The 72,089-nt window shown below is 44.5% G+C and overlaps 3 protein-coding genes across 3 annotated transcripts; all 3 read left to right on the top strand.

Annotated features, from left to right (window-relative positions):
• The first annotated feature begins 33,998 nt into the window (after positions 1 to 33,998).
• Positions 33,999 to 40,451, top strand: LOC123182810 (probable phosphoribosylformylglycinamidine synthase, chloroplastic/mitochondrial). The gene is made up of 4 exons (XM_044595479.1): positions 33,999 to 34,150; positions 35,092 to 35,177; positions 35,262 to 39,466; positions 39,911 to 40,451. Exons 2-3 carry the CDS (start codon positions 35,112 to 35,114, stop codon positions 39,459 to 39,461), a joined length of 4,266 nt encoding a protein of 1,421 aa, XP_044451414.1. The 5' UTR covers positions 33,999 to 34,150; positions 35,092 to 35,111; the 3' UTR covers positions 39,462 to 39,466; positions 39,911 to 40,451.
• A 2,398-nt stretch (positions 40,452 to 42,849) lies between these two features.
• LOC123182809 (histone H3.2) lies at positions 42,850 to 43,498 on the top strand. The gene has a single exon (XM_044595478.1). The coding sequence runs from the start codon at positions 42,920 to 42,922 to the stop codon at positions 43,328 to 43,330; it is 411 nt and encodes a 136-aa protein (XP_044451413.1). The 5' UTR covers positions 42,850 to 42,919; the 3' UTR covers positions 43,331 to 43,498.
• Positions 43,499 to 62,900: 19,402 nt separating this feature from the next.
• LOC123160416 (histone H4) lies at positions 62,901 to 63,569 on the top strand (the record flags this gene model as incomplete). Its single annotated transcript, XM_044578235.1, has 1 exon — positions 62,901 to 63,569. A coding segment is annotated over one exon (501 nt), but the record flags the coding sequence as incomplete, so codon positions are not given.
• Between the last annotated feature and the right edge of the window lie 8,520 nt (positions 63,570 to 72,089).

Genomic DNA, 72,089 nt, shown 5'->3' with positions numbered 1-72,089 from the left:
TTCCATTTTGAACTACTTCAAAATCTTGTCAAGGTATGTACTCATTGAAAAAACTTATCAAGCGTCTTGATCTATCTCTATAGATCTTGATGCTCAATATGTAAGCAGCTTCACTAAGGTCTTTCTTTTAAAAACACCTTTCAAATACTCCTTTATGCTTTCTAGAAAATTCTACATTATTTCCGATCAACAATATGTCATTCACATATATTTATCAGAAATGTTGTAGTGCTCCCACTCACTTCCTTGTAAATACAGGCTTCACCGCAAGTCTGTATAAAACTATATGCTTTGATCAACTCATCAAAGCGTATATTCCAACTCCGAGATGCTTGCACCAGTCCATAGATGGATCGCTGGAGCTTGCACATTTTGTTAGCACCTTTAGGATCGATAGAACCTTCTGGTTGCATCATATACAACTCTTCTTTAAGAAATCCATTAAGGAATGTAGTTTTGACATCCATTTGCCAGATTTCATAAAATGTGGCAATTTGCTAACATGATTCGGACAGACTTAAGCATCGCTACGAGTGAGAAAATCCCATCGTAGTCAACACCTTGAACTTTATCAAAACCTTTTTCGACAAGTCTAGCTTTGTAGATAGTAACACTACTATCAGCGTCCGTCTTCCTCTTGAAGATCCATTTATTTTCTATGGCTTGCAGATCATTGGGCAAGTCAACCAAAGTCCACACTTTGCTCTCATACATTGATCCCATCTCAGATTTCATGGCCTCAAGTCATTTCACGGAATCTGAGCTCATCATCGCTTCCTCATAGTTCGTAGGTTCGTCATGGTCAAGTAACATGACCTCCAGAACAGGATTACCGTACCACTCTGGTGCGGATCTCACTCTGGTTGACCTACGAGGTTTGGTAGTAACTTGATGTGAAGTTACATGATCATCACCATTAGCTTCCTCACTAATTGGTGTAGGAGTCACAGGAACAGATTTCTGTGATGAACTACTTTCCAATAAGGGAGCAGGTACAGTTACCTCATCAAGTTGAACTTTCCTCCGACTCACTTCTTTCGAGAGAAAATCCTTCTCTAGAAAGGATCCATTCTTAGCAACGAATGTCTTGCCTTCGGATCTGTGAGAGAAGGTGTACCCAACTGTCTCCTTTGGGTATCCTATGAAGACACATTTCTTCGATTTGGGTTTGAGCTTATCAGGATGAAACTTTTTCACATAAGCATCTCAACCCCAAACTTTAAGAAACAACAACTTTGGTTTCTTGCCAAACCACAGTTCATATGGTGTCGTCTCAACGGATTTAGATGGTGCCCTATTTAACGTGAATGCAGCTGTCTCTAATGCATAACCCCAAAACGATAGTGGTAAATTGGTAAGAGACATCATAGATTGCACCATATCTAATAAAGTACGGTTATGATGTTCGGACACACCATTACGCTGTGGTGTTCCAGGTGGCGTGAGTTGCGAAACTATTCCGCATTGTTTCAAATGAAGACCAAACTCGTAACTCAAATATTGTCCTCCACGATCAGATCGTAGAAACTTTATTTTCTTGCTACGATGATTTTCCACTTCACTCTGAAATTATATGAACTTTTCAAATGTTTCAGACTTATGTTTCATCAAGCAGATATATCCATATCTGCTCAAATCATCTGTGAAGGTCAGAAAATAACGATACCCGCCGCGAGCCTCAACACTCATCGGATCACATACATCAGTATGTATTATTTCCAATAAGTTAGTTGCTCGCTCCATTGTTCCGGAGAACGGAGTCTTAGTCATCTTGCCCATAAGGCATGGTTCGCAAGCATCAAGTGATTCATAATCAAGTGATTCCAAAATCCCATCAGCATGGAGTTTCTTCATGCGCTTTACACCAATATGACCTAAACGGCAGTGCCACAAATAAGTTGCACTATCATTATTAACTTTGCATCTTTTGGCTTCAATATTATGAATATGTGTATCACTACGATCGAGATCCAACAAACAATTTTCATTGGGTGTATGACCATAGAAGGTTTTATTCATGTAAACAGAACAACAATTATTCTAACTAAATGAATAACCATATTGCAATAAACATGATCAAATCATATTCATGCTCAACGCAAACACCAAATAACACTTATTTAGGTTCAACACTAATCCCGAAAGTATAGGGAGTGTGCGATGATGATCATATCAATCTTTGAACTACTTCCAACACACATCGTCACCTCGCCCTTAACTAGTTTCTGTTCATTTGCAACTCCCATTTCGAGTTATTACTCTTAGCAACTGAACCAGTATCAAATGCCGAGGGGTTGCTATAAACACCAGTAAAGTACACATCAATAACATGTATATCCAATATACCTTTCTTCACTTTGCCATCCTTCTTATCCGCCAAGTATCTAGGGCAGTTCCACTTCCAGTGACCATTTCCTTTGTAGTAGAAGCACTTAGTTTCAGGCTTGGGTCTAGCTTTGGGCTTCTTCACGGGAGCAGCAACTTACTTGCCGTTCTTTTTGAAGTTCCCCTTCTTCCCTTTGCCCTTTTCTTGAAACTAGTGGTCTTGTCAACCATCAACACTTGATGCTTTTCTTGATTTCTACCTTCGTCGATTTCAGCATCACGAAGAGCTTGGGAATCATTTTCGTTATCCCTTGCATATTATAGTTCATCACGAAGTTCTAGTAACTTGGTGATAGTGACTAGAGAACTCTGTCAATCACTATCTTATCTGGAAGATTAACTCCCACTTGATTCAAGTGATTATAGTACTCAGACATTCTGAGCACATGCTCACTAGCTGAGCTATTCTCCTCCATCTTGTAGGGAAAGTACTTGTCAAAGGTCTCATACCTTTCGACATGGGCATGAGTCTGAAATACTAATTTCAACTCTTGGAACATCTCATATGCTCCGTGGCGTTTCAAAAACGTCTTTGAAGCCCTGATTCTAAGCCGTAAAGCATGGTGCACTAAACTATCAAGTAGTCATAATATCGAGCTTGCCAAACGTTCATAACGTCTGCATTTGCTCCTGCAATCGGTCTGTCACCTAGCGGTGCATCAAGGACATAATTCTTCTGTGCAGCAATGAGGATAATCCTCAGATCACGGATCCAATCCGCATCATTGCTACTAACATCTTTCAACTTAGTTTTCTCGGGGAACATATCAAAAATAAAACAGGGGAGCTAAACGCGAGCTATTGATCTACAACATAGATATGCTAATACTACCAGGACTAAGTTCATGATAAATTAAAGTTCAATTAATCATATTACTTAAGAACTCCCACTTAGATAGACATCCCTCTAATCATCTAAGTGATCATGTGATCCATATCAACTAAACCATGTCCAATCATCACGTGAGATGGAGTAGTTTTCAATGGTGAACATCACTATGTTGATCATATCTTCTATATGATTCACGCTCGACCTTTCGGTCTCTAGTGTTCCGAGGACATATCTGCATATGATAGGCTCGTCAAGTTTAACCTGAGTATTCTGCGTGTGCAAAACTAGCTTGCACCCGTTGTATGTGAACGTAGAGCTTATCACACCCGATCATCACGTGGTGTCTCAGCACGAAGAACTGTCGCAACGGTGCATACTCAGGGAGAACACTTGTACCTTGAAATTTAGTGAGAGATCATCTTATAATGCTACCGTCGAACTAAGCAAAATAAGATGCATAAAAGATAAACATCACATGCAATCAATATAAGTGATATGATATGGCCATCATCATCTTGTGCCTTTGATCTCCATCTCCAAAGCACCGTCATGATCACCATCTTCACCGGCGCGACACCTTGATCTCCATCGTAGCATCGTTGTCGTCTCGCCAACTATTGTTTCTACGACTATCGCTACCGCTTAGTGACAAGGTAAAAACAATTACAGGGCGATTGCATTGCATACAATAAAGCGACAACCATATGGCTCCTGCCAGTTGCCGATAAATTTGTTACAAAACATGATCATCTCATACAATAAAATTTAGCATCATGTCTTGACCATATCACATCACAACATGCCCTGCAAAAACAAGTTAGAGGTCCTCTACTTTGTTGTTGCAAGTTTTACGTGGCTGTTACGGGCTGAGCAAGAACTGTTCTTACCTACGCATCAAAACCACAACGATATTTCGTCAAGTATGTGTTGTTTTAACCTTCACAAGGACCGGGTGTAGCCAAACTCGATTCAACTAAAGTTGGAGAAACTGACACCCGCCAGCCACCTATGTGCAAAGCACGTCGATAGAATCAGTCTGCGTAAGCGTACGCGTAATGTCGGTCTGGGCCACTTCATCCAACAATACCGCCGAATCAAAGTATGACATGCTGGTAAGCAGTATGACTAGTATCGCCCACAACTCACTTGTGTTCTACTCGTGCATATAACATTTACGCATAAACCTGGCTCGGATGCCACTGTTGGGGACGTAGTAATTTCAAAAATTTCCTACGCACATGCAAGATTATGGTGATGCATAGCAATGAGAGGGGAGAGTGTTGTCCACGTACCCTCGTAGACCGAAAGCGGAAGCGTTATGACAACGCGGTTGATGTAGGCGTACATCTTCACGATCCGACCGATCCAAGTACCGAACACACGGCACCTCCGAGTTCTGCACACGTTCAGCTCGGCGACGTCCCACGAACTCACGATCCAGCAGAGCTTCGCTGGAAGTTCCGTCAGCACAATGGCGTGATGACGGTGATGATGATGCTACCGACACAGGGCTTCGCCTAAGCACCGCTATGATATTACCGAGGTGGATTATGGTGGAGGGGGGCACCGCACACGGCTAAAAGATCAACTGATCAACTTGTGTCCCTATGGGGTGCCCCCTCCCCCGTATATAAAGGAGTGGAGGAGGGGAGGGGCGGGCCCTCTCTATGGCGTGCCCTAGGGGAGTCCTACTCCCACCGGGAGTAGGATTCCCCCTTCCCTAGTTGGAGTAGGAGAGGAAGGGAAGGAGGAGTAGGAGAGAAGGAAAGGGGGGCCGACACCCCCCAAACCTATTCCAATTCGGCCTCCTACCCAAGGGGGGCGCACCAGCCCCTTGTGGGCTGGTGTGCTTCCTTATTATGGCACATAAGGCCCATAACTTCTCCCGGGGGGTTCCGGTAACCTCCCGGTACTCCGGAAAAATGCCCGAACCACTCGGAACCTTTCCGATGTCCGAATATAGCCTTCCAATATATCAATCTTTACGTCTCGACCATTTCGAGACTCCTCGTCATGTCCATGATCTCATCCGGGACTCTGAACTACCTTCGGTACATCAAAACATATAAACTCATATTACCGATCGTCACCGAACGTTAAGCATGCGGACCCTACGGGTTCGAGAACTATGTAGACATGACCGAGACACGTTTCCGGTCAATAACCAATAGCAGAACCTGGATGCTCATATTGGCTCCCACATATTCTACGATAATCTTTATCGGTCAAACCGCATAACAACATACGTTGTTCCCTTTGTCATCGGTATGTAACTTGCCCGAGATTCGATCGTTGGTATCTCAATACCTAGTTCAATCTCATTATCGGCAAGTATCTTTACTTGTTCCGTAATGCATCATCCTACAACTAACTCATTAGTTGCATTGCTTGCAAGGCTTATAGTGATGTGCATTACCGAGAGGGCCCAGAGATACCTCTCCGATACTCGGAGTGACAAATCCTAATCTCGATCTATGCCAACCCAACAAACACCTTTGGAGACACCTGTAGAGCATCTTTATAATCACCCAGTTACGTTGTGACGTTTGATAGCACACAAGGTGTTCCTCCGGTATTCGGGAGTTGCATAATCTCATAGTCATAGGAACATGTATAAGTCATGAAGAAAGCAATAGCAACATACTAAACGATCCAGTGCTAAGCTAACGGAATGGGTCAAGTCAATCACATCATTCTCTAATGATGTGATCCCGTCAATCAAATGACAACTCCTGCCTATGGCTAGGAAAATTAACCATCTTTGATTCAACGAGCTAGTCAAGTAGAGGCATACTAGTGACACTCTGTTTGTCTATGTATTCACACATGTACTAAGTTTCCGGTTAATACAATTCTAGCATGAATAATAAACATTTATCATCATATAAGGATATATAAATAACAACTTTATTATTGCCTCTAGGGCATATTTCCTTCAGTTCACAAGGTCACTGAACCCGCAAGTTGATCACCAAAACATACATCAAGTAGATCACGTGAATATCCCATTGTCACCATAGATAAGCACATGCAAGACATACATCAAGTGTTCTCAAATCCTTAAAGACTCAATCCGATAAGATAACTTCAAAGGGAAAACTCAATCCATTACAAGAGAGTAGAGGGGAGAAACATCATAAGATCCAACTATAATAGCAAAGCTCGCGATACATCAAGATCGTACCACCTCAAGAACACAAGAGAGAGAGATCAAAAACATAGCTACTGGTACATACCCTCAGCCCCTAGGGTGAACTACTCCCTCCTCGTCATGGAGAGCGTCGGGATGATGAAGATGGCCACCGGAGAGGGATCCCCCCTCCGGCAGGGTGCCGGAACGGGTCTAGATTGGTTTTCGGTGGCTCTGGAGGTTTGCGGCGGCGGAACTCCCGATCTAGGTTTCTTTCTGGAAGTTTGGGTATATATGAGAGTTATTGGCGTCGGGAACAAGTCAGGGGGGTCTCCGGGCTGTCCACGAGGCAGGGGGCGCACCTAGGGGGTGGGCGCGCCCCCTACCCTCGTGGGCAGCCCGGGACTCTTCTGGTCCATCTCCGATGCTCCGTGGGCTTCTTCTGGTCCAAAAATAATCTCCGTCAAATTTCAGGTCAATTGGACTCCGTTTGGTTTTCCTTTTCTGCGATACTCAAAAACAAGGAAAAAACAGAAACTGGCACTGGGCTCTGGGTTAATAGGTTAGTCCCAAAAATCATATAAAATAGCATATAAATGCATATAAAACATCCTAGATGGATAATATAATAGCATGGAACAATCAAAAATTATAGATACGTTGGAGATGTATCAAGAATCCCCAAGCTTAATTCCTGCTCGTCCTCGAGTAGGTAAATGATAAAAACAGAATTTTTGATGTGGAATGCTACCTAGCATATTTCTCAATGTAATTTTCTTTATTGTGGCATGAATATTTAGATCCATAAGATTCAAGACAAAAGTTTAATATTGACATAAAAACAATAATTGTTCAAGCATACTAACAAAGCAATCATGTCTTCTCAAAATAACATGGCCAAAGTAAGTTCACCCCTACAAACTCATATAGTTTGGCTATGCTCCATCTTCGTCACACAAAATATCCAAATCATGCACAACCTCGGTTTCAGCCAAGCAATTATTTCATACTTTTGCCTTTTCAAACTTTTTCAACTTTCACGCAATACATGAGCGTGAGCCATGGACATAGCACTATGGGTGGAATAGAATATGATGATGGGGTTTGTGTGGAGAAGACAAAAAAGGAGAAAGTCTCACGTTGACATGGCTAATCAACGGGCTATGGAGATGCCCATCAATTGATGTCAACGCAAGGAGTAGGGATTGCCATGCAACGGATGCACTAGAGCTATAAATGTATGAAAGATCAACAAAAGAAACTAAGTGGGTGTGCATCCAACTTGCTTGCTCACGAAGACCTAGGGCATTTGAGGAAGCCCATTGTTGGAATATACAAGCCAAGTTCTATAATGAAAAATTCCCACTAGTATATGAAAGTGACAAAACAAGAGACTCTCTATCATGAAGATCATGGTGCTACTTTGAAGCACAAGTGTGGAAAAAGGATAGTAGCATTGTCCCTTTTTTATTTCTTTCCTTTTTGGGGGGCCTTCCCTTTTTTTGGCCTTTCTCTTTTTTTGGGGACAATGCTCTATGAATGATGATCATCACACTTCTATTTATTTACAACTCAACGATTACAACTCGATACTAGAACAAAATATGACTCTAAATGAATGCCTCTGGCGGTGTACCGGGATGGACAATGAATCAAGAGTGGCATGTATGATAAATTATGCATGGTGGCTTTGCCACAAATACGATGTCAACTACATGATCATGCATGGCAAAATGACAATGATGAAGCGTGTCATAATAAATGAAACGGTGGAAAGTTGCATGGCAATATATCTCGGAATGGCTATGGAAATGCCATGATAGGTAGGTATGGTGGATGTTTTGAGGAAGATATAAGGAGGTTTATGTGTGACAGAGCGTATCGTATCACGGGGTTTGGATGCATCGGCGAAGTTTGCACAACTCTCAAGGTGAGAAAGGGTAATGCACGGTACCGAAGAGGCTAGCAATGATGGAAGGGTGAGAGTGCGTATAATCCATGGACTCAATATTAGTCATAGAGAACTCACATACTTATTGCAAAAATCTACAAGTCATCAAAACAAAGTACTACACGCATGCCCCTAGGGGAAGGGTTGGTAGGAGTTAACCATCGCGCGATCCCGACCTCCACACAAAGGAAGACAATCAAAGAAATACCTCATGCTTCAAATTTGTCACACAACGTTTACCATACGTGCATGCTACGGGACTTGCAAACCTCAACACAAGTATTCCTCAAATTCACAATTACTCTACTAGCATGACTCTAATATTACCATCTTCATATCTCAAAACAATCATCAAGTATCAAACTTCTCATAGTATTAAATGCACTCTATATGGAAGTTTTTATTATACCCATCTTGAATGCCCATCATATTAGGACTAAATTCATAACCAAAGCAAATTACCATGTTGTTCTAAAGACTCTCAAGATAATGTAAGTGAAGCATGAGAGATCAAATATTTCTTCAAAATAAAACCACCGCCGTGCTCTAAAAGGATATAAGTGAAGCACTAGAGCAAACGGCAAACTACTCCAAAATATATAAGTAAAGATCAATGAGTAGTCGAATAATTGTGCAACTATGTGAAGACTCTCTAACATTTAAGAATTTCATATCTTGGTATTTTATTCAAACAGCAAGCAAAAACAAAAGAAAATAAAATGACGCTCCAAGCAAAACACATATCATGTGGTGAATAAAAATATAGCTCCAAGTAAAGTTACCGATGAACGAAGACGAGCTTAGGCTCTTGGTTGTCCTTGAATATTACCTTGAGGTGCCTTGGGCATCCCCAAGCTTAGGCTCTTGCCACTCTTTATTCCATAGTCCATCGAATCTTTACCCAAAACTTGAAAACTTCACAACACACAACTCAACAGAAAACTCGTAAGCTCCGTTAGTATAAGAAAATAAATCATCACTTAGGTACTGTTGTGAACTCATTCTAAATTCATATTGGTGTAATATCTACTGTATTCCAACTTCTCTATGGTTCATACCCTCCGATACTACTCATAGATTCATCAAAATAAGCAAACAACACATAGAAGACAGAATCTGTCAAAAACGGAACAGTCTGTAGTAATCTGTAACTCTCGAATACTTCTACAACTCCAAAAATCCTACCAAATTAGGAAAACCTGAGAAATTTGTGTACCAATCCATAGCAAAAAGAATCAGATCAATAGCACGCTTCTGTGAATTATGAAAACTAATTTACTGGGCGCAAAAGTTTCTGATTTTCAGCAGGATCAACACAACTATCACCGTAAGCTATCCTAAAGGTCTTACTTGGCACTTTATTGAAACAAAAGCTATAAAACATGATTACTACAGTAGCTTAATCATGTGAACACTCAAAAACAGTAAAGGTAAATATTGGCTTGTCTCCCAACAAGCGCTTTTCTTTATTGCCTTTTTAGCTAGGCATGATGATGACAATGATGCTCACATAAAAGATAAGAATTGAAACATAACGGGAGCATCATGAAGCATATGACTAGCACATTTAAGCCTAACCCACTTCCTATGCATAGGGATTTTGTTAGCAAACAACTTATGGGAACAATAATCAACTAGCATAGGAAGGCAAAACAAGCATAGCTTGAAGATTTTCAACACATAGAGAGGAAACTTGATATTATTGCAATTCCTACAAGCATATGTTCCTCCCTCATAATAATTTTCAGTAGCATCATGAATGAATTCAAAAATATAACCATCACATAAAGCATTCTTTTCATGATCTACAGACATAGAAAATTTACTACTCTCCACATAAGCAAAATTCTTCTCATTCGAAATAGTGGGAGTATCATAAGAGACTCGAATACTATAAATTGTTTCCACATTGAAAGAGTAATGTTCAGAAAAAGGGTAATCATAATCATGACAATTTTTATAAATATAATCATCACTACTTTTTATAGCATAAGTGTCATCACAATAATCATCATAAATAGGAGGCATGCTATCATCATAATGAATTTGCTCATCAAAACTTGGGAGGCTAAAAATATCATCTTCATTAAACATAGCATCCCCAAGCTTGGGACAAACATTAATTGCAGCAAATATATTCTCAAACATGTCATTCTCATCAAACATAGCATCCCCAAGCTTGGGCCTTTTCATATCATAAGCATAATCACTCTCATCATTAATAGTATGGATAGCACCAATAGTATAGCAATTATCATCACCACAATGAGTAATAGGAGCAACATCATTTGGGAGGGATACCTTTCTGCCTTTGCTTCTCCGTCTTTTCTTTTTCTTCTTCACATCATGTGTGGGTTTAACCCTCTTTTTTGAGCTCCTTATTAATGAGATTGGCTGAATAGAAAGCTCCTCCTCGTTACCTGATTCATCATAAGAAATAATAGGAGGATATTGGGAAGTCTCTTCCCTTTCATTAGTATTCTCTTCATCTTCTATTTGTTTTCTTTTCTTTATGTAATTGGCAATATAAGGATTTTCAATGCAATTCACCGCACAATACATAAAAATTTCTTCTAGATCAAAATCAAGAAATCTATCAAGATTAAATTTTGGAATACCCTCAGTTATACGTTTCATTTCTTCATGCCCCAAAAGAAGACTAAGCTCTTTATGATGCTCAAGGGTAATCAAATTATCACAATTTTTTGACATGATTTGATCATGAAACAAATAGCATTGGAGCTTTAAATGACCATGTTCATTGCAAAGTTCACAAGGATGGCGATAAATATTGAATTTTTTAGCACAATCATCTAGCCTTTCTTGCAACCATTTAGTTTCCAAATACTTATGCCTCTTGCAAAATCTATCTTCCCTATTTGGTGTGTTCTTGCAAGCTCTATGTATTCCACAAAAGTTGACATGCTTATAAGAGACATTTTCATCATGACTAGTGCAATCATCATTAGTATTATGGATATTCAAAGAGTTCATACTAACAAAATTGCAATCATGCTCATCATTCAAAGATTTAGTGCCAAACATTCTAATGCATTCTTCCTCTAGCAATTGAGCACAATTATCGGAATCCTTATTCTCATGAAAGATATTAAAAAGATGAAGCATATGAGGTAACCTCAATTCCATTTTTTGTAGTTTTCTTTTATAGACTAAACTAGTGATAAAACAAGAAACTAAAAGATTTGATTGCAAGATCTAAAGATATACCTTCAAGCACTAACCTCCCCGGCAACGGCGCCAGAAAAGAGCTTGATGTCTACTACACAACCTTCTTCTTGTAGACGTTGTTGGGCCTCCAAGCGCATAGGTTTGTAGGACAGTAGCAAATTTCCCTCAAGTGGATGACCTAAGGTTTATCAATCCGTGGGAGGTGTAGGTTGAAGATGGTCTCTCTCAAACAACCCTGCAACCAAATAACAAAGAGTCTCTTGTGTCCCCAACACACCCAATACAATGGTAAATTGTATAGGTGCACTAGTTCATGAAGGAAATATGCCCTAGAGGCAATAATAAAGTTATTATTTATTTCCTTATATCATGATAAATGTTTATTATTCATGCTAGAATTGTATTAACCGGAAACATGATACATGTGTGAATACATAGACAAACAGAGTGTCACTAGTATGCCTCTACTTGACTAGCTCGTTGATCAAAGATGGTTATGTTTCCTAGCCATAGACATGAGTTGTCATTTGATTAACGGGATCACATCATTAGGAGAATGATGTGATTGACTTGACCCATTCCGTTAGCTTAGCACTCGATCGTTTAGTATGTTGCTATTGCTTTCTTCATGACTTATACATGTTCCTATGACTATGAGATTATGCAACTCCCGTTTACCGGAGGAACACTTTGTGTGCTACCAAACGTCACAACATAACTGGGTGATTATAAAGGTGCTCTACAGGTGTCTCCAAAGGTACTTGTTGGGTTGGCGTATTTCGAGATTAGGATTTGTCACTCCGATTGTCGGAGAGGTATATTTGGGCCCTCTCGGTAATGCACATCACTTAAGCCTTGCAAGCATTACAACTAATGAGTTAGTTGTGGGATGATGTATTACGGAACGAGTAAAGAGACTTGCCGGTAATGAGATTGAACTAGGTATTGAGATACCGACGATCGAATCTCGGGCAAGTAACATACCGATGACAAAGGGAACAACGTATGTTGTTATGCGGTCTGACCGATAAAGATCTTCGTAGAATATGTGGGAGCCAATATGAGCATCCAGGTTCCGCTATTGGTTATTGACCGGAGACGTGTCTCGGTCATGTCTACATAGTTCTCGAACCCGTAGGGTCCGCACGCTTAACGTTTCGATGACAGTTATATTATGAGTTTATATGTTTTGATGTATCGAAGGTTGTTCGGAGTCCCGGATGTGATCACGGACATGACGAGGAGTCTCGAAATGGTTGAGACATGAAGATTGATATATTGGATGACTATATTCGGACACCGGAATGGTTCCGGGGGTTATCGGATATATATCGGAGTACCGGGGAGTTACCGGAACCCCCCGGAGGCTATTGGGCCTCATGGGCCCAATTGGTGGAAGAGGACAGGCGGCCAAGGGGCAGCCGCGTGCCCCTCCCCCCCCCAAGTCGGAATTGGACAAGGAGGGGGGCGGCGCCCCCCTTCCTTTCCCCCTCTCTCCTTCCCTCTCCTCTCCTAGTCCAACAAGGAAGGGAGGGAGTCCTACTCCCGATGGGAGTAGGACTCCTCCTGGCGCGCCTCCTCCTGGCCGGCCGCACCTCCCCCCCTTGCTCCTTTATATACGGGGGCAGGGGCACCCCATAGACACAACAATTGATCTCTTGATCTCTTAGTCGTGTGCGGTGCCCCCCTCCACCATAATCCACCTCGATAATATCGTAGTGGTGCTTAGGCGAAGCCCTGCGTCGGTAGAACATCATCATCGTCACCACGCCGTCGTGCTGATGGAACTCTCCCTCAAAGCTCGGCTAGATCGGAGTTCGAGGGACATCATCGAGCTGAACGTGTGCTGAACTCGGGGGTGTCGTGCGTTCGGTACTTGATCGGTCGGATCGTGAAGACGTACGACTACATCAACCGCGTTGTGCTAACGCTTCCGCTTTCGGTCTACGAGGGTACGTAGACAACACTCTCCCCTCTCGTTGCTATGCATCACCATGATCTTGCGTGTGCGTAGGAATTTTTTTGAAATTACTACGTTCCCCAACAGTGGCATCCGAGCCTGGTTTTATGCGTTGATGTTATATGCACGAGTAGAACACAAGTGAGTTGTGGGCGATATAAGTCATACTGCTTACCAGCATGTCATACTTTGGTTCGGCGGTATTGTTGGATGAAGCGGCCCGGACCGACATTACGTGTACGCTTACGCGAGACTGGTTCTACCGATGTGCTTTGCACACAGGTGGTTGGCGGGTGTCAGTTTCTCCAACTTTAGTTGAACCGAGTGTGGCTACGCCCGGTCCTTGCGAAGGTTAAAACAGCACCAACTTAACAAACTACCGTTGTGGTTTTGATGCGTAGGTAAGAACGGTTATTGCTAAGCCCGTAGCAGCCACATAAAATTTGCAACAACAAAGTAGAGGACGTCTAACTTGTTTTTGCAGGGCATGTTGTGATGTGATATGGTCAAGACATGATGCTAAATTTTATTGTATGAGATAATCATGTTTTGTAACCGAGTTATCGGCAACTGGCAGGAGCCATATGGTTGTCGCTTTATTGTATGCAATGCAATCGCCCTGTAATGCTTTACTTTATCACTAAGCGGTAGCGATAGTCGTAGAAGCATAAGATTGGCGAGACGACAACAATGCTACGATGAAGATCAAGGTGTCGCACCGGTGACGATGGTGATCATGACGGTGCTTCGGAGATGGAGATCACAAGCACAAGATGATGATGGCCATATCATATCACTTATATGGATTGCATGTGATGTTTATCTTTTATGCATCTTATCTTGCTTTGATTGACGGTGGCATTATAAGATGATCCCTCACTAAATTATCAAAGTATAAGTGTTCTCGCTAAGTATGCACCGTTGCGAAAGTTCTTCGTGCTGAGACACCACGTGATGATCGGGTGTGATAGGCTCTACGTTCAAATACAACGGGTGCAAAACAGTTGCACACGCGGAATACTCAGGTTAAACTTGACGAGCCTAGCATATAACAGATATGGCCTCGGAACACTGAGACCGAAAGGTCGAGCGTGAATCATATAGTAGATATGATCAACATAGTGATGTTTACCATTGAAACTACTCCATCTCACGTGATGATCGGACATGGTTTAGTTGATATGGATCACGTGATCACTTAGAAGATTAGAGGGATGTCTATCTAAGTGGGAGTTCTTAAGTAATATGATTAATTGAACTTTAATTTATCATGAACTTAGTCCTGGTAGTATTAGCATATCTATGTTGTAGATCAAAAGCTCGCGTTGTTGCTTCCCTATGTTTTATATATGTTCCTAGAGAAAACTAAGTTGAAAGATGATAGTAGCAATGATGCGGATTGGGTCCGTGATCTGAGGTTTATCCTCATTGCTGCATAGAAGAATTATGTCCTTGATGCATCACTAGGTGACAGACCTATTGCAGGAGCAGATGCAGACGTTATGAACATTTGGCTAGCTCAATATGATGACTACTTGATAGTTTAGTGCACCATGCTTAACGGCTTAGAATCGGGACTTCAAAGACGTTTTGAACGTCATGGACCATATGAGATGTTCCAGGAGTTGAAGTTAATATTTCAAGCAAATACCCGAGTTGAGAGATATGAAGTCTCCAACAAGTTGTACAGTTAAAAGATGGAGGAGAATAGCTCAAGCAGTGAGCATGTGCTCAGATTGTCCGGGTACTACAATCGCTTGAATAAAGTGGGAGTTAATCTTCCAGATCAGATAGTGATTGACAGAATTCTCTAGTCACCATCACCAAGTTAGTAGAACTTCGTGATGAACTATAATATGCAAGGGATAACAGAAACAATTCCCAAGCTCTTTGTGATGCTGAAATCGACGAAGGTAGAAATCAAGAAAAACATCAAGTGTTGATGGTTGACGAGACCACTAGTTTCAATAAAAGGGCAAAGGGAAGAAGGGGAACTTCAAGAAGAACGGCAAGCAAGTTGCTGCTCAAGTGAAGAAGCCCAAGTCTGGTCCTAAGCCTGAGACTAAGTGCTTCTACTGCAAAGGGACCAGTCACTGGAAGCGGAACTACCCCAAGTATTTGGTGGATAAGAAGGATGGCAAAGTGAACAAAGGTATATTGGATATACATGTTATTGATGTGTACTTTACTAGTGTTTATAGCAACCCCTCGGCATTTGATACTGGTTCAGTTGCTAAGAGTAGTAACTCGAAACGGGAGTTGCAGAATAAATAGAAACTAGTAAAAGGCGAGGTGACGATGTGTGTTGGAAGTAGTTCCAAGATTGATATGATCATCATCGCACACTCCCTATACTTTCGGGATTAGTGTTGAAACTAAATAAGTGTTATTTGGTGTTTGCGTTGAGCATGAATATGATTTGATCATGTTTGTTGCAATACGATTATTCATTTAAATTAAAGAATAATTATTGTTCTGTTTACATGAATAAAACCTTCTATGGTCATACACCCAATAAAATGGTTTGTTGGATCTCGATCGTAGTGATACACATATTCATAATAATGAAGCCAAAAGATGCAAAGTTAATAATGATAGTGCAACTTATTTGTGGCACTGCCGTTTAGGTCATATTGGTGTAAAGCGCATGAAGAAACTCCATGCTGATGAGATTTTGGAATCACTTGATGCTTGCGAACCATGCCTCTTGGGCAAGATGACTAAAACACCGTTCTCCGGAACAATGGAGCAAGCAACAGATTTGTTGGAAATCATACATACTGATGTATGTGGTCCGATGAATATTAAGGCTTGCGGCGGGTATCATTATTTTCTGACATTCACAGATGATTTGAGCAGATATGGGTATATCTACTTGATGAAACACAAGTCTGAAACATTTGAAAAGTTCAAAGAATTTCAGAGTGAAGTGGAGAATCATCGTAACAAAAATAAAAGTTTCTACAATATGATCGCAGAGGTAAAATATTTGAGTTACGAGTTTGGCCTTCAGTTAAAACAATGTGAAATAGTTTCACTACTCACGCCACCTGGAACACCACAGTGTAATGGTGTGTCCGAACGTCGTAACCATATGGTGCACTCTATGATGTCTCTTACCGATCTACCACTATCGTTTTAGGGTTATGCATTAGAGACAGCTACATTCACGTTAAATAGGGCACCATCTAAATCCGTTGAGACGACACCGTATGAACTATGGTTTGGCAAGAAACCTAAGCTGTCGTTTCTTAAAGTTTGAGGTTGCAATGCTTATGTGAAAAAGTTTCAACCTGATAAGCTCAAACCCAAATCGGAGAAATGCGTCTTCATAGGATACCCAAAAGAAAATGTTGGGTACACCTTCTATCACAGATCCGAAGGCAAGATATTCGTTGCTGAAAATGGATCCTTTCTAGAGAAGGAGTTTCTCTCGAAAGAAGTGAGTGGGAGGAAAGTAGAACTTGATGAGGTAACTGTACATGCTCCCTTATTGGAAAGTAGTTCATCACAAAAACCGGTTCCCGTGACACCTACACCAATTAATGAGGAAGCTAATGATGATGATCATGAAACTTCAAATCAAGTTACTACCGAACCTCGTAGTACAACCAGAGTAAGATCCGCACCGGAGTGGTACGGTAATCCTGTTCTGGAGGTCATGTTACTTGACCATGACGAACCTACGAACTATGAGGAAGCGATGATGAGCCCAGATTCCGCAAAATGGCTTGAGGCCATGAAATCTGAGATGGGATCCATGTATGAGAACAAAGTATGGACTTTGATTGACTTGCCCAATGATCGGCGAGCCATTGAGATTAAATGGATCTTCAAGAGGAAGACGGACGCTGATAGTAGTGTTACTATCTACAAAGCTAGAATTGTCGCAAAAGGTTTTCGACAAGTTCAAGGTGTTGACTACGATGAGAGTTTCTCACTCGTATCTATGCTTAAGTCTGTCCGAATCATGTTAGCAATTGCCGCATTTTATGAAATCTGGCAAATGGATAAACAGAACTGCATTCTTTAATGGATTTACTAAAGAAGAATTGTATATGATGCAACCAGAAGGTTTTGTCAATCCCAAAAGTGCTAACAAAATATGCAAGCTCCAGCGATCCATCTATGGACTGATGCAAGCATCTCGGAGTTGGAATATACGCTTTGATAAGTTGATCAAAGCATATAGTTTTATACAGACTTGCGGTGAAGCCTGTATTTACAAGAAAGTGAGTGGGAGCACTACATCATTTCTGATAAGTATATGTGAATGACATATTGTTGATCGGAAATAATGTAGAATTATTCTGCAAAGCATAAAGGAGTGTTTGAAAGGAGTTTTTCAAAGAAAGACCTCGGTGAAGCTTCTTACATGTTGAGCATCAAGATCTATAGAGATAGATCAAGACGCTTGATAAGTTTTTACATACCTTGACAGGATTTTGAAATAGTTCAAAATGGAATAGTCAAAGAAAGAGTTCTTGCCTGTGTTACAAGGTGTAAAGTTGAGTAAAGACTCAAAACCCGACCACGGCAGAAAAATAGAAAGAGAATGAAGAGTCATTCCCTATGCCTCAGTCATAGGTTCTATCAAGTATGCTATGCTGAGTACCAGACCTATTGTGTACCTCACCATAAGTTTGGCAAGGGAGTACAATAGTGATCTAGGAGTAGATCACTGGACAGCGGTCAAAAATATCCTTAGCGGAATAAGGATATATTTCTCGGTTATGGAGATGATAAGGAGTTCGTCGTAAAGAGTTACGTCGATGCAAGCTTTGACACCGATCTGGATGACTCTAAGTCACAATCCAGATACATATTGAAAAGTGGGAGCAATTAGCTAAAGTAGCTCCGTGCAGAGCATTGTAAACATAGAAAATTGCAAAATACTTACGGATCTGAAAGTGACAGACCCGTTGATTAAAATTATCTCACAAGCAAAACATGATCACACCTTAGTACTCTTTGGGTGTTAATCACATAGCGATGTGAACTGGATTACTGACTCTAGTAAACCCTTTGGGTGTTGGTCACATGTCGATGTGAACTATGGGTGTTAACCACATAAAGATGTGAACCATTGATGTTAAATCACATAGCGATGTGAACTAGATTATTGACTCTAGTGCAAGTGGGAGACTGAAGGAAATATGCCCTAGAGGCAATAATGAAGTTATTATTTATTTCCTTATATCATGATAAATGTTTATTATTCATGCTAGAATTGTATTAACCGGAAACATGATACATGTGTGAATACATAGACAAACAGAGTGTCACTAGTATGCCTCTACTTGACTAGCTCGTTGATCAAAGATGGTTATGTTTCCTAGCCATAGACACGAGTTGTCATTTGATTAATGGGATCACATCATTAGGAGAATGATGTGATTGACTTGACCCATTCCGTTAGCTTAGCACTCGATCGTTTAGTATGTTGCTATTGCTTTCTTCATGACTTATACATGTTCCTATGACTATGAGATTATGCAACTCCCGTTTACCGGAGGAACACTTTGTGTGCTACCAAACATCACAACGTAACTGGGTGATTATAAAGGTGCTCTACAGGTGTCTCCAAAGGTACTTGTTGGGTTGGCGTATTTCGATATTAGGATTTGTCACTCCGATTGTCGGAGAGGTATCTTTGGGCCCTCTCGGTAATGCACATCACTTAAGCCTTGCAAGCATTGCAACTAATGAGTTAGTTGTGGGATGATGTATTACGGAACGAGTAAAGAGACTTGCCGGTAACGAGATTGAACTAGGTATTGAGATACCGACGATCGAATCTTGGGCAAGTAACATACCGATGACAAAGGGAACAACGTATGTTGTTATGCGGTCTGACCGATAAAGATCTTCGTAGAATATGTGGGAGCCAATATGAGCATCCAGGTTCCGCTATTGGTTATTGACCGGAGACGTGTCTCGGTCATGTCTACATAGGTCTCGAACCCGTAGGGTCCGCACGCTTAACGTTTTGATGACAGTTATATTATGAGTTTATATGTTTTGATGTACCGAAGGTTGTTCGGAGTCCCGGATGTGATCATGGACATGACGAGGAGTCTCGAAATGGTCGAGACATGAAGATTGATATATTGGATGACTATATTCGGACACCGGAATGGTTCCGGGGGTTATCGGATATATACCGGAGTACCGGGGGTTACCGGAACCCCCCCCCCCCCCCGAGGCTATTGGGCCTCATGGGCCCAATTGGTGGAAGAGGAGAGGCGGCCAAGGGGAAGCCGCGCGCCCCTCCCCCCAAGTCCAAATTGGACAAGGAGGGGGGCGGCGCCCCCCCCCCTTTCCTTTCCCCCTCTCCTTCCCTCTCCTCTCCTAGTCTAATAAGGAAGGCAGGGAGTCCTACTCCCGGTGGGAGTAGGACTCCTCCTGGCGCGCCTCCTCCTGGCCGGCCGCACCTCCCCCCTTGCTCCTTTATATACGGGTGCAGGGGGCACCCCATAGACACAACAATTGATCTCTTGATCTCTTAGCCGTGTGCGGTGCCCCCCTCCACCATAATCCACCTCGATAATATCGTAGCGGTGCTTAGGCGAAGCCCTGCATCGGTAGAACATCATCATCGTCACCACGTCGTCGTGCTGACAGAACTCTCCCTCGAAGCTCGGCTGGATCAGAGTTCGAGGGACGTCATCGAGCTGAACGTGTGCTGAACTCGGAGGTGTCGTGCGTTCGGTACTTGATCGGTCGGATCGTGAAGACGTACGACTACATCAACCGCGTTGTGCTAACGCTTCCACTTTCGGTCTATGAGGGTACGTGGACAACACTCTCCCCTCTCGTTGCTATGCATCACCATGATCTTGCGTGTGCGTAGGAAATTTTTTGAAATTACTACGTTCCGCAACAGTTCGGCGAAGAGATGGTGATACAAGTGCAATATGGATGATAGATATAGGTTTTTGTAATCTGAAAATATAAAAACAGCAAGGTAACTAATGATAAAAGTGTGTGAAAACGGTATTGCAATGCTAGGAAACAAGGCCTAGGGTTCATACTTTCACTAGTGCAAGTTCTCTCAAAAATAATAACATAATTGGATCATATAACTATCCCTCAACATGCAACAAAGAGTCACTCCAAAGTCACTAATAGCGGAGAACAAACAAAGAGATTATTGTAGGGTACGAAACCACCTCAAAGTCATCCTTTCTGATCGATCTATTCAAGAGTCCGTAGTAAAATAACACGAAGCTATTCTTTCCGTTCGATCTATCATAGAGTTCGTACTAGAATAACACCTTAAGACACAAATCAAACAAAACCCTAATGTCACCTAGGTACTCCAATGTCACCTCAAGTATCCGTGGGTATGATTATACGATATGCATCACACAATCTCAGATTCATCTATTCAACCAACACAAAGAACTTCAAAGAGTGCCCCAAAGTTTCTGCCGGAGAGTCAAGACGAAAACGTGTGCCAACCCCTATGCATAAGTTCACAAGGTCACTGAACCCGCAAGTTTATCACCAAAACATACATCAAGTAGATCACGTGAATATCCCATTGTCACCATAGATAAGCACATGCAAGACATACATCAAGTGTTCTCAAATCCTTAAAGACTCAATCCGATAAGATAACTTCAAAGGGAAAACTCAATCCATTACAAGAGAGTAGAGGGGGAGAAACATCATAAGATCCAACTATAATAGCAAAGCTCGCGATACATCAAGATCGTACCACCTCAAGAACACGAGAGAGAGAGAGATCAAACACATAGCTACTGGTACATACCCTCAGCCCCGAGGGTGAAGTACTCCCTCCTCGTCATGGAGAGTGCCGGGATGATGAAGATGGCCACCGGAGAGGGATTCCCCCCTTCGGCAGGGTGCCAGAACGGGTCTAGATTGGTTTTCGATGGCTCTGGAGGTTTGCGGCGGCAGAACTTCCGATCTATGTTTCTTTCTGGAAATTTGAGTATATATGAGAGGTATTGGCGTCGGGAACAAGTCAGGGGGGTCTCCGGGCTGTCCATGAGGCAGGGGGCGCGCCCAGGGGGTGGGCGCGCCCCTACCCTCGTGGGCAGCACGGGACTCTTCTAGTCCATCTCCGATGCTCCGTGGGCTTCTTCTGGTCCAAAAATAATCTCCGTCAAATTTCAGGTCAATTGGACTCCGTTTGGTTTTCCTTTTCTGCGATACTCAAAAACAAGGAAAAAACAGAAACTGGCACTGGGCTCTGGGTTAATAGGTTAGTCCCAAAAATCATATAAAATAGCATATAAATGCATATAAAACATCCTAGATGGATAATATAATAGCATGGAACAATCAAAAATTATAGATATGTTGGAGACGTATCAGTTCATGACTGTTGTCGCTCTCTAGTTGGTCGCTTCCGAGTCTTTTTCTAGCCTTCACTGGTACTAATTGGGAATACTGCTTGTGCATCCACTTCCATAAACCCCAAAGTTATTCCATATGAGTTCGCCATACCTTCCTGTATGCGGTATCTACCCGCCGTTCCAAGTAAATTTGTATGTGCCAAACTCTAAACCTTCAAATGAAATTCTGTTTTGTATGCTCGAATAGCTCATGTATCAACTAGGGTTGTCTGTATCTTCCATGCTAGGCGGGTTATTCTCACGAGGAGTGGACTCCGCTCCTCATTCACGAGAAAATGGCTGGTCACCGGGATGCCCAGTCCCATGCTCAAATCAAATCAAAATAATTGCAAACAAAACTCCCCCAGGACTATTGTTGGTATGGACGGTACCCGTTGTTTCAGACCAGCCGTGGAGTGTGCTTGTTGGTGGTGGGGGAGTATAAACTTTACCATTATGTTTGGGAACTGCCTATAATGTGTGTAGCATGGAAGATATCGAGATCTCTCGGTTGCTATGTTGATAATGAAAGTATGCCACCCAAAATATTATTTATCTCTATTTCAAAACTTGAGCTCTGGCACCTCTACAAATCCCTACTTCCCTCTGCGAATGGCCTATCTATTTACTTTTATGTTAAGTCATCACCCTCTTATTAAAAAGCACTAGTTGGAGAGCACCGCTGTCATTTGCATCCATTATTATTAATTTATATTGAGTATGACTATGACTGGATCTCTTTTACCATGAGTTACAATGTTTAGTCAGTCCTTGATCTTCAGAGGTGCTCTGCATTTATGTTTTGCGGTCTCAGAAAGGGCTAGCGAGATACCATCTTGTTATATCATATTATGATTGTTTTGAGAAAGTGTTGTCATCCGAGATTTATTATTATTGCTTGCTAGTTGATTATGTCATTGATATGAGTAAACATGAGACCTAAATGTTATTGTGAATATGGTTAGTTCATAATCTTTACTGAAAACTTGAATGCTGGCTTTACATATTTACAACAACAAGAGCAAACAGAGTTTGTAAAAGTTTTTCTTCATCACTTTCAGTTTGTCAACTGAATTGCTTAAGGACAAGCAAAGGTTTAAGCTCAGGGGAGTTGATACATCTCCAACGTATCTACTTTTCCAGACACTTTTGCCCTTGTTTTGGACTCTAACTTGCATGATTTGAATGGAACTAACCCGGACTGACGTTGTTTTCAGCAGAATTGCCATGGTGTTATTTTTGTGCAGAAATAAAAGTTGTCGGAATGACCTAAAACTTCACGGAGAATATTTTGGGAATTTATAAAAAATACTGGCGAAAGAATCAACACCAGGGGGCCCACACCCTGTCCACGAGGGTGGGGGCGCGCCCCCTGCCTCGTGGGCCCCCTGAGGCTCCACCGACCTCAACTCCAACTCTATATATTCATGTTCGGGGAGAAAAAATGAGAGAGAAGGATTCATCGTGTTTTACGATACGGAGCCGCCGCCAAGCCCTAATCTCTCTCGGGAGGGCTGATCTGGAGTCTGTTCGGGGCTCCGGAGAGGGGAATCTGTCGCCGTCGTCATCATCAACCATCCTCCATCACCAATTTCATGATGCTCACCGCCATGCATGAGTAATTCCATCGTAGACTTGCTGGACGGTGATGGGTTGGATGACATTTACCATGTAATCGAGTTAGTTTTGTTAGGGTTTGATCCCTGGTATCCGTTATGTTCTGAGATTGATGTTGCTATGACTTTGCTATGCTTAATGCTTGTCACTAGGGCCCGAGTGCCATGATTTCATATCTGAACCTATTATGTTTTCATGAATATATGTGAGTTCTTGATCCTATCTTGCAAGTCTATAGTCACCTATTATGTGTTATGATCCGTCAACCCCGAAGTGACAATAATCGGGATACTTACCGGTGATGACCGTAGTTTGAGGAGTTCATGTATTCACTAAGTGTTAATGCTTTGGTCCGGTACTCTATCAAAAGGAGGCCTTAATATCCCTTAGTTTCCAATAGGACCCCGCTGCCACGGGAGGGTAGGATAAAAGATGTCATGCAAGTTCTTTTCCATAAGCATGTATGACTATATTCGGAATACATGCCTACATTACATTGATGAATTGGAGCTAGTTCTGTGTCACCCTATGTTATAACTATTGCATGAGGAATCGCATCCGACATAATTATCCATCACCGATCCAATGCCTACGAGCTTTTCACATATTGATCTTTGCTTAGTTACTTTTCCGTTGCCACTGTTACAATTACTAGAAAACTACTACTGTCACTTTTGCCATCGTTACCGTTACTTCCATACTACTTTGCTACTAAATACTTTGCTGCAGATATTAAGTCTTCCAGGTGTGGTTGAATTGACAACTCAACTGCTAATACTTTAGAATATTCTTTGGCTCCCCTTGTGTCGAATCAATAAATTTTGGTTGAATACTCTACCCTAGAAAATTGTTGCGATCCCCTATACTTGTGGGTTATCATCCCGCTATTGCGTCTTGGGGGGGTACAAGTATTATGTTAGCTTTGTTGATGACTACACGCGCTTCACTTGGATTTATTTGCTTAAACATAAGTCTGATGTTGAGCAAGTTTTCTATAACTTTCAGGCTCATGTCGAACGCCTTTTGGATTGCAAAATCAAGGCCGTTCAGTCCGGCTGGGGTGGTGAATACCACAAGCTCCATCTCTATTTTCAATGCACGGGCATCTTCCACCGTGTCTCCTGTCCACATACATCTCAGCAGAACGGTATTGCCGAGTGCAAACACCGTCATTTGGTCGAGACCGGCCTCACCGTACTGGCGCATTCGTCTCTCCCACTCTGGTTTTGGGATGAGGCCTTTCTTACGGCGTGCTATCTCATCAACCGTATGCCCACTCCGGTTCTCAACAAGGACACGCCCCTGTTCCACTTGTTTCATGTTCAGCCCAATTATTCCTCTCTTAGGATTTTTGGGTGTGCTTGCTGGCCTAGTCTCCGCAAGTATAATGCTCACAAGCTGGAGTTTCGTCCCAAGATGTGTGTTTTTCTTGGCTATAGCCCTCTGCATAAGGGCTATAAGTGTCTTGATCGCACCTCAGGTAGGATCTATATCTCTCGTGATGTTGTTTTTGACGAGTCAGTTTTTCCTTACTCCAGCCCAGGTGTCTCGGTTGACATTGCTTCTATTGAGCACGCCCTCACTTTTCCATCTAATGAACCGGTTTCGGATGTCCATGTGCGGAAATACGACCTGTCATATTTGTCACCTAACTTGCTTTCTGCAGATGCTGCTCTAATTTCTTCCGAGGAACCCGTCGCCGCACCTGCATCCGCCGGCGTGATCGACGTGCATGGCCCCGATGTGCATGCCACGCCTCCCGAGGTGGCCTCGTCCCCTGGCGCGTCCGCGGCCCAGTCTGCCTCGCCCATTGGCACGACCGCGGGCCCGACTGGGTTGCCCACTGCATCCCCCGCCTCGGCTGGGTCGGCTCGGCCCGCCTCGCCCGTCATCGTCGGGTCGCCAGCCGCGTCCCCTGGACTGCCATCTCCGCCTGGCTCTCCGTCGTCGCCTGGTTCGGCCCAGCCCGACGCGTCTCCCCGGCCCGTGTCGCCTGTTGCCGAAGATCGTTCAGCCACACCATTGGTTGAGTCTCCGTCATTGCCGCCACCATCTACCGATGATGCGGCTCCCGGGCACACTATGGTCACCCATCACCGCCATCATACGCGTAAGGCCAAGACATACACGGATGGCACGATGCGGTACGACACTCGTCGGCGTGCATTCTTCGCCGCACCCACTTCTCATCGTGATGCTCTTGGTGAACCGGCTTGGCGTGCCGCCATGTCTGAGGAATTTGCTGCCCTTTGTCACACGCACACATGGGTGTTGGTGCCTCGGCCTCCTGGTGTTAATGTTGTGGGCTACAAGTGGATCTTTAAGACCAAGCATCGACCGGATGGTTCTGTTGACAAGCACAAAGCTCGCCTTGTTGCTCGTGGTTTTACTCAACAGCAAGGGATTGACTATGGAGATACTTCCAGCCCCGTGGTAAAGCCGACCACGGTTCGTCTGGTCCTCTGTCTCGCTGTCTCCCACGGGTGGAGTCTTTGACAGATTGATGTGAGTAATGCTTTTCTCCACGGTTTTTTGGCCGAAGATGTCTACATGCAGCAGCCCCCTGGTTTTGAGGATGCTCATTATCCCTCTCATGTCTGCAAACTCCAGAGGTCCATCTATGGGCTCAAACAGTCACCACGTTCCTGGTATGCTCGGTTGTGTCAGCGTCTCTCCCAGCTTGGCTTTGTTCCCTCCAAGGCAGATGCTTTCTTATTCATATTTTCACATGGTGCTATTCAGATATACATGCTGGTGTATGTCGATGATATTGTGATTGCTGGTTCTACACCTACTATGGTGGATCGCCTTGTGCAGTCCTTGTCTGTGAGTTTTCCCATCAAAGACTTGGGCAGGCTGGAGTACTTCCTTGGCCTGGAAGCGTCCTTTCATTCAGGGGGCATGACATTGACGCAGAAGAAGTATGCACTTGATCTCCTTCATCGCGTCAACATGGAGAACTGCAAGTCCACTTCCACTCCACTTGCTACATTCGAGAGCCTCTCGCGTCATAGTGGTGCATTGCTGAGTACCGATGATTCTTTCAGGTATCGCAGTGTAGTTGGAGCACTTCAGTATCTGACACTCACTCGTCCAGATATCTCCTTTGCCGTGAACAAAGTGTGCCAGTTCCTGTCTCAGCCTACGGAGGGTCATTGGGAAGCAGTTAAGCGTATTCTGAGGTATGTCAAAGGTACGCTAGACACGGGACTACGGATTCGTAAGTCCAGATTTACTGGAGTCGGTATATTCACCGATGCAGACTGGGCAGGTTGTGTTGATGACAGGCGTTCTACTGGTGGCTTTGCTATATTTGTTGGACCCAATCTTATATCTTGGAGTTCCAAGAAGCAGCCTATAGTCTCGAGGTCTAGCACCGAGGCAGAGTATAAGGCATTGGCCAATGGCGCGGCTGAAGCCATTTGGATAGACACAGTTCTCACAGAACTTGGAGTCACACGGCAGCGCACACCCATATTGTAGTGTGATAACTTAGGGGCAACTTACCTAACGGCGAATCCAGTGTTTCATGCTCGGACCAAACACATTGAGATTGATTTCCATTTTGTGAGAGAACGAGTAGCTGTTGGTAAACTGGAAGTCAGGTTTATCTCAACTGATGATCAGCTAGCGGATGTATTTACTAAACCCGCTACTCGACAGATGCTAGACCGTTTTAGAATCAATCTGAATCTTGTATGTAGTTCAGATTGAGGGGGCATGTAAAATAGGGTCTAGCTTATTGTACATGTACACGTATCTGTATACGTATGTAATTGTATTCTGATCATCTATATATTGAGACGTGAGGCTGGATGTTAGCCACCCACGCAAAACCCTAAACCTACCTCTTCAACTCTTTTAACATGAGGAAAAGGTTTACCTTTTTACATTTTAACAAATGGAAATAGAATGTGTGTGTGTGTGTGTGTGTTTGTGTGTGTGTGTGTGTGTTTTACAATGCCGAGGTCATGCCTCGAGGCCCTGTTCCAAGACATTGTCGTCCATCTATCAATTTTGAAAACAGGATCCGGTCTATCATGTGTCAAGCATACATAGGGTCTCATAGATGAGGCCCTCCATAGCCAATTGTGCTCCTGGATTATGATTATTTTACCATCGCCCACTCTTCGGATTAGACCCTATGATAGCAAGGGTTCCTACCAAGTTGAGCACCAAGGATACTAGTTTCTTTGTGGTATCTTGCTTTCAAAATCTTGGCACTTTGGGATTCAGGGTGTTGCAAAAGTCTCCAAGCTAGTCTGGTAAGAAGTGGAAGATTAAACAGTTCTATATTTCAAAAAACAAGACCACCAAGATGCTTGGGTCTTTTCATAACATCCCAAGAAACCCACGGCTGTTTCCTCTGATCATTTTTGCCGCCCCACCAAAATTTCCAGATGAGAGAGTTGATATGCAAACATATCCCTCTAGGGAGCTTGGAACATCCCATAGAGTATATTGAAATAGCTTGGGCGGCGCATTTAATGAGGACATCTTCCCCTCCAGCTGACAATATTTTTTCCATTCATCCCCTCACTTTGTTCTAGACACGTTCCTTTAAAAACTTGAAAGCTCCATTTTTTGATCGTCCAACATTTGTGGGCATTCCCAAGTACTTCTCTCATAAAGTTTCATTTGCCACATTGAGAATAATTTTTTACATCATCTTTTATATTTTGTGGGCACCCTTTGCTAAAGAAAATCGACGATTTGAAGAGATTTACTCTCTGACCATCAGCCTGACAATAAACATCCAACAAAGAAGAAACCTCTCTCGCCCCTTCTGCACTAGCCTTGACGAACACAAGGCTGTCATCCGGGAAGAGCAAGTGGTTCACCGGGGATGCCAGCTCTGCCACTTTAATGCCAGTAACGTGTGATGATTGAACTTGGTTTTTTAAAAGGCACGAAAAGCCCTCTGCTGCCAACAAGATATTATAGGGGGGAGTAGAATCACCTTGCCGAATACCTCTGGTAAGACTGAACTACTCCAATTTACAAAACTTCATTGATGTGACAAGACTCATCATAGTAGATATCCAAGATGGTGCAAAACCCAACTTGGTCATTATGGTTTGCAAATAATTTCATTCCAAACGTCATAAGCTTTCATCATGCCCATATATAAAGAACAAAATCTGTTTCTTTTTGCTTTGTTCCTTTTCATGAATTGGAGACACTCATATGCTGAAATAATTTTATCAGTGATTGTACATGCAACAGCCCTCGCGTGTGAGGAAACAATTTTTTAGGCAAGTGTGAGGAGACAAATGGGTCTTGAGGGAGGAGAGGGGTTGGGAAAAGAAAACATATAGGTTGGGACGTGTGTCCGATACAGTGGTATAAGCTGCGAATCGGCTTTTACGCGCGTTCTGTATTTTACAAAGCATAAACGACCAGCCAAGTGAGTATTCAGAATCCATCCATCCAGATTTTCTTTCTTTATTTTCTTCTTTATTCCTTTTTCTTTTCCTGATATGCTCAATTACATTGTTTTCTTTCTTTTCTTCTTTCTTCCTTTTTATTTTTTATTTGGAATGGCTCTGATCAGTTTTTTTATTCTGTTTGAATTCATTTTTTTCCTTTTTTTTGGTTATTTTATTTCAAATGCGACCGAGTGAACCAGGCGAACCAGAGCGAATTCAGGAGCTTCTGTGTATTATCTCTACTCCTAATGAAGCAGTTGGTAGGATTGCGTTCAGGTTTTTTTTCGTCCCACCACTTTCGTCCGGTTTTTTTTCGACTGGTTTTTTTTGTCCCCTCCCCCACCCCACCCCACCCCACGCACGCACTAAAAAAACCACCCCGCAGGAAACAACTCCTCCCTTCGTCGATCAGACGAACGAGGCTCCCTCCCTCAATCCCTCGTCTCCCCGCCCCCAGCCGCACCCGCCGCCACACCCCAATCCCCGATCTGGCTTTCCACATAACGACGACGCAGTTCTACCGGCGATGACCCCCTCCTCATGCCCTCACCGTCCTCCTCCTCAAGACATCACCATTGCTGTCTTGATGTAGTGTTCGAGTTACTATCTTGACGACAGTGAGAGAACCCAAAAGTCATGTCTTGATGTAGTGTTCGAGTTACTGGCCACTACTGCTGGCACAAGCTCTTCGAACTCGCTGCCTGAATCAGTTCGTCTTCTTGAGTCTCAACTTCAAGTTGAAAGACATCGATCAGATGTGCTGTGACAGGAAGCTGATGTTGGAAATATGCCCTAGAGGCAATAATAAATTGGTTATTATTATATTTCCTTGTTCATGATAACCGTTTATTGTCCATGCTAGAATTGTATTGATAGGAAACTCAGATACATGTGTGGATACATAGACAACACCGTGTCCCTAGTAAGCCTCTAGTTGACTAGCTCGTTGATCAATAGATGGTTACGGTTTCCTGACCATGGACATTGGATGTCGTTGATAACGGGATCACATCATTAGGAGAATGATGTGATGGACAAGACCCAATCCTAAGCCTAGCACAAGATCGTGTAGTTCGTTTGCTAAGAGCTTTTCTAATGTCAAGTATCATTTTCTTAGACCATGAGATTGTGCAACTCCCGGATACCGTAGGAATGCTTTGGGTGTACCAAACGTCACAACGTAACTGGGTGGCTATAAAGGTTCACTACAGGTATCTCCGAAAGTGTCTGTTGGGTTGGCACGAATCGAGACTGGGATTTGTCACTCTGTGTAAACGGAGAGGTATCTCTGGGCCCACTCAGTAGGACATCATCATAATGTGCACAATGTGACCAAGGAGTTGATCACGGGATGATGTGTTACGGAACGAGTAAAGAGACTTGCCGGTAACGAGATTGAACAAGGTATCAGGATACCGACGATCGAATCTCGAGCAAGTAACATACCGGTAGACAAAGGGAATTGTATACGGGATTGATTGAATCCTCGACATCGTGGTTCATCCGATGAGATCATCGAGGAGCATGTGGGAGCCAACATGGGTATCCAGATCCCGTTGTTGGTTATTGACCGGAGAGTCGTCTCGGTCATGTCTGCGTGTCTCCCGAACCCGTAGGGTCTACACACTTAAGGTTCGGTGACGCTAGGGTTGTAGAGATATTAGTATGCGGTAACCTGAAAGTTGTTCGGAGTCCCGGATGAGATCCCGGACGTCACGAGGAGTTCCGGAATGGTCCGGAGGTAAAGATTTATATATGGGAAGTCTTGTTTTGGTCGCCAGAAAAGTTTCGCGCATTATCGGTATTGTACCGGGAGTGCCGAAAGGGGTCTGGGGGTCCACCAAGGGGTCCACATGCCCCGGGGGGGCCACATGGGCTGTGGGGTGTGCGCCTTGGCCTATATGGGCCAAGGGAACCAGCCCCAAGAGGCCCATGCGCCAAGAGATAAGATAAAGGGAGAGTCCTAAAGGGGGAAGGCACCTCCTAGGTGCTTGGGGAGGATGGACTCTCCCTGGCCGCACCCTTCCTTGGAGGAAGGGCCAAGGCTGCGCCCCCCCTCTCCCTTGTCCCTATATATAGTGGGGGGAAGGGAGGGCAGCAAACACCCAAGCCCTGGCGCCTCCCTCTCCCTCCCGTGACACATCTCCCTCCTCCCGCAGCGCTTGGCGAAGCCCTGTTGGAATCCCGCTACTTCCACCACCACGTCGTCGTGCTGCTGGATCTCCATCAACCTCTCCTCCCCCCTTGCTGGATCAAGAAGGAGGAGACGTCGTTGCTCCGTACGTGTGTTGAACGCGGAGGTGCCGTCCGTTCGGCGCTAGGATCATCGGTGATTTGGATCACGACGAGTACGACTCCATCAACCCCGTTCTCTTGAACGCTTCCGCTCGCGATCTACAAGGGTATGTAGATGCACTCCTTCCCTCTCGTTGCTAGTAAAATCCATAGATTGATCTTGGTGATGCGTAGAAAATTTTGAATTTCTGCTACGTTCCCCAACAGCTGAAGGACTGAGGAAGTCCCTGCAGAATTCAGATGCATACTTTCTGTTGCAACAGCAAGCGTTGGAGGATTTAAGCGCCAAACAAGAGAAAGTTAATAAGCTTGCTAAGCATCTTGCCAGCATTATGGATACCCAGGATATTGTTTCTTAAGCTCTTCTGAAGTGGTTTCAGTTCTGGACTTGTTTTGCTACGGCGTTTATTTGCACTGATCGCCAACTTTGACAACCAGTGTATATGATATGCGGTTTTGTTTCCTATATTTGCACTGGTGGCGAACTTTGATGCCCAGTGGATGTAATATGTGTAATAGCTGTGATAGCCTAGCGTAAGTTGCTTGCTTATTTATTTCCTTGTTGTCTTATTTATTTGTTTGATTGTAGTTAGTGCAGTTCTTTTTCCGCGGTTTGCTAGTGGCCGCAATAATCTATTTTTTAAAACTAGGCCACAATAACCATGGGCTACATATTTACTGTAGTTACCATGGGCCTCCTACAGGCCGTAGAAACAATGGGCCTTCTAAGGGCCGTAGAAACAATGGGCCTTCTACGGGTCGTAGCATCAATGGGCATTCTACGGGCCGTAGCATCAATGGGCCTTCTACGGGCCGTAGCATCAATGGGCCTTCTACGGGCCGTATGATTGATCGGCCAAACATGGGCCCATAACAGACCGCATTATGGGCCATAAACGGGCTAGATTTGGAATCACCCATTCATGGGCCGACCATAACGGGTCGTCGTTAATCGGCTGTATTTGATGATGCTATGAAAACGGCCCAACGGATTAACGGGCCGCAAACGGGCCGATTGTAACCACGGGCTGAATTTGGCCCACAAGCAGAAAAGGCCAGTAACGGGCCGTAAGTAACCGAATGCTGGAAATAAGCCCAAGAATATATGGGCCCTAAGGGAAGGCCGAAAGATAACATGGGTTGGAAACGGTCCAATGGAATAATGGGCCGTTAGTGGGTATAAAGCGATACACTATTCATTGCGGGCCAGATTCACCACAGGCCGTTAATGGGCCACGAGTTAAATATGGCCTCTATGGGCCAAAAGACATCATGGCCATACATGGGCCGGAAGTTACAACGGGCTGGAATCATATTGGACGGCCGAGATGAAGCTACTGGGCTTAATTCCGATAGGCCGTAACGGGCCATGAGTTAGCGGGCCATAAATGGGCTATATACGAACATGTCATTAACAGGCTTTCCTTGGGCCGACCCGTTTCCTTTTGACCAAATCAAACGGGCCGGCCTTTTCACCAGAATGGGCCTCTGTTGGGCCGTGCCACGTGTCGACCTATCATAGGCGCCTCCTGTCCAATGAATGGATGACATCTGTCCCAACGGTGAGCCAACACGTGTTTCCTCCGGCCAATGAGAATTTTACACGTGGGAAATCCTCATTGGTCCGGGCTGTTAACGGGTTATCGGATCCAAAACCGGACTCAATAGCTTAACGGCGACCCGTTACGGTGGATGCCACGTGTCGGTCACCCTTGACGAAATCACTTCTATGACGCGTGATTTATCGTCATGGAAGTGGACACTTCCGTGATGATAATTTTGGTAATGTCATGGAACACTTCTACGACAGCACAGGTATGACTATCTTGATTTTGTCATAAAATCGTCATGGATGTACATGCATGACAGAAAACGTGACCTACTGTGACAAACATGTATCATCACGGAAGTGTACTTTTTTTGTAGTGTATGGTGCTGTCGTGGTAGAGGCCGGGATGAAGGGTGGGTCAAGTATAGAACTAGGAGGTACTAGCACCAAGATGGGAAGGCGGTTGCCACCCTTATCCCTTGCTGCTGGTCGGCCACGACGTCGTCGATCACTAGATCATTTAAAACACAAGTTGATGGATTTTGTGATAAGAGTGAGGGTTGAGAGTGAGCGGGATGGAGGTTGGGGTTGGTATGTTCAGATACGGATCTGCCTTCTTGGCTCTGGGGGCGCCACAGGCGGCGCATACCTCCTCCCCCTTGATGGTTGTGGTGGAATGACATGAACACGAGGGAGGGGATCATGGCAGAGAGCGGGCCAAGCATTACAGATGACTCCTCCTTGACGGTCCGTGAGGAAGTATGGTGTGGAGGAGAGAGGGTGTCATGGTGAAAGTGGGACGGGCACCTCCTACTACAGCGGTAAACCGAACGGGAAGGGAGAAAAGGAGAGGGTGTGTCGTGGTGGTGGGGTTTTGCGTTGGGAGCGTGTGTTGGAGATAATATCACGAATAGTCCGGATAGCAACATTTCTTTTTCACATATGGGCCGGATTTGGGGAATCCGGACTATCAAGACGGTTGTAGTTGCGTGTTTGATGTCCGAACACATCCGGACATATGAGGAAAAAATAAGCTTTAACTTTGAATACGACTTTAATTATTTCTTTGATTCATTTACATGCATTGTTGCCTCTAGCAGCCCGTAGCAACGCACGAGCATTTCACTAGTTTTTTTTAGCATCAGGCATTCTACTAGTGATACAGTGTTTTACAGGTGTTTTGGGCTGCAAAACGAGACGACCAACTTGGGGACACGGGAAGCCCAGTTCAAGCCCATCCGTAAACCCTAAACAGCCAACGCACTCAATTCGTTCGGGCAAGCCCTAAAAAGAAAAGAAAAAACGTTCGGGCAGCAAACTGGACAGAATATTCGCGGGCGACCGCACGAGCGCGCCGCCGCCGCTGCCGCCGCGAGTCTTCTCTGCCGCCGCTGCCGCCGCGAGTCTTCTCTGCCGCCGCCGCCGCCCGTCAGCCGTCGCCAGCGAGGTAAACCCTCCCCTCCCTAATCCCTGCTCTTCTCCGGTGGTGTCCGGTCCTCCCGCACTTGCTTGCTTGCTGCCTTGTTGGTGCCGCAATGCGTGCGTGCTGTTTGTGTGCTTGTCGCCGCTTGCGTGCGTGCTTGCTATGTCTCTGTGCGTGCTCGTTGTGTACTTGTGTGCGTGCTTCCTGGCTGCTGCTGGGCGCTGGCCAGTGCTTTGTGCAAGTACCACGAGGATTGAGTAGATTGACGACCATTCAGTCATCGAGGATTGAGTAAATTGACGATCATTCATTCACTGAGGAGATGGGGACTTGATGAAAATAGGCATGGATATAACAAATGGGGTTGTATTTTGATATCGCCTAACACATTCAATTCATTGTCTTCATAACATGGCATTTTTTTAATTATTTATATATACTCGTCGAATGGTTGTTTTTAGAAATCGCCGTATCCCGTGTCCCCATATCCATATCGGTGCTTCCTAGCAAAAAACAGTTGAAGTATCTTGCATCTGATAGACCATCTTATGGTTTTATCCCAGTTTATTCATTTCATACAAGAGAGCTCTCTGATTCAGCGAACTAACCGTTGTCTATGTGAGTATGTGAACGCTGGAACTACTAAAAATTCATGAAAATTTGGATGAAATAAGCTAGTTGTTTGTTTGTGGGTGCACACTTTAAGGGGTTTCATGTCCACTCTGTATTTTCATTCAACGTGATCTGCAATCCAGAACAATGAACTAACACATTGACCTTTGTCTTGAAGTGTGTCTGTGTGTGCATTTATCTTTTTGCTTACATCGTAAAAGTATAATGAAATGAGTTCCTGGATTCAACATTTGCTAATGACACAAACCAACTTTGTAGTTTTTAATATTGTAGATTAAACTTTAGCTATGCTCATTGGTTCAGTGCCTGATTTCCTATTCTGTGGTTCACAGGTTCTTGGAGTATCGTGAATATGGCATCTCATGCTGAAATGACAGCAAGCAATATGCTACGTCTTCAAGGCTTTCCTAGTAATATGGTATACACCTTGTTGAACTATCAACTAAATATGCTTCTCCTTTCGGCATGTAACCATTATCATGCACTTCTCTTTTTGTCACAGGGAAAACAAAGGAGTAGTTTTATATCCACAAGACACACTCCTTTGAGAAGGTCACGAGTAGTTCGACATTGCCTGGACCTACGTCATCTTTGCCGTTTACCTAATCAAAGGGCTACTGTTCCAAATATCCGACCAATGCCTGCTCTCACTGCTGCAGTATCCAGGGGAGTTAGTAGTCCATTGATAGAGGCATCTATTGATGACATGGAATTAGTTTCAAGGATTATTCACTTTTATCGCAAACCATTTCTTCAAGAGAGTGAGGCCAAGGAGTTACTCAGGAAAGTGCAGGCAAAGGTTTCTTCTAATATTATTGATATAAAGACTGAGCAATGCTTCAATGTTGAGTTGGAGGATGCACTAGGTTCTACGAAGCTCGCAACACTTCAGTGGCTCCTAGCAGAAACTTATGAACCTGACAACTTACAAACAGGGAGCTTTCTGGAGGAGGAAGTTTCTAGGAGCCCTTACTGCTTCCTTGTTGAGGTTGGTCCTCGGATGACATTTTCGACAGCTTTCTCAACCAATGCTGTCTCGATTTGTAAAGCTCTATCATTAATGGAAGTAACTCGCCTGGAGAGGTCTAGAAGATATCTTTTGTGCCTTCAGCCTGGTAGTGACCCACTTGATGAAAGCCAACTCAACAACTTTGCTGCTTTGATTCATGACAGGATGACAGAGTGTGTTTATCCTAGCAAGCTCACATCATTTCGGTCAGATGTAGTTCCAGAACCTGTCAGTGTTATACCAGTCATGGAAAAGGGAAGGGAAGCACTGGAGGAAATAAATCTTAAAATGGGTCTTGCTTTTGATGAACAAGATATCAAGTACTATACTCACCTATTCAGAGATGACATCAAGCGCAATCCAACTACAGTAGAACTTTTTGACATAGCGCAATCAAACAGTGAGCACAGCAGACATTGGTTTTTTAATGGAAAGCTTGAGATAGATGGAGAGACCATGCCAAGTACTTTGTTTCAGTTAGTAAAGAGTCCCTTGAAGGCTAACCCTAATAATTCTATTATTGGGTTCAAGGATAACTCGAGTGCAATAAAAGGGACTCTTGTAAATCACCTACGCCCAGCACTACCAGGTTCCACTTCACCGCTATCCCTGATGATGCGTGAACTAGGCATTCTGTTCACAGCAGAAACCCATAATTTTCCATGTGCTGTGGCACCCTACCCAGGAGCTGAAACAGGTGCAGGTGGCCGCATAAGGGACACACATGCCACTGGAAAGGGCTCATTTGTTGTTGCTTCAACTGCTGGTTATTGTGTTGGAAACCTTCAAATTGAAGAATCATATGCACCTTGGGAGGATTCATCTTTTTCATACCCATCAAACTTAGCTTCTCCATTGCAGATTCTTATTGATGCTAGCGACGGTGCTTCTGACTATGGGAACAAGTTTGGCGAGCCTTTAATTCAGGGATTTACAAGAAATTTTGGTTCTAGGTTGCCAAACGGGGAGCGCCGTGAATGGCTGAAGCCTATAATGTTCAGTGGGGCAATTGGGCAGATTGACCATGCACACATATCGAAAGGGGATCCAGAAATTGGCATGCTAGTTGTGAAGATTGGTGGTCCAGCATACAGAATTGGTATGGGTGGTGGTGCTGCCTCAAGTATGGTTAGTGGACAGAATGATGCAGAGCTCGATTTTAACGCAGTGCAGCGGGGAGATGCTGAGATGGCACAGAAATTATATCGCGTGATCAGGGCATGTGTGGAAATGGGAGAGAAGAATCCAATCATCAGCATTCATGATCAGGGAGCTGGAGGAAACTGCAATGTCGTGAAAGAAATAATCTATCCTAAGGGTGCTGAAATTGATATCCGCTCAATTGTTGTTGGTGATCACACATTGTCTGTGTTGGAGATCTGGGGTGCTGAATACCAGGAACAAGATGCATTATTGGTGAAGCCTGAGAGCAGAAACCTGTTGCAGTCACTTTGTGATAGAGAGAGAGTTTCAATGGCTGTCCTTGGTGAAATTGATGGTAGTGGAAAGATTGTTTTAATTGACAGTGCTGCTGTGGAGCATGCAATGTTGAGTGGCCTTCCTCCTCCACCGCCTGCTGTTGATCTTGAGCTTGAAAAGGTTTTAGGAGATATGCCTCAGAAGACCTTTGATTTCAAGCGAGTTCCTCGATCGAGTGAGCCCTTAGACATAGCACCCGAGATTACACTGATGGATGTTCTTAAGCGAGTATTGAAGCTTCCCTCAGTATGTTCAAAGCGTTTCTTGACCACTAAGGTTGACAGATGTGTGACAGGTCTTGTGGCACAACAGCAGACGGTTGGCCCTCTGCAACTTCCACTTGCTGATGTTGCTGTAGTTGCACAGACATACACAGATCTGACTGGTGGTGCTTGTGCCATTGGAGAACAACCAATAAAGGGTTTACTTAATCCTGAGGCTATGGCAAGGCTTGCTGTTGGGGAGGCATTGACCAATCTGGTTTGGGCTAAAGTTACATCTCTTGCTGACGTCAAAGCAAGTGGCAATTGGATGTACGCTGCAAAGATTGATGGAGAGGGAGCAGATATGTATGATGCTGCTGTCGCAATGGCTGACTGCATGATTCAACTTGGTATTGCAATTGATGGAGGAAAGGATAGTCTTTCTATGGCAGCTCAATGTGATGGCGAGCTAGTCAAAGCTCCAGGAAATCTTGTTATCAGTGCTTATGTGACATGTCCTGATATAACCTTAACGGTTACTCCAGATCTAAAGCTTGTGAAGGACGGGGTTCTGTTGCATGTTGACCTGGCTAAAGGAAAGCGGCGACTTGGTTGTTCTGCTCTCGCACAAGCGTTTGATCAAATTGGAAATGACTGCCCAGACATAGAAGATGTCCCTTACTTGAAAAAGGTCTTTGAGGTTGTTCAAGAATTGCTCAGCGAACGTCTGATTTCTGCTGGTCATGACATTAGCGATGGTGGGCTTATTGTCACCATTCTTGAGATGGCATTTGCTGGCAACTGTGGTGTTAACCTCAACATAGAATTAAAAGATAATGACCTTCTTCAAACACTTTTTGCGGAGGAGCTTGGTCTTGTAATTGAAGTGCATTTGGATGACCTTGATGTAGTGAAGCAAAAACTTCATGCGGCAGGGGTTTCTGCTAATGTGATAGGAGAAGTAACTGCAGCACCAGAAATAGAGCTGCTTGTTGATGGTGAGGTGTGTTTGAAAGAAAGAACTTCAGACCTCAGAGATTTGTGGGAGGAAACAAGCTTTCAGCTTGAGGAGCTACAGCGGCTGAAATCTTGTGTCAAGCTTGAGAAAGAAGGCCTAAAAAGCCGAACATCGCCCTCATGGCATTTGTCTTTTACGCCCAAATTCACAGACAAGAAACTACTGTCTGCATCCTCGAAACCGAAGGTTGCCATCATTCGGGAAGAAGGGAGCAACAGTGATAGGGAAATGTCTGCTGCATTCCATGCTGCTGGTTTTGAACCGTGGGATATCACAATGTCGGATCTCTTGAACCAAAAGGCTTCTCTAACGGAATTCCGTGGGATTGCATTTGTTGGTGGATTTAGCTATGCAGATGTTCTTGACTCAGCAAAAGGTTGGGCTGCATCTATCAGGTTCAACCAGCCCCTCATACAGCAGTTCCAGGAGTTCTACAATAGGCCAGACACATTCAGCCTTGGGGTGTGCAATGGGTGTCAGCTCATGGCTCTTCTTGGTTGGGTACCAGGACCCGATATTGGAGGCTCGCTTGGTGCAGGTGGAGACATGTCCCAGCCAAGGTTCACTCACAATGAATCTGGCCGTTTTGAATGTCGGTTTATCAGTGTGGCCATAGGGGATTCTCCTTCTATAATGTTCAAAGGTATGGAAGGCTCTACTTTGGGCATTTGGAGTGCTCATGGTGAAGGGAGAGCCTTCTTCCCAGATGAAAACGTCTTATCTGATGTTGTCAATTCAAATCTGGCTCCTCTGAGGTACTGTGATGATGCTAATAACGTCACAGAGGTCTATCCTTTCAACCCTAATGGCTCTCCGCTTGGTATTGCGGCCCTTTGCTCCCCTAATGGAAGACACCTTGCTCTGATGCCACACCCGGAGCGTTCCTTTATGATGTGGCAATACCCATGGTATCCCAAGGAGTGGCAGGTTGAGAAGGGTGGTCCCAGTCCTTGGTTGCGCATGTTCCAGAATGCAAGAGAATGGTGTTCATAGAGAAGGTAAATCAGACTCCTGAAACATATTCACCTTTTTTTTTGGCTCCCTGTATGTATTTATTTTTACTTTTGGTTCCCTATAGTTAGATCTCTGGCTAGCCCGTGAACTAGACACGGTTTGTTGCTCTCGTTTACATCTGAACCGCTCATTCTGTTAATGGCATTCTTGTTGTTTTATGTTTCTGGTAACTCTCCTCTTAGCTTGATCTTTATTGTAGTACTGTGTTAGCTTGAACACCGCTTTGTGCTTGAATTTTGTTATTTAATGCAGTGATAATTATTAGGCATCCAGGGTCTCTCATGTTCCAGCTCAGTGGTTCACTGCAATAGAAAGAATAAGAAAAATAGAGCTAGGGATTGTATTTTGTTGTTCTATTCACATGAGGTCTCGTACAATACTGCCATGAAATAACTATTTGCTTACCCTTCCTTTCCTGGAACTTGCAGGGACCAAATTGGTGGTTCGTATGTGTGTTTAGAGCTTGGGCATTCTGCTGTAGAACTGAACTGATGTGGCCATGGATCAACTCAATACCATGTCTGAAATTATCGTGTTGGAAGAACTCAAGTGACAGACAGCAGCCCTCAGTTCTTGAATATTTCTGCTACTTATTCTGAATGGACAGTGCCTGTATAGGTGCTGCGTGCGAGCATAGTTATGTTTCACCAGCTGAATTGAGCTATATGCTTCTTCTGCAGTTATTCACCTATATCCATCATCCAGTGATATTATGCTCTAGCAGTCTAGCTGTCCGGCAACATAAAATATATCCTGTCAGCTTTCGTTCTGCGGAGCATATCCATTTTGTAGTATTACACAGAAATGTACCATGTCGCCGGTTACATATTCGGGATTGTACTTTCAGTTTGGTGTAACCTCAAGAAGGTAATAACACTTAGACAGGGTGGACAAAAGCTATAACTCCTGGATTCATGGAATTGAGGAAGGTCTGAAAGACTGAAACAAGCCACAATATGGTTAGTTCTAGACTCGTAGCATTTGATTTTGTGAGAGCATCTCTAGCAGATCCCGCAACCGGGGGTCCCAGAATAGATCCTTCATACCAAAACCACATATTCAAACTTGTAGTTCGCGCTTAAGCATAGATCACCAGAGTTCAAGCATAGAACAGGGGAGTTCATCATACTACATACCATGCCATACTTGATACAAACCGAAATTAAACATCGTACTACTAGTAGAAGGTACGTGCTATGCACGTGCTCTCCACTAATTCTTTTTAGTATGAACACATTGCTAGTTTATTTGAAATACAAAAACATCTTATATTTTGGTACAAAGGGAGTAGTATGCATGCCTTTAAGTGTTAAATTCCGTCGAAGTGTCAAGTTGCTGCGTTCGAATGTTTGGTGGATACAAACATTTCAGTGCTTTGATTTGTATAAAAGCTATAGCTTTTTACTTTTTTTAAGAAAGCTATAGTCTATCATTGTTGTTTGCCGGATCTTCTAAGCCTCCAGCCATTGAGCATTGACGTTCTAAACAGCCACAAAAGATCTTACGTACTTCTGCACCAGCACGTGTGTGGATCAGTTTGGAGCATTCCAGAAGGCTGGTGGAGTCGCTTTGGTGTCTGTCCGTACATAGCGAATCCACGAATTATAAACCGTTGGATCTTTTAGGCTGGGTACTGATAAACGGTGGATGTTTAGCTTCTGGAACAAATCTATGGCTTGTAACTGCTCCAGGGTCTTGCCGGATAGCTAATTCAAGTTCAAAAATGTGTGTACTATGGTGGTAGAGAAACGGAAAGCATACTAGCTGATCTACAAGTCGTCGTCGTCGCGGGGCGGGTTCTCGTGAAGGTGGTGGTACATGAGGGTGCTGGAGAGGACCTGCGCGAGCTGATACTCCTCGAAGAGCGCCTCCACGCGCGTGACCGCAGCTTCATCTCCGGCGGCGGCGGTGGCCTCCTTGGGCTTCCACCACGCCTTCTCCGCCTCCTGGCGACGCTTCAGCGCGGGGGAGAAGATGCGGTCGAGGCGGTTGAAGTTCCGCCACGCGCGTGCGCCGGCACTGCGGGAGGGGGCGCCGCGGATGCGCGCCTGCTCCCTCCACCGTTTGTCCACCGGCGGGGGGAGGGAGGAGCTCTCGGCCTCCGCCTCGTGGCGGCGCTTGTGGGGTGGGTCGCCGCCGAGCCCGGCGCAGCCGCCGTTCCCGCATCGTCCGCTGAGACCCCCTCGGCCACCCAAACCAGCACCGACCGACGACATCTCCGGCAAGTTCGGGTAGGTAAACGCGCTGGAAATCTAGGCTGAAGTTTGCGGGGTTTCTAGCCGGAGGAGAAAAAATGCGACAGAGGGGAATGGGGGGAAAGCCAGATGCGAACCCTAAATCGACCTGGAGCCGACATATATATCGGAATCGCAGGCGGTTTATGGGCTCCCGCAAATGTTTTGTGGGCAGGGCCCTTTTTGGCGGACCCGCTCGGGTCGAAATTTTAGGTCGTCCCATAAACCCGCCGAAAAAACGCACCCCGGCGAGGTTATATGGGATCTGCTAGAGATGCTCTGAGCACATTGTTAATGATCTGAAGTCTAGCGAGCGCTCATGAATGATTACAAGCTTCAAACGAACAGAATCTAGCAGGGTTTTTGCCTCGTTAAGTTTACCGAGTTTAGTGGTCACGAGCTTAACGAGCCGCTTGGCTCGTTAATTCACCTGGTGAGTAAAAACGCTTCTCGAAATGGAAGAAAACAATTGAACATCAAGAATTTTAGAATTTGGCCTTGTCTGGTTGGGATTTTTTTTCATGGCTTTCGCTGCTGAAAAGCCAACCAAATGGACAGATTCCCGGACGTGCTTGTCACGAATCCTAGAAGTAGCGACTTACAGAAACATCAGTAGTTGGGCGTGTGTGCTACAGCAGTCAAAACTGAAAAGAAATTCTTTTCTAAAATGACCATTTATATGTAAATCAGTTTACACACCAGTGTTTATGATGAATTAGCACATAAACAATTCATATGCTACTAGTAAAACAATTGATTCTAGTAGCAATCACCGAAACTCTTATATTCTTCTCAAGAAAGAACCACTAGTTTCGTCAATTCTCGTTTTGGCTGAGGTTTTCGTTCGGGACGTGGGCGGCAAAGAGCAAAATATGGCGGCGCCTCCTCGGAGCCCATTTTCGTTTCATCTGCCTCTCCACGATCCGCCTGACTCGTCTCCAACCAATCAGGGCGCGCGATCCCCCTTCCCACGGATCGCCCCCTCGAACCAGATCCCAGCCGTCCACGCACCACACATCCAACGCTCCACGCCCCACCATCCCTCCCGGAAAACCAAAACCCACGCGCGCCCCCCGCTCCAATCCCCCGCCCGCTCGGCGCTCTCCTCCTATTTAACGCCGCCCATTCCCCTTCTTGCTCCTCACCCCCATTCCTCCCAGCAATCCCCCAAATCTCCTCAGCCTCCCGCGCATCTCCTCCGACATGGCCCGCACCAAGCAGACGGCGAGGAAGTCCACCGGCGGCAAGGCGCCGAGGAAGCAGCTGGCCACCAAGGCCGCCCGCAAGTCCGCCCCGGCCACAGGCGGCGTCAAGAAGCCCCACCGCTTCCGCCCCGGCACCGTCGCCCTCCGCGAGATCCGCAAGTACCAGAAGAGCACCGAGCTGCTCATCCGCAAGCTCCCCTTCCAGCGCCTCGTCCGCGAGATCGCCCAGGACTTCAAGACCGACCTCCGCTTCCAGTCCTCCGCCGTCTCCGCCCTGCAGGAGGCCGCCGAGGCCTACCTGGTGGGCCTCTTCGAGGACACCAACCTCTGCGCCATCCACGCCAAGCGCGTCACCATCATGCCCAAGGACATCCAGCTCGCCCGCCGCATCCGTGGAGAGAGGGCCTAAGCTCTGTTCGTCGTCGTCTGTTAGTCGTCCTCTTAGCCTGATGTGTTCATCGGTGGAAATGTGCGTGCTAGTGTTTGTTCGTGTCGTGGTCGATGTAGTGTGTCTGTTCTGATGTCACCATCTTGCTGTCATCAGTAACTGAAATGAAAATGTTGCTATCTGTTCTAAGATCTGTGCCATTTGATGCTTGTTTTTCATTGTCTGCGAGCCCGTTGTTGAATGTGATTCCTCAACTGGGACATTTGATTATCCCAACTCGTGAAATTCGCAATCACTAGTAATCTTTTTTGGTTGCATCTGAATCTATTTTGGCTCGTCCTTCAGTTCTGTGTATCCATCTGTTCTATTCTGTCTTTCTGATTTTTCCTGTTTCCAATCTTCACTTTCGACTCCTGCAACTGTTGGTAAACAACTCTTACTCTCAGATGTACCATGATAACAACTACACTACTAAATAGGATGCAGATAGACAAAAGATGTTTCTACTATCTTGCATGGTTCTGTTTGTTCTATGATCCATTTGATGGATTTCCTGCACCTGCAAATTCAACAGTGTGATTGAGGTAGAAAGTGTAACCAAAGATGGCGCAGATGAAACTGCTAGATCAGAAAGGAATGTAGATTTGTTGAGTAACTTTATGTTGGAAAGAGATCATGTAATGAAAAAGGAATGTAGAACAGTCTTTGACTTGTTCATAATGCTTCGCTGCAGAGGAAAAAGTATGCCAGATTTCTGGTTTAATGAACTGAAGAACCATAAAATCCTAGCTGAGGAGGTGAGACACTGCATATTTTTGCAACAGAAATTCCTTCTCTGAACTGTCGGACATGTTTTTGCTCTACTTTTCTTAAGATCCATCTGCATATAATTTCCGTTTTGGCATCTATTTTATCATTTATTTACATGTACCCAGGTCCAGGAAAGACGAACGAGGAGCTCTTAAGTAATTCAACTCAAGGTACAGAATTAGCATTGAAACCTCTGCGTGAGCATGATTTTATTCATCACCTCATTTCAGTACTGCAGTCGCAAAACGAAATGGCGTTGTATGTAGTAGAGCAGTTCTATGCTCTAAGGTTTTTTCTCTGTTCTAAATGTACCTTGTTGCTTGCCAAAGTTGCCTATCTTGCCCGCCGCATCTGTTGCGAGAGGACCTAGTATGCGTCGTGCCTGCGGGTGGATAGATGTGCTAGGTCGTCAGTTTGTGTTGAGCGGTGGAAATGCTCTGCTGCTGTAGTAAAAAGTTACCTTGTTCTTGCCGTGGTGGTGTGATCTTGATGCTAACATCCTTTTGTCATCAGCAAGTGAAAAGTTGGATATCTGTGCTCTACATGCGTCGTCTGTTAGATCCTTGTTAGGCTGGGTTCGTCGGTGGAAGTGTGTGCTAGTAGTGTTTCAGAATGTGCCTGTGTTCTTGTCATGGTGGATGTGTTATGCCTAATCTGATGGTACCTTCTTGTTGCCATCAGCAATGGAAATGAAAAAATGTTGGCTTCCTATTCTCATTCATCTGCGTTTGAATGCCTGTTCCCAACTTTGTCAAATTTCTTGCCTGTTTCAGCTAGCTTGTTCTATTTTACTCCGATTTTGAGCTTCATTAGTTGCCTCTGAACCCGAACGAATCGAGCAGTTGAGATGGTACCTGAAAATTGCTCTCGTCTTCTTTTCTGTCTATCGACATGTTGCATGACAATGCCGGTATGTCTGATGTTCAGTGCACATATTCTGTTGAAAAGCATCCCTACTTTGCCTAATTATATTGCAACCCTGCAAGTCTATGAACCATGCTCTAAACTAAGTACATACTGATAGTACAACCTAGTTGGTGTCCTGTCTTCAGATCTTACAGGTTCAGGAAATGCCGCAGGGCTTCGACACCGTGCCTGCAATATTATTGGTTGCATCACCCACAATTCCTAAATAACGCACCAGAACATCGAGGAAGCGCTGGCAACGATTGGTCAAAATCTCATGCCATTCCCGGTTCTGTCTGTCGAAACAGCAGTTGTTTGCTTGATGTTCTGTTCCAGTGGGCTGGCCATTGCTTGGACAGAGTATCCTGAACATTTGTTACATTCAGGGGTACAAAGATGATACGTGTCCTATCCCAAGCATGTGAAATGACCTGCCAGTTTTAGCTAGTGTGTTCTTGATTGCTTCGATTTTGTAGCTTAAATGGTACTAGTACCGTGTCAAAATTCTTTGAAATAACTATTCCGGTTGGGTTCCTCTGAACCTGAATGAACAGATGTAATACGCTCGTTCAGTTCAGTTTCGTGTACCTTACATAAACAGTGCTTTCCTGATGATCACATCAGTGCTGAAAGTTTTCTCAACCCTGCTTCTGTGCTCTATAATCTCAAAACTACAAACACAGTTACAACTTACAAGGATGTCTTGATTAAGTGTTTATCCTAAGGCACAGTGCTAGTATTTCTTGAGAGAATTTTAGTGGTCGCCCATGGGGTAATTTTGGCCACAGTAATACCAACACCAATTTCTATGTACCTATTCTCCAATCGACCCCGCGCGCACACACTTAAACACGGCTCACTCTGGGCAGCTCACAACAGTGCTCCTGTGGGATCCGGATGTTTTCTGGTAAGCTGATGCTAGAACAGTCAAGCATGTTAATTTAATTTTGAACTAAAGCGACGGCACTTATTTTGTAGAGGAGGGAGTAGGAAAAAATAAAATGTATAATTAACTTTAAATTATACTATAATTTACTGATGCATAATATAAGTTCTATGATCTGAGAAATTTTCTGATGGTACTATGTAGTGTGGCTCAGAGTGCAAGTAGAATATCAAAGAGCAGTCCATGACTGAAGATGCATAGCCAGCGTTACACTTCTGCTCAATGGTCATTACACTTTCCTTTGGTTCGGTTCGGACAAGACGACAGGGGCAAAATTCAAGGTAAATTGGGAGATTGTCTGCCGGCCACTTGAGTATGGGGGGCTTGGGGTGCTCAACACCAACAAGTTTACTCGTGCTCTCCGGTTGCGCTGGTCGTGGTATGAATGGAAGGAGCCCACCAAGATGTGGGTGGGGATGGGGAACCCTTGTGACGTGGAGGACCTCAACTTCTATGCATCCACCACTATCACCATCGGTAACGATGCGAAGACCCCTTTTTGGGACTCGCCTTGGCTCCTTGGGCGCATGCAAAGGACATTGCCCCGCTCATTCACGAGGTTTCCACAAGAAAGAATTGGAAGGTGCAGGAGGCCCTCAAGCATAACACATGGATTTTCAAGATCAAGCCACCAAACAACATCTCCGCCGAGCACATCTCGCAGTTTTTCACTCTTTGGATGCTCTTGCACGAGGTCGAACTCGATGAGCTTACCGAGGACGACATCCTATGGAAGCACACGGCAAATGGGCAATACTCGGCAACGTCCTCGTACAAAGCACAATTCCTAGGGATGGTTCTCTCACCCATTGATAGAATGGTTTGGAAGGCTTGGGCTTCTCCAAAAGTCAAGTTCTTTGCTTGGTTGGCTCTACAAGATAGAATCTGGACCGCCGATAGATTGGCAAAGCGTGGATGGCCAAATTGTGGCCTTTGCCCTCTTTGCAAGAGGGTGCAAGAATGCGGGACTCACCTCCTCTTCATGTGCCGCTACACAGAAGGCTATGGTCTTTGGTCATTGACAGATACCACATTATCGGACTCGACACAAACGCTTGGCCCTTGTTCAACTTGGTTGAAACTTGGTGGGCAAGTACTTGCGACAGCGCCACGCCATTCAGGCAAGCAAAGGCATCCCTCATCATGCTTGTCTCATGGACAATTTGGAACGAGCGAAATGCACGAGTTTTCAAGCAGAAGAGCGCACCACCGACTATATTGCTTGCCTCCATCACGACCGAAGCTAGCCTCTGAAACCTCGCGGGTGCAAAAAAGCTAGGGTCCATAATTTCGCGAGAGTAATTCCCATGTCGTGTAATCGGGTTGCTTGTAACAAACAAACTCTATTCTCTCTTATTTAATGGATGAGGCAAAGCTTTTGCCTTTGTTTCAAGATATAGCTGTGGATGGGTTTCTTCACCGTCTCTTCTATGGATATATGATACGCATGCTTATGCATATTCTAGAAAAAAAAGAGTATCAATGATGCATTACATTCGAGCAGGTTTCTTGTAGATTATATTCAGATCTCCAAAACAGTTCGAATGAAGGAATGAGAATCTGTCATTATTGGAGGACATGCTACAACAATGCAGCAAGTATATCAAGTTGAATTGATATTCACACTAAATAAGCGACTTCTCGGACATGGAGTATTTGATACCGATCTCATATGCTCCGCATGAACAGTAAAATACAAAAAATAGCAAAAAAATGAAAAAGAAAAATAAATCATTTTTTTGTGATGAACATTGATGAATGTTCTAACAACTTGCAAAATTTCAGGTCAAAATGGCATTCGCGGGGGTCTGGTTTTGTTATTTTTGCCCAGACCCCCGCGAATGTCATTTGACCTGAAATTTTGCATGTAGTTAGAAAATTCATCAATGTTCATCATAATTTTTTTGCTATTTTTTAAATTTTACTGTTCATGCGGGAGCATATGAGCTTGGAATCAAAAGAGCACTTTGGCGACTTCTCTTCTTTTTTGAGTTTGAAATACACCCATAAAAAAGAAGTCTGTTCCTTGAAGAAGAGAAAATTACATCTACAGTAACTGAACTTGACTCTAGGGTTCACTTTGGTCACTGTATTCACGAAATCGCAAGTTACGGTCACCGGGCTCGCTGAACCGGGTCACTATACGGTAACCCATACCGTTTCGGCTCGTATCGGCCCGATTTGACCAGAAACCCGCTTTGACTCGCCAGCTGGACATGACACGTCGACAAAACTTAAAGAAGCGAGCAGCGACCGAGCTATTTTGCATTTCCCCCCTGTTCGGTCGAGACGCTTCACCTTTTCATCGACGCCTCCGAGGCAGAGGAGAAGAGAAAGGAAAGGGGAAGCGATCGCGGTGCTGATCAGCTAGGGTTTCGTCGCCACCGGCGGAGGCATCCACCGACGGAGCGACGGCGGCCAGAGGGTTCATCGACGACTTGAACCATGGCGCCTCGTCGCCGAGCAGAAGGAGACCCACCACCTGTGTATGGTAAGCCCCTGTTTTCTCCCTGAACCTCTGTAAAACCCCCCCCTTTTCTCTCTGAATCTAATCGATTTGAGGTCGATTAGGTGGTTGCACGCTCTTATTTGCCTTCAGATTTTGATGTTACTGCTAGGGTTTCCGTTCTGCTATGGATTTTAGGCAGTTAATCTAGGGTTTTATGTAAATCTACAGATGAAATTGACTACTTATCAAACTTCAGTCTTTGCATCAATTTTGGTGGTTATTTCCTTGGAGTTGGTAAAAATCGTGCATATGTCAATGGAGAAAACATGTGGTATGATTATGTGGAGGGGGATACACTTACTGTCGAGAAGTTAGAAGATCTGGTAGAAGAATTGGGCTATGAAGTGAAGGGGAGATTGCAAATGTATTACTGCATGCCTGGTAAACCAATGACTGAAGGTGGTCTTGTGAAGATAACTTGCAATGACAACTGTCTTAACATGAGGGCACATGTAACACTTGGGCACAAGTTTTTGCAAATGTATCTTGATCATGATGAGAGTTTCAGGCAGTTTGACTGGGATGATGTGATAGAGTTTCTTGTAGCAGACCTGCCTACTGTTGTTAGTCCTATCAAACCAATTCAGATCATTAAGGAGGAAGCACTAGAGAAGCATAAGCAGAAGATTCAGCGGGATTTATTGGACAGGAAAATTAAGGAGGAAGCAGTGGAAAAAATGCAGTGTATGTTTGTCAGTCATGTCACCATTGCAGATGATGCAGACCTAGCAGAAGAACAAGCTGCAGAAGAAGCACTTGCAGAGCAAGAACCAGAAGGAACAAATTCTGCAGAAGAAGCAGTTGCAGAGCAAGCAGTAGAAGAAGCAGTTGCAGAGCAAGCAGCAGAAGAAGCAGTTGCAAATGAGGAGGAAGATGTGGAGCAGGGTGAAGAGGATGGCTCTGTTGCATATGACAGTCAAGGGTCAGTTTCTGATGCTGAAGTAAATGGGAGTGAACAAGGATCAGACTATGCTGATGAGATTGTAGATAGTGATTATAATGTCAGTGATTTAGATGATGATATTAAAGAGGAGACAGTGGAGGAGCCTACTGATGTTCATATTAGAGCAAAGCCAGACCCTGTACAAGGATCAGATGAAGAAGACCTTGAGCTCCCGGATTCTGATGATGAAGCAGGTGCAAAGTGTTGGGAATCGTAGCATAATTTAAATTTTTCCTACGCTCACCAAGATGCATCTATGGAGTGTACTAGCAACGAGGGGAAGGGAGTGCATCTACATACCCTTGTAGATCGCGAGCGGAAGCGTTCCAATGAACGTGGATGACGGAGTCGTACTCGCCGTGATCCAAATCACCGATGACCGAGTGCCGAACGGACGGCACCTCCGCGTTCAACACACGTACGGTGCAGCGACGTCTCCTCCTTCTTGATCCAGCAAGGGGGAAGGAGAGGTTGATGGAGATCCAACAGCACGACGGCGTGGTGGTGGATGTAGCGGGTCTCCGGCAGGGCTTCGCCGAGCTTCTGCGAGAGAGAGAGAGAGGTGTTGCAGGGGAGGAGGGAGGCGCCCAAGGCTGTAGGTTGCTGCCCTCCCTCCCCCCCTTTATATAGGCCCCCTGGGGGGGGCGCCGGCCCTAGAGATGGGATCTCATGGGGGGGCGGCGGCCAAAGGGGGAAGGGGTTGCCTTGCCCCCCAAGGCAAGGGGGAAGCCCCCCACCCTAGGGTTCCCAACCCTAGGCGCATGGGGAAAGGCCCAAGGGTGGCGCCCCAGCCCACTAAGGGCTGGTTCCCTTCCACTTTCAGCCCACGGGGCCCTCCGGGATAGTTGGCCCCACCCGGTGGACCCCCGGGACCCTTCCGGTGGTCCCGGTACAATACCGGTAACCCCCGAAACTTTCCCGGTGGCCGAAACTTGACTTCCTATATATAATTCTTCACCTCCGGACCATTCCGGAACCTCTCGTGACGTCCGGGATCTCATCCGGGACTCCGAACAACTTTCGGGTTTGCGCATACACATATCTCTACAACCCTAGCGTCACCGAACCTTAAGTGTGTAGACCCTACGGGTTCGGGAGACATGCAGACATGACCGAGACGCCTCTCCGGTCAATAACCAACAGCGGGATCTGGATACCCATGTTGGCTCCCACATGTTCCACGATGATCTCGTCGGATGAACCACGGTGTCGAGGATTCAATCAATCCCGTATACAATTCGCTTTGTCAATCGGTATGTTACTTGCCCGAGATTCGATCGTCGGTATCCCAATACCTTGTTCAATCTCGTTACCGGCAAGTCTCTTTACTCGTACCGCAATGCATGATCCCGTGACTAACGCCTTAGTCACATTGAGCTCATTATGATGATGCATTACCGAGTGGGCCCAGAGATACCTCTCCGTCACACGGAGTGACAAATCCCAGTCTCGATCCGTGCCAACCCAACAGACACTTTCGGAGATACCCGTAGTGCACCTTTATAATCACCCAGTTACGTTGTGACGTTTGGCACACCCAAAGCACTCCTACGGTATCCGGGAGTTGCACGATCTCATGGTCTAAGGAAAAGATACTTGACATTGGAAAAGCTCTAGCAAACGAAACTACACGATCTTTTATGCTATGCTTAGGATTGGGTCTTGTCCATCACATCATTCTCCTAATGATGTGATCCCGTTATCAATGACATCCAATGTCCATAGTCAGGAAACCATGACTATCTGTTGATCAACGAGCTAGTCAACTAGAGGCTTACTAGGGACATGTTGTGGTCTATGTATTCACACATGTATTACGATTTCCGGACAATACAATTATAGCATGAACAATAGACGATTATCATGAACAAAGAAATATAATAATAACCATTTATTATTGCCTCTAGGGCATATTTCCAACAGTCTCCCACTTGCACTAGAGTCAATAATCTAGTTACATTGTGATGAATCGAACACCCATTGCGTCCTGGTGTTGATCATGTTTTGCCCTAGGGAGAGGTTTAGTCAACGGATCTGCTACATTCAGGTCCGTATGTACTTTACAAATATCTATGTCTCCATTTTGAACACTTTCACGAATGGAGTTGAAGCGACGCTTGATATGCCTGGTCTTGCTGTGAAACCTGGGCTCCTTCTCAAGGGCAATAGCTCAAGTGTTGTCACAGAAGAGAGTCATTGGGCCCGACGCATTGGGAATCACCCCTAGGTCGGTAATGAACTCCTTCATCCAGACTGCTTCCTGTGCTGCCTCCGAGGCTGCCATGTACTCCGCTTCACATGTAGATCCCGCCATGACGCTTTGCTTGCAACTGCACCAGCTTACTGCTCCTCCATTCAAAATATACACGTATCCGTTCTGTGACTTCGAGTCATCCAGATCTGTGTCGAAGCTAGCGTCGACGTAACCCTTTACGACGAGCTCTTCGTCACCTCCATAAACGAGAAACATATCCTTAGTCCTCTTCAGGTACTTCAGGATATTCTTGACCGCTGTCCAGTGTTCCATGCCGGGATTACTTTGGTACCTTCCTACCAAACTTACGGCAAGGTTTACATCAGGTCTGGTACACAGCATGGCATACATAATAGACCCTATGGCCGAGGCATAGGGGATGACACTCATCTTTTCTATATCTTCTGCCGTGGTCGGACATTGAGCCGTGCTCAATTGCACACCTTGCAATACAGGCAAGAACCCCTTCTTGGACTGATCCATATTGAACTTCTTCAATATCTTGTCAAGGTATGTACTTTGTGAAAGACCAATGAGGCGTCTTGATCTATCTCTATAGATCTTGATGCCTAATATATAAGCAGCTTCTCCAAGGTCCTTCATTGAAAAACACTTATTCAAATAGGCCTTTATACTTTCCAAGAATTCTATATCATTTCCCATCAATAGTATGTCATCCACATATAATATGAGAAATGCTACAGAGCTCCCACTCACTTTCTTGTAAACACAGGCTTCTCCATAAGTCTGTGTAAACCCAAACGCTTTGATCATCTCATCAAAGCGAATGTTCCAACTCCGAGATGCTTGCACCAACCCATAGATTGAGCGCTGGAGCTTGCATACTTTGTTAGCATTCTTAGGATCGACAAAACCTTCCGGCTGCATCATATACAACTCTTCCTTAAGGAAGCCGTTAAGGAATGCCGTTTTGACGTCCATCTGCCATATCTCATAATCATAGTATGCGGCAATTGCTAACATGATTCGGACGGACTTTAGCTTCGCTACGGGTGAGAAAGTCTCATCGTAGTCAACCCCTTGAACTTGTCGATAACCCTTAGCGACAAGTCGAGCTTTGTAGATGGTCACATTACCATCTGCGTCCGTCTTCTTCTTAAATATCCATTTGTTTTCTATGGCTCGCCGCTCATCGGGCAAGTCAGTCAAAGTCCATACTTTGTTTTCATACATGGATTCTATCTCGGATTTCATGGCTTCTAGCCATTTGTCAGAATCCGGGCCCGCCATCGCTTCTTCATAGTTTGAAGGTTCACCGTTGTCTAACAACATGATTTCCAGGACAGGGTTGCCGTACCACTCTGGTGCGGAACGTGTCCTTGTGGACCTACGAAGTTCAGTAACTTGATCCGAAGCTTCATGATCATCATCATTAACTTCCTCCCCAGTCGGTGTAGGCACCACAGGAACATCTTCCCGCGCTGCGCTACTTTCCGGTTCGGAAGGGGTGACTATCACCTCATCAAGTTCCACCTTCCTCCCACTCAATTCTTTCGAGAGAAACTCCTTCTCCAGAAAGGACCCGTTCTTGGCAACGAAGATCTTGCCTTCGGATCTGAGGTAGAAGGTATACCCAATAGTTTCCTTAGAGTATCCTATGAAGACGCATTTTTCCGACTTGGGTTTGAGCTTTTCAGGTTGAAGTTTCTTGACATAAGCATCGCATCCCCAAACTTTTAGAAACGACAGCTTAGGTTTCTTCCCAAACCATAATTCATACGGTGTCGTCTCAACGGATTTCGACGGAGCCCTATTTAAAGTGAATGCGGCAGTCTCTAAAGCATAGCCCCAAAATGAGAGCGGTAAATCGGTAAGAGACATCATAGATCGCACCATATCCAATAGAGTGCGATTACGACGTTCGGACACACCATTTCTCTGAGGTGTTCCAGGCGGCGTGAGTTGTGAAACTATTCCACATTTCCTTAAGTGTGTACCAAATTCGTGACTTAAATATTCTCCACCACGATCTGATCGTAAGAATTTTATTTTCCTGTCACGTTGATTCTCAACTTCACTCTGAAATTCCTTGAACTTTTCAAAGGTTTCAGACTTGTGTTTCATTAGGTAGACATACCCATATCTACTTAAATCATCAGTGAGGGTGAGAACATAACGATATCCTCCGCGAGCCTGAACACTCATTGGACCACACACATCGGTATGTATGATTTCCAATAAGTTGGTTGCTCGCTCCATTGTTCCGGAGAACGGAGTCTTGGTCATCTTACCCATGAGGCATGGTTCGCACGTGTCAAATGATTCGTAATCAAGAGACTCCAAAAGTCCATCTACATGGAGCTTCTTCATGCGCTTGATACCAATGTGACCAAGGTGGCAGTGCCACAAGTATGTGGGACTATCGTTATCAACTTTACATCTTTTGGTATTCACACTATGAACATGTGTAACATCACGTTCGAGATTCATCAAAAATAAACCATTGACCAGCGGGGCATGACCATAAAACATATCTCTCAAATAAATAGAACAACCATTATTCTCGGATTTAAATGAGTAGCCATCTCGAATTAAACGAGATCCAGATACAATGTTCATGCTCAAAGCTGGCACTAAATAACAATTATTGAGGTTTAAAACTAATCCCGTGGGTAGATGCAGAGGTAGCGTGCCGACGGCGATCACATCGACCTTGGAACCATTCCCGACGCGCATCGTCACCTCGTCCTTCGCCAGTCTCCGTTTATTCCGTAGTTCCTGTTTTGAGTTACAAATATGAGCAACCGCACCGGTATCAAATACCCAGGAGCTACTACGAGTACTGGTAAGGTACACATCAATAACTTGTATATCACATATACCTTTGGTGTTGCCGGCCTTCTTCTTGTCCGCTAAGTATTTGGGGCAGTTCCGCTTCCAGTGACCACTTCCCTTGCAATAAAAGCACTCAGTCTCGGGCTTGGGTCCATTCTTTGACTTCTTCCCAGTAACTGGTATACCGGGCGCGGCAACTCCCTTGCCGTCCTTTTTGAAGTTCTTCTTACCCTTGCCCTTCTTGAACTTAGTGGTTTTATTCACCATCAACACTTGATGTTCTTTTCTGATCTCCCCTTCCGCTGATTTCAGCATTGAATATACCTCAGGAATGGTCTTTTCCATCCCCTGCATATTGTAGTTCATCACAAAGCTCTTGTAGCTTGGTGGAAGCGACTGGAGGATTCTGTCAATGACCGCGTCATCCGGGAGATTAACTCCCAGCTGAGACAAGCGGTTGTGCAACCCAGACATTCTGAGTATGTGCTCACTAACAGAACTATTCTCCTCCATTTTACAGCTGAAGAACTTGTCGGAGACATCATATCTCTCGACCCGGGCATGAGCTTGGAAAACCAGTTTCAGCTCCTCGAACATCTCATATGCTCCATGTTTCTCAAAACGCTTTTGGAGACCCGGTTCTAGGCTGTAAAGCATGCCGCACTGAACGAGGGAGTAATCATCAGCACGCTGCTGCCAAGCGTTCATAACGTCTTGGTTCTCAGGGATTGGTGCATCACCTAGCGGTGCTTCTAAGACATAATCTTTCTTGGCTACTATGAGGATGATCCTCAGGTTCCGGACCCAGTCCGTATAGTTGCTGCCATCATCTTTCAGCTTGGTTTTCTCTAGGAACGCGTTGAAATTGAGGACAACGTTGGCCATTTGATCTACAAGACATAGTGTAAAGATTTTAGACTAAGTTCATGATAATTAAGTTCATCTAATCAAATTATTTAATGAACTCCCACTCAGATAGACATCCCTCTAGTCATCTAAGTGAAACATGATCCGAGTTTAACTAGGCCGTGTCCGATCATCACGTGAGACGGACTAGTCAAGATCGGTGAACATCTCCATGTTGATCGTATCTTCTATACGACTCATGCTCGACCTTTCGGTCCTCCGTGTTCCGAGGCCATGTCTGTACACGCTAGGCTCGTCAAGTCAACCTAAGTGTATTGCGTGTGTTCCGAGGCCATGTCTGTACATGCTAGGCTCGTCAACACCCGTTGTATTCGAACGTTAGAATCTATCACACCCGATCATCACGTGGTGCTTCGAAACAACGAACCTTCGCAACGGTGCACAGTTAGGGTGAACACTTTCTTGAAATTATGATAAGGGATCATCTTACTTACTACTGTCTTTCTAAGCAAATAAGATGCAAAAACATGATAAACATCACATGCAATCAAATAGTGACATGATATGGCCAATATCATTATGCTCCTTTGATCTCCATCTTCGGGGCACCATGATCATCTTCGTCACCGGCATGACACCATGATCTCCATCATCATGATCTCCATCATTGTGTCTTCATGAAGTCGTCATGCCAACGATTACTTCTACTTCTATGGCTAACGCGTTTAGCAACAAAGTAAAGTAATTTACATGGCGTTATTCAATGACACGCAGGTCATACAAAATAATAAAGACAACTCCTATGGCTCCTGCCGGTTGTCATACTCATCGACATGCAAGTCGTGATTCCTATTACAAGAATATGATCAATCTCATACATCACATATATCATTCATCACATCTTCTGGCCATATCACATCACATAGCACTTGCTGCAAAAACAAGTTAGACGTCCTCTAATTGTTGTTGCAAGTTTTTACGTGGTTTGTAGGTTTCTAGCAAGAACGTTTTCTTACCTACGTATGACCACAACGTGATTTGCCAATTTCTATTTACCCTTCATAAGGACCCTTTTCATCGAATCCGTTCCGACTAAAGTAGGAGAGACAGACACCCGCTAGCCACCTTATGCAACTAGTGCATGTCAGTCGGTGGAACCTGTCTCACGTAAGCGTACGTGTAAGGTCGGTCCGGGCCGCTTCATCCTACAATGCCGCCGAAACAAGAAACGACTAGTAGCGGCAAGAAGAATTGGCAAACTCAACGCCCACAACTGCTTTGTGTTCTACTCGTGCATAGTAACTACGCATAGGCCTGGCTCATGATGCCACTGTTGGGAATCGTAGCATAATTTAAAATTTTCCTACGCTCACCAAGATGCATCTATGGAGTGTACTAGCAACGAGGGGAAGGGAGTGCATCTACATACCCTTGTAGATCGCGAGCGGAAGCTTTCCAATGAACGTGGATGACGGAGTTGTACTCGCCGTGATCCAAATCACCGATGACCGAGTGCCGAACGGACGGCACCTCCGCGTTCAACACACGTACGGTGCAGCGACGTCTCCTCCTTCTTGATCCAGCAAGGGGGAAGGAGAGGTTGATGGAGATCCAACAGCACGACGGCGTGGTGGTGGATGTAGCGGGTCTCCGGCAGGGCTTCGCCGAGCTTCTGCGAGAGAGAGAGAGGTGTTGCAGGGGAGGAGGGAGGCGCCCAAGGCTGTAGGTTGCTGCCCTCCCTCCCCCCCTTTATATAGGCCCCCTGGGGGGGCGCCGGCCCTAGAGATGGGATCTCATGGGGGGCGGCGGCCAAAGGGGGGAAGGGGTTGCCTTGTCCCCCAAGGCAAGGGGGAAGCCCCCCACCTTAGGGTTCCCAACCCTAGGCGCATGGGGAAAGGCCCAAGGGGGGCGCCCCAGCCCACTAAGGGCTGGTTCCCTTCCACTTTCAGCCCACGGGGCCCTCCGGGATAGGTGGCCCCACCCGGTGGACCCCCGGGACCCTTCCGGTGGTCCCGGTACAATACCGGTAACCCCCGAAACTTTCCCGGTGGCCGAAACTTGACTTCCTATATATAATTCTTCACCTCCGGACCATTCCGGAACCTCTCGTGACGTCCGGGATCTCATCCGGGACTCCGAACAACTTTCGGGTTTCCGCATACACATATCTCTACAACCCTAGCGTCACCGAACCTTAAGTGTGTAGACCCTACGGGTTCGGGAGACATGCAGACATGACCGAGACGCCTCTCCGGTCAATAACCAACAGCGGGATCTGGATACCCATGTTGGCTCCCACATGTTCCACGATGATCTCATTGGATGAACCACGGTGTCGAGGATTCAATCAATCCCGTATACAATTCGCTTTGTCAATCGGTATGTTACTTGCCCGAGATTCGATCGTCGGTATCCCAATACCTTGTTCAATCTCGTTACCGGCAAGTCTCTTTACTTGTACCGCAATGCATGATCCCGTGACTAACGCCTTAGTCACATTGAGCTCATTATGATGATGCATTACCGAGTGGGCCCAGAGATACCTCTCCGTCACACGGAGTGACAAATCCCAGTCTCGATCCGTGCCAACCCAACAGACACTTTCGGAGATACCCGTAGTGCACCTTTATAATCACCCAGTTACGTTGTGACGTTTGGCACACCCAAAGCACTCCTACGGTATCCGGGAGTTGCACGATCTCATGGTCTAAGGAAAAGATACTTGACATTGGAAAAGCTCTAGCAAACGAAACTACACGATCTTTTATGCTATGCTTAGGATTGGGTCTTGTCCATCACATCATTCTCCTAATGATGTGATCCCGTTATCAATGACATCCAATGTCCATAGTCAGGAAACCATGACTATCTGTTGATCAACGAGCTAGTCAACTAGAGGCTTACTAGGGACATGTTGTGGTCTATGTATTCACACATGTATTACGATTTCCGGACAATACAATTATAGCATGAACAATAGACGATTATCATGAACAAAGAAATATAATAATAACCATTTATTATTGCCTCTAGGGCATATTTCCAACACAAAGTACAAATTTAAAAGCTTTAGGAAGGAAGATTTGCATGATCCACAATTCAAAATTGGACAAGTTTTCCAGTCACCAGAATTGTTTAGAAAAGCAGTGAGAGAATATGCTTGCAAAAATAGATTTGACATCAAATTGCCAGTAAATGACAGGAAAAGAATTTCAGCAAAATGTCAGTCCCACTGCCCCTGGAACATTTGGTGTAGTTATGATAGCAGAACAAACTTCATGGTCATCAAGAGTTACAATGATGAACACAAATGTTCTAAGAAGTGGAAAGTAAAGGCATTTACTGCTAGATATCTTGCAGAAAAGTACTTGGAGTACTTCAGGGCAGATCAAGGAATGAATTTTAGAAATTTTGGGAGGTTAGTGCAAAAGGACTGGAATATGGCAGCTTCTTGTAGTAAACTAAGCAGAGCAAGGAGATATGCATTGAAGATAATCCATGGAGATGAGGAGGCACAGTACAACATGCTTTGGGATTATGCAAATGAAGTTAGAAGATCCAACCCTGGCAGCACATTTTTCATTCAATTGGACAATGAATCAAGGTTCAACAGATGCTACTTCAGTTTTGATGCATGTAAAAGAGGATTCCTTGCAGGGTGTAGGCCCATAATTTGTTTTGATGGATGTCATTTGAAAACTAAGTATGGAGGTGTGCTTCTATCTGCAGGTGGCACACTGCATTGTAGATGTTGAAGATACTAACACTTGGAGCCGGTTTATGAGAACACTGAAACAGGATCTTGGGATTCAGAACACCTCAGCATGGACTGTCATGTCTGATAAGCAAAAGGTAAAGATATGTACATAGTTACTTACATACATACTGTCATGTCTGATATTCACTTACTTACTGACTGACTTACAAAACTTGCAGGGCCTAGCAAATGCTGTAGAGCAGCATTTTCATGACTCAGAACACAGATTCTGTGTCAGGCACCTTTGGCAGAATTTCAGAGAGAAATACAGAGGAGATGTTCTGAAAAACCAGCTCTGGAAGATAGCTAGGTGCACCACAACTGATCAGTATGAAGAATATATGGAAGAGATGAGACTTCTTGATAGTGAGGCTCATGCTTGGCTTGCAAAGAAGAGGCCTAACACTTGGGTTAGGGCATTCCAGACTGATTTGCCCAAATGTGATATTTTACTAAACAACAATTGTGAGGTTTTCAATAAGTAAGTGGTACATTTATGTGTTCATGTACTTGCTATGTGTTCTTCAATTGTTCATGTACTTGCTATGTGTTCTCTCTTCATAATGAATTAAGTATGTGTTATCTCTTCAAATACTTGTAGATATATTTTGGAGGCTAGAGACTTGCCAATCATCAGCATGATTGATAGAATCAAGTCACAACTTTCAAGCAGACATTATAACAAGCAGCAAGAGGCTAAGAAATTTAATGGTCGAATCTGCCCAAAGATCAAGAAAAGGCTTCTGAAGCACATAGAGTGGTCTAATAGTTGTTACCCTACTAATGCTGGAGAGGGAATCTTCCAAGTTTCTTCACATGGTAGGGAGTACATTGTGGAGTTGCAGTTCAAGGCATGCACATGCAGAAGGTGGCAATTAACTGGCATTCCCTGCCCCCACTCCATAGCTTGCTATAGAGATGAACTAATTGATCCCGAGGAAATGGTGCACAAGTGTTTTGATCTTTGCAACTTCTCCAAAGCATATGCTCACATTATTATGCCTTGCAAAGACAGGAGGGAGTGGCAGAAAATGGGTGGTTGTGTAATTAAGCCTCCTTTGTATGAGAAGAAACTAGGGAGAAAGGCCAAGAATAGGAGAATGCAGCCAGAGGAGGTAATAGCAAAGAAAGGAGGGAAAAAGATTACAAGACATGGCACAATTATTCATTGCAGCCATTGCAACAATCCTGGACATAATAAGAAAGGGTGCTCTGCCTTCAAGCAAGGCCTACCTGCAGCAAAACCTATGCAGAAGCAAATGAGGAAGAGGCCAAGAGCCACATTTGAAGAAGAAGAACAAGAACCTACTCTGTCACAGGTAACATTTCAGTGCTCGATACATCCATTTTAGCTTGTGGCAAATATTTCAGTGCTCGATACATCCATTTTAGCTTGTGGCAAATATTTCAGTGCTCGATACATCCATTTTAGCTTCTGGCAAATTTTTCAGTGCTCGATACATCCATTTTAGCTTGTGGCAAATATTTCAGTGCTCGATACATCCATTTTAGCTTGTGGCAAATATTTCAGTGCTCGATGCATCCATTTTAGATTCTGGCTAATATTTCAGTGCTCGATACATCCATTTTACCTTGTTGCAAATGTGTAGGCTACAACACAAGAACAAGCACCTGGACCATCAATGAAACAGGCAAGTGAGGAGCCTGTTGTCACACAGGAACATGACATGCCTCCAATTGGAGCTCTTCATCCACATTCAATGATGGAAATCATGAGAAATGAGGTATATCCATTGAACCTTGTTAAAAATATGATCTTGATGTGAAATACATCTCATGTTTCACTACTGTTACAGGCTCCTAAACCAAGGAAAAGAAAGGTGCCAAGACCATTGCCTGAAAGCTCTTTCCTCAAAGAAGCTAGAGCTGCAATGCCATCTGTAGGCAGCAACACTGCAACAAGATTAGGAAATCTTGTAGCTAGAGTTGAAGTGATGAGGGAGGCCAAGCAGCAAGCCAACGAAATATTGCATGAAAAGAGGTGCGCTGAAATCCTAGCACAAAGGGAAGCTGCTGCTTTGCAAAAAGCAGGTGAATCCCTTGCCAAGAAACAAGCTGAAAAGGACAAAAAAGCTCAAGAAAAAGAAGCTTTGAAAGTAGAGGCAAGAAAAAAGAGAGAGCAAGAACTTGAGGCCAAGAAGCTTGCAACAGCAGCTAAAAAACAAGAACTACTGGAGGCAAAGAAGAGGGCTGCAGAAGAGAAGAAAGCAGCAGCAGAAGCAAAGAAAATTATTGCACTGCAGAAGAAAGCAGCAGCTGCAGCAAATAAGCACAAGAAAGTTAACATGTTTGATGAATTCAGGTCCTGAATGACCATTTAATGTAATGGATGAAGTATTTTGCAATTTCTAGATGTTAAGACATGCTAAATTGTGAACCTTTCAGTACTGTATGCTTTTGAAATACTTATGTGTGTTATCAAGGAGCTATGAATGACCAGTTTATAGTATGCTAAAGAAATGGTGTTATCAAATTCATGTTCTTCATTTGTTCAACAGTAAAATGCATGTTCAGTTCAGTACTGTTCTGTGTTATCAACTGCAAATTTTCAAATTTCAGTCTTATTCCTTCTTGTCAGTGTTCAACATGTTATTAAATGCATGTTCAGTAAGGGAAGAAACATTTTCCACTTCTCTAATTTCCAATAGCAAAGTTGTCTCCACAAATATTACTGGCACAAAGGTTTATATTACCACTGACATCAAACAACACAAAAGTCTCCTTACTTAGCAATTGCCAACATTGACAACAATCACATCCTAACTAGAACTAACACTAACACAAAGAGAATTGCAAAAAGCAGTACAACTGCTATCTTCATTACAGCAACCAAGTCTGTAACATCTCCTGGAAGTGATTTTAGCAGCAGCAGCATCTTCATCATATCTTCAGGATCCACTTCTGTCGTGTTCTTCTTTTTCTTCATCTCTACTAGTTTACTATCCACAGATTCACCTCTCAGATGTCCATTTACCTTCAAATAATCAATGTAACTAGCTTCCCAGCGCCAAAAGTTGCAAGGTTTCTTCCCTACCTATTTGACAAAATCAAGAACAAATCTCAAAATCAAATCAAGAACAAATCTGAAAATCAAATGAAGAACAACAACATCCAGTCAATGTTCTTGTACTAACCTTATGATTCATACACTTGTACAAGATCCACCCAGGATGCTTTTCAGTGGTGGACTCAAACCGCCTAATCTGGCGAATCTTGCAATCAGGGCATTGGATCAAAGGAAGCCAACCCGCAATGGCCCCCGATGAGCTACCCGTGCCGGACATGGGAGCAGAGGATGCAACTGTTGGATCCAAGCGACAGGGGAGGGGATGAGAGATTGCGCTAGGGATTTAGCAGTTGGATGAGGGGAACGAGAGGGGAATCGACAGGGGAGGGGAGAGGATGAAGAAACCCTCGACGTGTCCTGTATAGCTGGCAAGTCCAAGCGTTCTTTTTCGTCAAATTCGTCCACGTGCGCGTGATACGAGCCGAAACAGTATGGGTTACCGTATAGTGACCCGGTTCAGCGAGCCCGGTGACCGTAACTTGCGATTTCGTGAATACAGTGACCAAAGTGAACCCTAGAGTCAAGTTCAGTTACTGTAAATGTAATTTTCTCGTTGAAGAATGACTGAAGGCAATCCACTGGTCCACTCGAGAACGCGACATATTTCTGAACAAACACCCGGCCCGCGCCCACAGCCCAAAAAATTTCGAGCTGCCGCCACAGCTCTGACCCAGCCCGCCAACCCACCGGTCCAAGCTTTCGGCCACGTCACTGATCCGCGGCGTCCCTCCCCCGGATCGCCATCTCGACCGTCCACTCCATCCGCATCGAACGGCAGGCACACGCCTCCGCCAACCTCTCGCCCCCTTTAAAACGCCCCTCGCCCCTCCCCGCAAATCACAGCACCAGCAGCCACCACCGTTCCCCCGATTCCACATCCGCTCGCAGCTCGAGATCGTCAGCCATGTCCGGCCGCGGCAAGGGAGGCAAGGGGCTCGGCAAGGGCGGCGCCAAGCGCCACCGGAAGGTGCTGCGCGACAACATCCAGGGCATCACCAAGCCGGCGATCCGGCGGCTGGCGCGGCGGGGCGGCGTGAAGCGCATCTCGGGGCTCATCTACGAGGAGACCCGCGGCGTGCTCAAGATCTTCCTCGAGAACGTCATCCGCGACGCCGTCACCTACACCGAGCACGCCCGCCGCAAGACCGTCACGGCCATGGACGTCGTCTACGCGCTCAAGCGCCAGGGCCGCACCCTCTACGGCTTCGGCGGCTAGGGCCGTCCGACGGTCGTCGGTCTTTGTCGCCGCCTGCAGATTCCAAAAGCTTGATGGAACCCCGACTTGTTTAGCTCGCTGTTTACTCTGGCTCTGTAGTTCGAACTGAATCGTGGAACAAAGTTATTCGCATGTGTTTGTTGGAAATGAAATTTGTCTCTGTCAGCATGTCGTAAATCTGTTTTTGTTCGCTGGTTTGTCTTCTGCATCTCTGTTGGGCATGATTGTTGTTTCCTTTGTGATGCTTGAGTCGGCCATAATTTACTAGGAGCCCCGGGTGAATTGAACTTGTTTGCAGGCTAATTTGTAATGTGATGGAAAAAAGCCACTGAACAATTGTGCATCTCGATTCAGGAACATCGTTTGCTCTGTTTCTGCTACTTGAGCTGATCCACTTGTAGTGGACACCATCAATTTACTTCTGTGGTGCAATGTGTTTAATGGAGATGGGGATTAGTCTGCATTTCATACATTGAGTTCTAGATTCAGTCGCTATCCTTGCCAGTTTTTGGTGTACAAATTTGCTGTCTGACTTGTAATGTGAGACTATCTCAAAGTGACCAACCCATGATGTGGTTCGTGGTAACTGCTACTCCAATAAATTAATCAGGATCATCATTTGCGCTTTATTCTGTTGATTTTTACTACAGTAACATTTTAATTGCTTGAACTATGTTTCCAACTGCGGAATTTCCAATACAGATACACGGGCAGCATTTGGAAAACATAGTTCAAGCAATTGGAAACATAGTTCAATTGATGGAAATTGATGGTGTGTATCTGTATTGGAAATTGCGCAGTCCAGTTGAGATGACAAGTTCCCCTGAAAACTTCGAGCAGCATCAATTTCTTGGTGCTGCATTTACCCGATTCACAGCATCCCAGTCCAGCACAGATTACAGCAACCATGATTTTTAGGCACACAATACAGACGTTCAGGTTGCTGTCATAGAGCGAAGGGAACACCAGAGTCGTCGGATGAGAACACGATTGCTCTGCCGCAAGTGCAATGGCCATGTCGGTAACGCTTATGAGGGCTCTATCGCATTATTCTTGATATGCCGGGGAAGCACGGCCCGCATGCTACAGGCGCGTGCATCGGGTCGGCTGGCTTGCGCGTGAGGGAGTCAGTTTTAGAGCTGCCAGTTATAGAAAATATAACAAGCTGTTTCAGCTATGACATCAGAGTGCCTTTTTTTTTTATTTTCATACTTATGGCAATGAGTTGTTCAGATTGATAATGGTCACAATATAATTGGCTAAATCTGTTATCACTAAATTAGTAGATTTATGTATTCCATTGTGCACAACATAATATTTAGAGTAATATGCATGGAACAACGTCTAAATGTACTCGGTCAACCAGTAGTCTGCACTAGAAGCTCTGAAAAAAATATGTGAGCAAACTTAAGTAGTAACCTTATATTTGTATCCATATCACGAAGCAGGCTTTCACCCCTTTATAGATAAGGGCATAAGCAACCAAACCGATACAGTGTCACATGATACAAGGCCTTGAGGAAATCCTCAAAAGCTGATCCAAAAGATATATGATCTTTTTCTTGAACTTGTAAATGATCTTAGCTACCTCCAGTTTCAGAATGGTCACATATTGCTATTACTGGGAATGCTTTTGCTATTGCAGGTTCAACTTACTCTCCACTTCTGTTTTGCATGGAATTGACTCGCCTCTTGATACATTTCTAGCTTTCTGAATTTCTCTTCCTGTTGCCACAGAAATATATATTTTTCTTTGGCAAATCAGTGTAGAAATCCATGGTTTCTATGTAGCAATAGGCATGCATTGGTCTCTGTTTTCGAACTGACTCTTCCATTTCTTTCCTGCTGGGCTTGGACAACTGAGTATTCTAATATGAAATTTTTCTGATTATTCTGACTTTGTATGTAGCTCACTTGCATGGGAGGTTTATTCCAACACTCGTTGAACATGAAGTATATCACATATGGCGGGTGATGATGTCTCATAACGAAAAGTAAGCCACATGAACTTAGTAACTCACAATTTACCATTCCGTGATGAATCAATTCTGATTGGTATATGTGAGATTTCTAATTTTGTTAATAATAAACTTCCTTTTTATCTGGAAGAAAAACAGCGATTCACCGTTGCTACCTAGATGGCTACATGTCATGTTGAATTCTGAAAAGAACAACATGTATCGATTGGTTTCAGAAAAATTGATGATGAATTGCTTTTTTTAAAAGGCATCCATGTATATGGATAGGGAATTGGTAATCTTGGATTGAAATGCCATGTAAGCCTTGATTTTTCTGGCACATACATTAAACTTTATCATTTAATAAAGAGAATCTGTTTGTTGTCATTTGGTAAGCATAAGAGTTCATTATTTTGGTGTGCAAATAAAATTAACCTAGATATATCACTTCTACTGGGTATCTTAATTTAATCTTATTGTTTTACTACCGAACGGCCCGTGCGTTGCAACGGGAGATTTTTTTTTTCATAATCTCCAATTGCCATGACCATATTTTGCTGCATCATCGAGATACACTATCACTCTCATTTTCGTGAATTCTTGATTTTTTTAAAAATCATGAACATTTTTTAAAACTCGTGAACATATCTGAAATCGTGAACATTTTTACAGATTTTTGAACAATTTCTAAATTCAGGAAAAAAATTGAATTCATGAACGTTTTATACCATTCACAAATATTTTTACAAAAATTGTGAATATTTTTTAAACATTTTCCTTGAATAGGTGAACATTTCTAGAATCGGCGAACATTTTTTGAAAATTGGCGAAACAATTTTCTAAATTCACGAATATTTTTTTGATTTAATGAACTTTTTTTGAAATGCATGATCATTTTTGAATCAGTGAACAATTTATGAATCAATAAACTATTATGCAAGTCACGAACAACTTTTGAATTTTTAGGATATTTCTCAATTTCATGAACATTTTTTGAGTCGGCGAAATTTTGCTCAATTTCATTAACTTTTTCTAGTACAAGAACTTAAAAAAACCATGAACATTTTTTGGTTTCCAGAACATTTGTTTTCAAAATTGTGAACATTTTTTGAATATGAGAACGTTTGTTTAAAAATCGCAAATATTTTCTGAATCCATAAGTATTTATTAATTGTTAGAAAAATTATTTCAAAAAATTATTTTTTTATTTTCGGAACTATTTTGAAGTCCCAAATTATTTAAAAGTAGAAGACAATGAAGATGGAAACAAAAATGAAATTTAAAAACAGGCCGCCCGGACATGGGCCGGCCCAAACAGGCGCGTTGTGTCTTCTCTGACGCAGAGTGCAGTATAGAAGGTTCCTACTATATGGGCTGGCCCAGGTGGGGATTCACCTGTGTGAAACATTTTTTATCACTTATAGGTGACATCGGGTGGGCAATATTTTGCAACTTTGGAGACAATTTCGGTGATGTACCGCCAGAAACAATAGTCCTTTTATTATTAGGTATAGATATTGTGAGGTTAATTATCCAAAAGCTATTATCAAACTCTTTCTTTGTACAATCAGATTCTCTAGAAAATATGCGGAACTGCACGCTTTGCATGGCGCCTTCTAGCTCAAGGCCTCCATCTGATTTCGCAGATTTCTCGGCAAATTCATGGAGTACACTCCATGGGAGGGGGCGAGGAAGAGAGCACACGAGGAAGCAGAGGATGAAGCTAGAAAAAATGGTCACTGGGTGAACCAATGCACACTATAGCACAGGCTATGGCGTGACTCACCGAGAGCAATATAAAGAAGAAAAACCAAAAATATTCCCACTATAACACAATAGAAATAACATCCATGGGCAACATGAAGGGCGAAAATATGCAACGAGCCAATGAAATAATTGGTATCATAATAATAAGATTGTCATACCAAGTACTGGTTCCCCGAAGTCATAATATCATTTGTTTACATATTCAAGATAAAATAAGCAAAAAAGATGACTTCTAACAATTTCATTTGTAACTTCCTAAAAAGGATGAACAAAAGAAATATATTATATTCACAACAATGGTGTGTAAGAAATAATATAGAGAATAAATAGCATTAACAAAAAGTTACAGTCATGTGAGACTCAAATTTTATAACTTGCCTTCTCAATCTCTCATCTTCTTAAATAGATCAATTACGGCGTCATTCATAATGGTAGTTGTTGGGAAACGTAGCATGCAATTTAAAAAAAAATCCTACGCTCACGCAAGATCTATCTAGGAGATGCATAGCAACGAGAGGGGGCTAGTGTGTCCATGTACCCTCGTAGACCGAAAGCGGAAGCATTTGACAACGCGGTTGATGTAGTCGAACTTCTTCTCGTTCCGACCGATCAAGCACCGAACGTACGGCACCTGTGAGTTCTGCACACGTTCAGCTCGATGACGTCCCTCGAACTCTTGATCCAGCAGAGTGTCGAGGAAGTAGATGAGTTCCGTCAGCACGACGGCGTGGTGACGGTGATGGTGACGTGATCCGCGCAGGGCTTCGCCTAAGCACTATGAAGATATGACCGGAGGTGTAATCTATGGAGGGAGGCGCCGCACACGGCTAACAAATGTTGTTGTGTGTTCTAGGCGCCTCCCCCCTTCATATATATAGGTGGGAGGGAGAGGGAGCAGCCAAGGGGGCGCCCCAAGTAGGAGGAATCCTACTTGGGGGCCTTGTCCAATTCGGCCCCCCTTACCATATTTTCCGGAGGGGGAAGGAAGGAGGAGGGAGGAGGGAAGGAAGGGGGAGGCCGAATCCCTCCCCTTCCTTCTCTCTTCCCCTCTTTCCTTCCCCTTCTGGTTCGGCCCATATGGGGGGCGCAGCAGCCCCTGCTGGCTGCTGCGTTTCCCCTCTTGGCCCATTAGGCCCATATCTTTGCCGAGGGTGCCCGGAACCCCTTCCGGTGACCCGATACTCTCCGGAACACTTCCGCTATCCGAATACTATCGTCCTATATATCAATCTTTACCTCTCGACCATTTCAAGACTCCTCGTCATGTCCGTGATATCATCCGGGACTCCGAACAACATTCGGTCACCAAAACACATAACTCATATAATACAAAATCGTTACCGAACGTTAAGCGTGCGGACCCTACGGGTTCGAGAACTATGTAGACATGATCGAGACACCTATCTGGTCAATAACCAATAGCGGAACCTGGATGTCATATTGGTTCCTACATATTCTACGAAGATCTTTATCGGCCGAACCGTAATGACAACATACATTATTCCCTTTGTCATCGGTATGTTACTTGCCTGAGATTCGATCGTCGGTATCTTCATACCTAGTTCAATGTCGTTACCGGCAAGTCTCTTTACTCGTTCCGTAATACATCATCCCGCAACTAACTCATTAGTTACGTTGCTTGTAAGGCTTCTTATGATGTGCATTACCGAGAGGGCCCAGAGATACCTCTCCGATACTCGGAGTGACAAATTCTAATCTCGATCTATGCCAACCCAACAAACACCTTCGAAGGTACCTATAGAGCATCTTTATAATCACCCAGTTACGTTGTGAAGTTTGATAGCACACAAGGTATTCCTCCGGTATCCAGGAGTTGCATAATCTCATAGTCGAAGGAATATGTATTTGACATGAAGAAAGCAATAGCAATAAAATTGAATGATCAATATGCTAAGCTGACAGATGGGTCTTGTCCATCACATCATTCTACTAATGATGTGATCCCATTCATCAAATGACAACACATGTCCATGGTTAGGGAACTTAACCATCTTTGATTAACGAGCTAGTCTAGTAGAGGCTCACTAGGGACACGGTGTTTTGTCTATGTATCCACACATGTATCAAGTTTCCGGTTAATACAATTCTAGCATGAATAATAAACATTTATCATGATATAAGGAAATATAAAATAACCACTTTATTATTGCCTCTAGGGCATGTTTCCTTCATTCTCCCACTTGCACTAGAGTCAATAATCTAGTTCACATCGCCATGTGATTTAACACCAATAGTTCACATCTTTATGTGATTAACACCCATAGTTCAAAGGGTTTACTAGAGTCAATAATCTAGTACACATCGCAATGTGATTAACACCCAAAGAGTACTAAGGTGTGATCATGTTTTGCTTGTGAGAGAAGTTTAGTCAACGGGCCTGCCACATTCAGATCCGTATGTATTTTGCAAATTTCTATGTCTACAATGCTCTACATGGAGCTACTCTAGCTAATTGCTCCCACGTTCAATACGTATCTAGATTGAGACTTGGAGTCATCTAGATCAGTGTCAAAGCTTGCATCGACGTAACTCTTTACGACGAACTCTTTATCATCTCCATAACCGAGAAACATTTCCTTAGTCCTCTTTAGGTACCTAAGGATAATTTTGACCGCTGTCCAGTGATCTACTCCTAGATCACTATTGTACCCCCTTGCCAAACTCATGGCAAGGTATACTATAGGTCTGGTACACAACATGACATACTTTATAGAACCTATGGCTGAGGCATAGGGAATGACTTTCATTCTCTCTCTATCTTCTGCCATGGTCGGGTTTTGAGTCTTACTCAACTTCACACCTTGCAACACAGACAAGAACCCTTTCTTTGACTGATCTATTTTGAACTTCTTCAAATTTTTGCCAAGGTATGTGAGGGAGTCCTGGATTAGGGGGTCCTCGGATAGCCGGACCATATCCTTTAGCCGGACTGTTGGACTATGAAGATACAAGATTGAAGACTTCGTCCCGTGTCCGGATGGGACTCTCCTTGGCGTGGAAGGCAAGCTTGGCAATACGGATATGTAGATCTCCTCCCTTGTAACCGACTCTGTGTAACCCTAGCCCCCTCAGGTGTCTATATAAACCGGAGGGTTTAGTCCATAGGACGATAACAATCATACCATAGGCTAGCTTCTAGGGTTTGGCCTCTACGATCTCGTGGTAGATCAACTCTTGTAATACTCATATCATCAAGATCAATCAAGCAGGAAGTAGGGTATTACCTCCATCGAGAGGGCCCGAACCTGGGTAAACATTGTGTCCCCCGTCTCCTATTACCATCCGCCTTAAACGCACAGTTCGGGACCCCCTACCCGAGATCCGCCGGTTTTGACACCGACATTGGTGCTTTCATTGAGAGTTCCACTGTGCCGTCATCATAAGGCTGGATGGCTCGTCTCGTTGTCAAGGACAACATCACCTCTGGGGGAGCCCTGGCTGTAGGCCAAACTCTCCGACTAGGCGGCTTCGTCATGACCGCCCGTTCGGCTGCTGCGCCGACGATGACTTCTCGGGTCATCAAAAACAGTCTCCACGTCGGCTCGGAATTCGCCGAGCAGATGGATCCAATGGAGCTCTCTTCTTTGAACGAGCTCTTGGATCGCATCGCCGCCTTGGGAGTCGCTACGAACTATGATCGGATCGGGCTTAAACCCGACCAAAGGGAGATTAACTCTCCGTCGGTCACCCATCAGATAGCGGTGGTGGAGGAGCAACGTAGCGATTCTTCCTCTATCTTGAGGACAAGCTATGTCCGGATTCCCGAGCTCTCTAAGCCGGATACCCGTCTACGGGAGGACATAACCCAAGCTCTGAACCTAGAATCAGACAGCAGGCCAGACCTATTGGGCAACAAACCGGAGCCCGAACTTTCAAGATCGAAAACTCCGACGCTTCTGGGTCTCAGATCGGGTCAGGGTTAGGACCTAATTCTACCCACCCACCCAGATATAAGTGATCTTTCCCAAATTAGACAAGAGCCCCAAGAAACAATACATCACTATTGGGACAGAATTCCACCATGTGCTTCTGGGTCTCAGATCGGGTCAGGGTTAGGACCTAATTCTACCCACCCACCCAGATATAAGTGATCTTTCCCAAATTAGACAAGAGCCCCAAGAAACAGTACATCACTATTGGGACAGAATTCCACCATGTGGCCCGGGGAAACAATCAGGCGGCGGATATCCTCGCCCGCATCGGCGCTAAGCGCGACCCTGTCCCACCTAATATCTTCTTGGAAAGGCTGTTTAAGCCATCCGTGGTATGGGAAGGGGAGACCGGTAACAATAGTCCGGACCCGGCCACAACAATAGATACCGAACACTCTGACATAATCGGAGGCTCTGCCACCGAAATAACACCTTCCGCCCACGTAATAATGGCTGTCATCGCCCCGTGGACAGAACCATTCCTGGCCTACCTAACTAGGCAGGAACTACCCGAGGACCCAAACGAGGCGCGCTCATTGTGCGGCGGTCTAAAGCCTACAAGGTCCACGAGGGAGAGCTTTATAAGAAAAGCGCTACCGGAGTCCTTCAAAGGTGCATCTCCGAAGAGGAAGGGCGGCAACTTTTGGCAGAAATTCATGCTGGACTTGGCGGCCACCACGCCGCAGCTCGGGCCCTTGTAAGCAAGGCCTTCCATACAGGTTTCTACTGGCCGACGGCTCGAGCAGACGCACATGACCTCGTTCAACGTTGCGTCGGTTCCCAGCTTTTTGCAAACCAAAGCCATATGCCGCCTACCACTCTCCAAACAATCCCCATTACTTGGCCTTTGCGGTCTGGGGGCTTGATATGGTCGGACCCCTCAAAGGGGGAAGCCATAAGGAAAAAAATACTTATTGGTCATGGTGGATAAATTCACCAAATGGATAGAAGCCAAACCAGTTAAAACGGCCGAATCCGGACCAGTGATAGACTTCATATCCGGGGTTGTA

The sequence above is a fragment of the Triticum aestivum genome, chromosome 1D (assembly GCF_018294505.1).
Source record: "Triticum aestivum cultivar Chinese Spring chromosome 1D, IWGSC CS RefSeq v2.1, whole genome shotgun sequence".
Lineage (NCBI taxonomy): Eukaryota > Viridiplantae > Streptophyta > Magnoliopsida > Poales > Poaceae > Triticum > Triticum aestivum.
This window is presented reverse-complemented; position numbering and strand designations above follow the sequence as displayed.

Excerpts from the sequence above, each read along its gene's own strand:
- LOC123182810 (XM_044595479.1), top strand. The coding sequence starts at position 35,112 with ATGGCATCTCATGCTGAAATGACAGCAAGCAATATGCTACGTCTTCAA. Across the intron at positions 35,178-35,261 it reads AAGGCTTTCCTAGTAATATG|GGAAAACAAAGGAGTAGTTT; the intron begins GTATACACCTTG and ends TTTTTGTCACAG.
- LOC123182809 (XM_044595478.1), top strand. The coding sequence starts at position 42,920 with ATGGCCCGCACCAAGCAGACGGCGAGGAAGTCCACCGGCGGCAAGGCG.